Source organism: Zea mays, chromosome 8, assembly GCF_902167145.1.
Source record: "Zea mays cultivar B73 chromosome 8, Zm-B73-REFERENCE-NAM-5.0, whole genome shotgun sequence".
NCBI lineage: Eukaryota > Viridiplantae > Streptophyta > Magnoliopsida > Poales > Poaceae > Zea > Zea mays.
In genome coordinates, this window is record NC_050103.1 from 174,774,615 (window position 1) to 174,845,337 (window position 70,723).

At 46.4% G+C, this 70,723-nt stretch overlaps 4 protein-coding genes across 14 annotated transcripts; 2 read left to right on the forward strand and 2 right to left on the reverse strand.

The window, feature by feature from the left end:
- Window positions 1-29,272: 29,272 nt before the first annotated feature.
- On the forward strand, window positions 29,273-31,683 carry LOC100272628 (uncharacterized). The gene is made up of 5 exons (NM_001147091.1): window positions 29,273-29,560; window positions 30,330-30,502; window positions 30,584-30,682; window positions 30,772-30,923; window positions 31,007-31,683. The coding sequence occupies exons 2-5, from the start codon at window positions 30,332-30,334 to the stop codon at window positions 31,386-31,388; spliced, it is 804 nt and encodes a 267-aa protein (NP_001140563.1). The 5' UTR covers window positions 29,273-29,560; window positions 30,330-30,331; the 3' UTR covers window positions 31,389-31,683.
- Window positions 31,684-31,907: 224 nt separating this feature from the next.
- Window positions 31,908-34,545, reverse strand: LOC542686 (phytoene synthase 2). Its single transcript, NM_001114645.1, is given in 6 exon segments — window positions 31,908-32,076; window positions 32,208-32,400; window positions 32,718-32,953; window positions 33,100-33,272; window positions 33,373-33,423; window positions 34,140-34,545. Coding segments are annotated over 6 exon segments (1,209 nt in total). The 3' UTR covers window positions 31,908-31,926.
- A 1,459-nt stretch (window positions 34,546-36,004) lies between these two features.
- LOC100274471 (uncharacterized) lies at window positions 36,005-40,012 on the reverse strand. 4 transcript variants are annotated; one of them, XM_008656425.4, is made up of 5 exons: window positions 39,352-40,012; window positions 38,599-38,750; window positions 37,511-37,573; window positions 37,185-37,424; window positions 36,005-37,116 (listed from the first exon to the last, which is right to left on the reverse strand). In XM_008656425.4, the coding sequence occupies exons 2-5, from the start codon at window positions 38,707-38,709 to the stop codon at window positions 36,445-36,447; spliced, it is 1,086 nt and encodes a 361-aa protein (XP_008654647.1). In that variant the 5' UTR covers window positions 38,710-38,750; window positions 39,352-40,012; the 3' UTR covers window positions 36,005-36,444. The 4 variants fall into 4 exon arrangements, with proteins under 4 accessions (XP_008654647.1, XP_008654646.1, XP_008654645.1 ...); XM_008656424.4 differs by having other exon boundaries at window positions 38,599-38,747; window positions 39,372-39,918; XM_008656423.4 differs by having other exon boundaries at window positions 38,599-38,747; window positions 39,352-39,918.
- A 2,960-nt stretch (window positions 40,013-42,972) lies between these two features.
- Window positions 42,973-49,009, forward strand: LOC100275267 (uncharacterized). 8 transcript variants are annotated; one of them, XR_002748986.2, is made up of 8 exons: window positions 42,973-43,633; window positions 45,138-45,347; window positions 45,850-46,368; window positions 46,537-46,611; window positions 46,741-46,823; window positions 46,896-46,960; window positions 48,058-48,269; window positions 48,653-49,009. XR_002748986.2 is itself a non-coding variant. In XM_023300744.2 (8 exons), the coding sequence occupies exons 1-7, from the start codon at window positions 43,100-43,102 to the stop codon at window positions 48,229-48,231; spliced, it is 1,656 nt and encodes a 551-aa protein (XP_023156512.1). In that variant the 5' UTR covers window positions 42,973-43,099; the 3' UTR covers window positions 48,232-48,269; window positions 48,653-49,009. The 8 variants fall into 8 exon arrangements, 4 of the variants coding, with proteins under 4 accessions (XP_023156512.1, XP_023156513.1, XP_023156514.1 ...); XR_002748987.2 differs by having other exon boundaries at window positions 48,659-49,009; XR_004851767.1 differs by having other exon boundaries at window positions 45,853-46,368.
- The last annotated feature ends 21,714 nt before the right edge of the window (window positions 49,010-70,723 follow it).

Below are 70,723 nucleotides of genomic sequence, written 5' to 3' on the forward strand. Positions count from 1 at the left end.
GAGATTTTTGAGCTTCTAAAAATTTATCATGCTCTTCATACAATAAATCCTCTTGTTTCTCTAAGAGTTTATCCTTCTCATTCAATGCATCAATTAATTCATTAATTTTGCCAATTGTAGTTCTATCTAGACCTTTAAATACACTAGAATAGTCTATTTCATCATCGTCACTAGAATCATTATCACTAGAAGAAGCATAAGTAGAGTTTCGAGTACTTACCTTCTTCTCCTTAGCCATGAGACACGTGTGACGCTCGTTGGGGAAGAGGGCCGATTTGTTGAAGGCGGTGGCGGCGAGTCCCTCATTGTCGGAGTCGGAGGAGGAGCAATCCGAATCCCACTCCTTGCCAAGATGCGCCTCGCCCTTGGCTTTCTTGTAGTGCTTCTTCTTCTCCCTTTTGTTCCCCTTTTCCTGGTCACTTTCATTATCAGGACAGTTAGCAATAAAATGACCAAGCTTACCGCATTTGAAGCATGATCGCTTCCCCTTGGTCTTAGTCTTGCTCGGCTGTCCATTGCGACCCTTAAGCACCGTCTTGAATCTCTTGATGATGAGGGCCATTTCTTCATCATTAAGACCGGCTGCCTCAATTTGCGCCACCTTGCTGGGTAGTGCCTCCTTGCTCCTTGTGGCTTTGAGAGCAAGAGGTTGCGGCTCGTTGATCGGTCCATTCAAGGCGTCGTCCACATACCTTGCCTCCTTGATCATCATTCGCCCGCTGACGAATTTTCCTAGGACTTCTTCGGGCGACATTTTGGTGTACCTGGGATTCTCACGAATATTATTCACCAAATGAGGATCAAGAACGGTAAAGGACCTGAGCATTAGTCGGACGACGTCGTGGTCCGTCCATCGCGTGCTTCCGTAGCTCCTTATTTTGTTGATAAGGGTCTTGAGCCGGTTGTATGTCTGAGTTGGCTCCTCGCCCCTTATCATCGCGAATCGTCCAAGCTCGCCTTCCACCAACTCCATTTTGGTGAGCAAGGTAACGTCATTCCCCTCATGAGAAATCTTGAGGGTGTCCCAGATCTGCTTGGCGTTATCCAAGCCGCTCACTTTGTTATATTCATCCCTGCACAATGAAGCTAGAAGAACAGTGGTAGCTTGTGCATTCTTATGGATTTGCTCATTAATGAATGAAGGGCTATCCGAGCTATCAAATTTCATTCCACTTTCCACAATCTCTCAAATGCTTGGATGGAGAGAAAATAGGTGAGTACGCATTATGTGACTCCAAAATCCGTAGTCCTCTCCATCAAAGTGAGGAGGCTTGCCAAGTGGAATGGGGAGCAAATGAGTATTTGAGCTATATGGAATGCGCGAATAATCAAAAGAAAAGTTTGAGTTAACCGTCTTTTGTTTGTCGTGGTCGTCGTCCTTTTGGGAAGAAGAGGACTCATCGCTGTCGTAGTAGACGATCTCCTTGATGCGTCTTGTCTTCTTCTTCTTCCCATCTTTTCGCTTGTGGCCCGAGCCCGAGTCATTGGACTTGTCATCCCTTGGCTCGTTGACGAAGGACTCCTTCTCCTTGTCGTTGATCACAATTCCCTTCCCCTTAGGATCCATCTCCTCGGGCGGTTAGTCCCTTTCTTGAAGAGAACAGCTCCGATACCAATTGAGAGCACCTAGAGGGGGGGGGTGAATAGGTGATCCTGTAAAAACTTAAACTTATAGCCACAAAACTTGATTAGGCGTTAGCACAGTTTATGCCAAGTGGCTAGAGAGGAGTCAAAACACAATAACCACAAGAATCCAATCACAGAGATGACACAGTGGTTATCCCGTGGTTCGGCCAAGTACAAAACTTGCCTACTCCACGTTGTGGCGTCCCAACGGACGAGAGTTGCACTCAACTCCTCTCAAGTGATCCAATGATCAACTTGAATACCACGGTGTTCTTGCTTTTCTTTTCTCAATCCCGTTTGCGAGGAATCTCCACAACTTGGAGCCTCTCGCCCTTACAAAAGATGTTCACAGAGAATCACAGAGCAAGGGAGGGATTAGCAACTCACACACGACTCAAAGATCACAGCGAATACGCACACACAAGACCAATACTTGAGCTCAAAAGACTAGCACACTAGAACGGAGCTCAAATCACTAGAATGTCGAACAAGTGCGCGAGATTGATGTGTGAGTGATCAAGAGTGCTCAAGGAATGCTTGGTTTTCTCCTCCATGCGCCTAGGGGTCCCTTTTATAGCCCCAAGGCAGCTAGGAGCCGTTGAGAACAAATCCGGAAGGCCATCCTTGCCTTCTGTCGTCGGGGGCACCGGACAGTCCGGTGCACACCGGACACTGTCCGGTGCCCGATTTGTTTCCATAAACAGCTCATCCGACCGTTGCTTTCTGATGCAGATCTGCGCACAGTTGGCGCACCGGACATGTCCGGTGCACACCGGACAGTCCGGTGTACCTTTCTGACCGTTGGCTCGGCCACGTGTCGCGCGCCGATCGCGCGGCCGACGGTTGGCCCGGCCGACCGTTGGCTCACCGGACAGTCCGGTGCACACCGGACAGTTCGGTGAATTTTAGCCGAAGTCGCCGGAGAAAAACCCGAGAGCGGCCTCTTCGGCCGAGGCGGCCTGGCGCACCGGACACTGTCCGGTGCCCCAGACCGAAACAGCCCCTTGGCTGCACACAGCCAAGTCTTCTCTTCTCTTCTTCTTTCTGTTTCTAACACTTAGACAAATATATTAGTACACAAAACCAATGTACTAAGACTTAGAAACATACCTTTGCTCTAGATTTGCACTTTGTTCATCCATTGCATAAATTCACATTTAAGCACTTGAGTTGGCACTCAATCACCAAAATACTTAGAAATGGCCCAAGGGCACATTTCCCTTTCACACCCGCCACCGCTCGAACCGCCCTACCCCTTCACCGCAACACGCCAGCATGACCGCACACAGACACACATGGACGCACCCTAGCCCTCTCTAGTCGACTTTGTAACTTTGTAAGTTCTTCTATGTTCCTATTTTTTAGTAGTAAATTAGAACACTACATTTTTAAATGTTGTAATGTAAATTTGTAAGTGTGGATTGACATCGAAACAAGAGAATGAAGAGTACAAAAACATTGAGATCATTTTATTGTCTAGCAACTATACCTTTGATATGAACTAATTCTTCAACACCAAACCAACCTTCACTAGATGAACCAGTAATAGAACCAGAAACATTAGGTGTTGAGAAGGGACATGCACCATTAGAGATAGAAGGTAGAAATGCAAAAGAGTTGTATGGAAAAAATATCTCCAAAAAGTTCAAGTGGTATATTTTTGTGCTCAAATATATTTTTTTTGCATTCTTAGTTATATTGTCATATTGTATCTATCATTTTATGCAAATGTTTAACATGCAATGTGTAGGTTCAAATTCACGTGCTAATGTTGATTAAGTTATTAGAGGCGAGGAAGGACCAAATCGTCTTTAACTAGATACTTGTTTACCAAGTTTGTTGTATTTTAGATGTTGAATTGAGATAAATACTATTTTAGTTTATGTTTGTGGTATATTATGTTTTAGTGGTATATTTAGCCGCACAATATATTAGAGAGCTTTTAAAAGTGACCTTCAAGTTTTGTAGAGTGGCCTGGGACATGAATTTTATAGAGCTCTGCCACTGCTTGAACTAGCCGTTGAACTAGATCTGATTGGTTAGGTGCACATTGGACCGATCAGGCCTACCGCTGATCAAAATTCCAGTTTACATCCTCTCTGCGTAAGAGGTTTAGTGCGCCACTGGACCAGTCTGGAAAACTAGCTGTTATTTGAACAAGTTTTGCCTTCTCTGTGTAAGAGTTCCGGTGCGCTATCGAACCGGTCCAGTGCTTCTAGACTCATATCAAATTTGTCAAACTTGTCCAATTCTTCCCCAATTCAATTTGGCTGCACTTGAGGATGTTCTCATGACTTAGGCAAACATATCTAGAGACTATCCAACAAGTCTAAGTCATGAAACTTGGACATTTCAATTGTTACTAACTCATATTCCTGTTTTTGCTCAAACTAGCTCCAAAAGGGTAAATCATTGAATCTGAGCTATCCAACTACTTTAGATGTGTCAAAAAGATTCTTAGGGGTATTTAGAACTTATCCAAAGTATATAACTGCTGCTAGTTCATCTATTCCAAAATTTACCCCTTGTTGGTTGGATTTGAACTATTTCTAACTTAGAAACTATGAGATTGATCTTATGAATCTATGAATCAAAGACCTTGGAAACTAGTTAGGATGAGGGAGATCTACCGTAACCCGAACACGAAAATACCTGAAACCTGAATTTTGTTCGGGAATTTCGGGTGGCAACTTGTAAAACCCGAACTTATTTGTTTCGTGTATTGCAATCGGGTACCCGAAATGCTCGAAGTACCCGAACTTTCATGTGTCATGTATTTATGTCAATGTTAATTATCAATTTGTGCATCTATAATTATGTGTAAGTGTGTATGAACTTGTGAGCTTGTGAATACAAATTGCATGTGTTTTTTTACGTGCATGTATATGAACATTCAAACTACGTTTTTGTGCTAATTTGATAGGCTTACATGTGTTTTTAAACTATGTGCATGTATATGAACATTCAAACTATGTAGTTCGAGAATACCCGAACCCGAACCTGAAATTTCGGGTACCCGTATTTTAGGGTAATATAAAAATGCTCAAATTTCGAGTAACGATTCTTAGAATTTGAAATTTAAATTATCCAAATTACCAGAACCGAAATTTCCAGTAACCCAAACGCCCACCCTACAAACAAATATTGCGCTGTTGTTCCAGGATCGCAGCGTTAGCATGGACTATATACTAGTGTGTATATAAGTGCACCAAAAACTATGTATCTACATAATCCAAAATATCTTATAATTTAGGACGAGGGAGTAGTTTTTAAAAAAATGAGTTTTTACATTAGAAAATAACGTTAGTATATTTGTTTTGTTAGAATTATTTCTTTTTTTAATCTATGTGTTATAAATAATCTTTAACAAAAATAGCCAAAACAAAGTTGGAGCTCATGTAAACGTTGAAGGCATCCCTCGCTCGTTATGGTACCAGCATAAACTAGTTTGCGGTCCACCACTAATCATGGAGAGAACATTGTTTACCAACCAACATAAAATAAGGCAGCCTAACATGGGGGTAGCGGGGGCGATCAGCCTGCAAAAATCTGGCGCCTCAGCTCAGGTCGTCTTCTGTTGTCTTGTACCGTGGAATCCACGTTGCCTCGCGTGGGAGGGACTCGGAAGGAAGGACACAGGACCGAAGGATCAAAGCGCCGCCTGGCTGTGCGGGAAACCGGAAAAGGGTTCCTCGCGTACTCCCTGGGGACGACAAGTGGATTTGGGACCTTTTCACACTGCCCGACGCACTCACCCGTGACCTGCGCTGCGCTCTGATATTTTTATGCGAGGCCCATGGCCGGCCTATGACCAGTAGATTTGGCCTGGCTTAAGTGCGGCATGTACCGGCCTGACCCGACAGAAAGGCCATGTCTGAGCCGCTGTCTCGGTACTGCGGGCCAGCCCGGGACGACCGCAGCCCATACAGGCTGATTTTGTGGACAGAAATCACGAGAGGATCTATAACAAAAAATGACCTTAATATTTAATTTTAAATAGTAAGAGAATTCATCTCGTAATCTCTATTTACTAAATCAGTCCTATAGTCCTTTAAATATATGGTACTACCTTTCGCCTTCTAGTCAGATTTCGAGGTACCAAAATTTGATGCATATATAGGGTACCTTGTAGTCTAGTTAAAAAGGACAATACAGGGCGACAGAAATGCATCATTCCATACTGCTCGTCTCTGCTGTTGACGTGTCCTTCGTGCGTCGTCCTCATCTAAGATCTCCCTGTCATTTTGCTGTGTGTTCAGTGCGCCGAGCACGTGGTCAGTGGACGACACACGCAGCTGTACGTGGCGGGCAACCGTCCTTCTATAGGGAGCCTCCACGGTAGCAGGTAGATCTAAAGCAACAGATAGACACAGGCTTGTCCCCGGTTCTTGAGAGGAGAAACAAACAGGAGATATATGAGAGACCTTAGGTGTTCCACCCGGCGCGCAGGAAGCCAGGAATTGCCATATTACAAACAAACAAACAAGAATGGTGACGCGGAGCATGGTTCCATATTGGTTGCTCTCGCGCGTGCCGGTCGCTGACGTGTCATATGTCCCCACCCGATTCCCCTTCTCTTCTGTCGGTTCTTTTTTTATTTATCACGTTTTAGTTTAAAAATAAATTAGTCATTGTTCGTTTACACCAATCCAACTTTAGATTAATATAGACTGAAATTAAATCTATGTCGCAATCTATACCAAAAAATAATCAAAGCCTTTTTTAAAAAAAAATTATTCGGTTTAAACCCATCATGGATTATAATCTAAGGATCTGGGATTTTTTAACTATGAAAGACATGGATCTATCCATAACTCATTAGATATGTAACAAATCTATAAAGATATTGCACAAGTTTATATTAGAATTTATGCATAAAAAATACAACTAGCTTTGAGAGATACATATATTAAATGATGAATTTAATCCTACCATGGGACTAGGTATGAGGTACGGATTCACTCAATCCAGACCCGAATTAAATCCATGATAGATTTTCATCCCTTATACCAGGACAAAACCTTTGTGGACGACAAATATTCGAGAATGGAGGTAATATTTTTTTAGCTTTGACTAGGAAGCATGAGGCCATGAGCCACGCAGCACCCCCTCTGTCCATACGAAGGCAGGAAAGGAAATCCAAAGCTAGCTACAGACTCACTATCTGTTTAGTTTGACTAGTCAAATTAGCTAGCCAAATTCGGCTCGTGAGGGAGCCAATTTGAAAAATCGGATAGCTTATCGAGTCAAAGAGATAGTTTGTTGGAGAGTTGTTTTGTTGTTGGATAGCAAAAATTTGACTTGACAAGCCATTTAATTAGCCTTTTAGAGATGTTCTACCCCTAATACCTTTTTAAGGGTTGTTCGGTTTAATAAAAATACATATGGATTGCAGGGATTAGATGAGTTTTAATCCATATCAAATCAAAATCATTCATATTTTTTCTAATACTTTTCAATCTATAAGGTATAGAGATAATCGAAAAGGAAAAACAAGTTCAACAACTCCCTCGAACCTTCTCTAACTATTCGTAGACGCTAATCCAGAGCCCATCGTCCCATATATTTTCCTTTTGATTCGCCGCCTGCCCCAATCGGTCCCAGCATCCTTTCTCACGTGATGTTTCGGACATTCCCAACGAGAAATTTCATTCCCAAGGGTGCCACGTCATCTCATCTAAGAGAGTGTATAGTGCTAAGAGCAAGTTTAAGAGTTTATTGTTGGCTCTAACTCCTTACTACATCATCTAGAGCTGACAATAAACACACTCATATAATAAAGTTGGCTCTTAAATAAATTTCTTGTCTCTTTCTTTTCTATCATTTTGTTTTAAAGCCCGTATAGCACCCGTCTATTGCAGAAGAGCTTACTCCTACTTTTTTTTCTCTTCCTTCCATATAAGCAAAAATAACACGTAAAGAGACTAAGAGCTCATTATTGTACTCTAAATGAAACCAGGACTCACTACATAGTTTCGTTTTCATGGTCTCATAGAAAATAAGTACTCCCTCCGTTTCTTTTTATTTGTCGCTGGATAGTGCAATTTTACACTATCCAGCGACAAATAAAAAGAAACGGAGGGAGTACCATTTAATTATGAGATGGTATTACGATCTAGTGCTCTGCAAGACCGTGTGGCCACCTGCACTAAAAATATGAGATAGATGGATGATGTGCACAAGTATTATTCTCCCATTACAGGTGACATTTTTGCTGGCCCTGTTGTATGTGCACGAAACTATGCTTTCTTAAGAACCAACCAGCTGCTACTTATTTGTGCTTTTGAATAGGCTTTTATTTTTTTAAAAAAATCATTCACCAGACGCGTGAGATTCCTCGAGGGAGAAGTGGTTAGCGCGGCAGATGGATTCAGCGGGGAGAGAGGAGCTGAGCGCGCGGGAAAAAAAAATTGGTGCAGGTCTGCAAAGCAGAATGTTTGTAGGCCTCACAAAAAGTAAGATATACTAGTTAGATGTCCGTGCGTTGCAACAGCAATACAAAATATTTTTACACAATAATTACATAAAAATGAACACCACATATATAATCGAACCCAATATCTCAAAAAAATTTGGCAACAATCAATACAGAAATAAACCGATACAAATTAAATTATACAATACAAATATCACAAAACAAAGTTTTAGAAGCATGTTATTTAAGAATCTCACAAATTACATGTCTGCTGTCGTCTCGCCACCGAAGTGCAGCACAACTCAATGAGAACTTATTCTATAAGTGATAATCTAGTTAATTTAGCTAAGCTGGACATAATCGTTTAAGCCGTTACTCCCTCCCGACCGTGGCGGCCACTCGGTGCTCGTTGATAAGCCGCTCCGTCAACTCATTCTACGCCTTGAACAACCTCATTCTGCGTTCACTTGCTCTCAACGTCGGGTAGGATAGAAATGAAATCCAATAAGGGACTAAAATAAACAAACAAAACATGACACAATGTGCTCAGACGTATTCACAAAGTTCAAAATTAATTCAGTGATGAAACATATTTATCTAGCTAACCTGCAGTTTCTAGCATTGATCACAGAAGGACCAAAAATCTTTATTAGTGTGGTTTATTGGATCTTGATTCAGTACCTTCCTCTTCATCATATCAAGCATAGGGTGATAAGGTGTCTTAGGTTAGTGATCTTCTCTCTTTCTGGTTTGTTTGACTCAATGTCATTTAAATTCTCCTCGTCCAATTTAGCATGACCCTTGGAACACATCAACAGTGGTATTTTTGCAGGGCAAACCATTATGCCAGAAAAAGAAGTTGAGATGACACCACTAACCCTGTCTTCTTGGGTTCTCTAGCTTTCATTTTGTCCTAACAAATGCATGGTTCGGTTTTGACCATGGAAAGATAATTGTTTTGCAAGAGCTAACGATCTTTCTTCAGCACCGATACTTTCTTCTAATAAACATGTATCAACAATTAATACAAAGGGAAACCACATGTCTCAACAATAAAACATATAGCTGAGGCATCGAAGATTATGATGTACCAAATAAAAATAACAACTAAAGAAAAGCAAGGAGTTCAATATCTTTTAAATTGCACCTTGAGTAATCTTACTTTTGCTGATAACTTGTTCCATGGTACTGATGTGAGAGCCGAATCCAGTATAGGAGAACTGGAGAAGAGAAACAACTTTATCTGTTGCTTGAAGCTCTAACCGCCAAACCAATACCTCTAGTATATGCATCGATACTTCCTCCTATTTTGTTGAGAAACAAATGAAAAGGTGATCTCATCCTCGTTATCAATAAAAACCACAAGAGATTCTTTCTCTCTGCACCATTATGACATTTCATCTAACACTTTATCAGCGTGTAGAATTTCTCCACTAATAGCAGAGTTGTTTGCAGTATTAATGTTCTAGGATAATTTGTTCTGTCTAAATTATTGTCACTACAAAAATTTCAGACAACAGATATATAACTGAAACAGTATAGCGAAAACACCTGTTATTGAAAATGATGGAGTACTTGTTCGACCTTTTGTCAGCTAGGTGATTTGGTCCAGCCATATGCACGCCATGGTGTCCTGGCTAATAAGCATAGCAGCTACTATTAATAAATTGTCCTCATAACTAACAGATCAATCACAGATAAATTTATGGAGAGCTTCCTAGACGTTACTAATTAAATACCTAAATCACAGTGTCAAACTAAACATAGTCGATGAAACTTTATGCTATTCTATATTTGTGTCCTAATGATGTGGTAGTATTGATTCACAGGTATGTACACCAAACATGAAGTCGAATCTTCAGAAAATAGTTCTAATGATGTGAAGTGTACTCATGGTGCCGAACCTTCAGATTATCACCAATAACATGCAAACAAACCAATGCCTTTGTCTATGTCTACTTCTCAATGCTCGAGACACATGTAGAAAACTCGTTTTAATACAGCTATAATCCATCAACGCTGTTGAGTTTTAACATGGACTGCTATTTTAAAATTCAGACACTTCAACAACTCACATGTATCCCCAACTCGCCAGAAAACAATACAGATCACGCTTAATCTAAATGATTCTTTATTAAGTGAACAGGTAGCTAAACCAGATCTAATGACTTGACTGCTACAAAACTTGGATCCAATCAACAAACAAATAAGTGCCACAAGCTGGTCTTGAATAATCCTAGTGTGGCTAGAAGTAGTGTTTCTCATTTAAGTAGTACCTTATTTTGTTGTGCAGGTACAATGAAGCTGGAAAATAATGGTGCTGAAAAAATTGGTGGCCTTTCTAATTCTAGTAGTGGTTCTTCAATGGGCAACAGTGATCCTAAGAACAATATTTAGTTTAACATTTAAAGAAACTATATTTACGTAAGAACCAAAACAGTCACCGATCAACCAAAACAGTCACATGATAGGAATTGTTACCCTCTATGCTAGGCTGATGAAGTAAGATCATGGTACTCTGAAGCTATCTACGAACCAGAAAATGACCTTGTAACTATCACTGGCACATACTTGATTAACCAAAATAAAAACAGAATAGTTTGTTATCATCACTCATAATCCAATAACCACAAAAACAATACTATGTTAGATCAGTACCCCTGTTGAAGAACTTTATCCTACCACATGTTCAAGTTCAGTTTTCATAAAGAATATGAACCGAGTATATGTTTCAACACACTACTTCAAAGCATGAATTAACCAATACAGAACAAGTTTGGATTACAGAACAGTTTCTCCAACTCACCGTCGGCAAAGCGATTGAAGAGAACTTGATCGTCACAAGCAGCAAACACGACGCGAGGCGAGGAGGATGATGGTGGATGGGTTTTCGGCTTGGAGTGTAACTTTAATTTGAGCTGCTCTACTACATGAAAAAGAACAAGAACAATCGTGACTTTAAATAACAATGCATCATATGAAGCAACCACATTGTGACTGAACATAAAAGTTTTTGTTCATTTTCTGTATTCCAAATCAGAGTATACATTTTAAATCAGACTACCATATGTGATTCCAAATCAGACTACCATATGCCATTCCAAAAAAAAGCTGGAATGGCTTACTGTTGTGAGTTTTCTTTATTTTTACGTTGATTGGTAGCAAAGATATAAAATTATATGTGTTTATATAGACGGCTGGTCTTGAATAATCCTAGTGTGGCTCGAAGTAGTGTTTCTCAGTTAAGTAGTACCTTATTTTGTTGTGCAGGTATAATGAAGCTGTAAAATAATGGTGCTGAAAAAATTGGTGGCCTTTCTAATTCTAGTAGTGGTTCTTCAATGGGCAACAGTGATCCTGAGAACAATATTTAGTTTAACATTTAAAGAAACTATTTATGTAAGAACCAAAACAGTCACACAGGATGGGAATTGTTACCCTTATGCTAGGCTGATGAAGTAAGATCATGGTACTCTGAAGCTATCTACGAAGCAGAAAATGAACTTGTAACTATCACTGGCACAGATTTGATTAACCAAAATAAAAACAGAATAGTTTGTTATTATCACTCCTCATCCAATAACCACAAAAACAGCACTATGTTAGATCAGTACTGTGTTTAGAATAGTCTAAGTTGATTCTGGTTACTGTATGATTGACAGTCTTCATCTATTGTTCCAAAAAAAGCTGGTTTGGAATCGTCTAAGTTGATTCTGGTTACCCCCTATATGCAAACCAGCTTAGAAGGTTTGCTCCTAATTAATCCAGTTCTTCAGCCTACATCTACGCCACCTCCTAAGAGTGACCAATGCACTACCAAGTAATTTAGCCCATGTTATTTCTTCTATTGTTTCTCCTGGTGTATTAGGAGTTTCTGAGGTAGTCCTATAATTTGGATGAGGAGGTGGTTGATCATGAACTAATCCAGTTCAGCTTATTAAAGTTCAAATACACTTTATACTGACATAAAAATGACATAAAAACTGGATTACTGTCTGCGCATAGTGTAACTTTAATTTGAGACGTGGCATAAAAAATCTCAGAACTGGTTTACTGCCAGCATCATATGCAAAACTGGTTTACTGCCTGCGCAGAGTGTAGCGATGTGGCAGAGAATATTTTGTCAGGCTGAGAGGGCAATTTTCCTGCTAATTCGAGTTGTGAATTTACTTGTAGGAACCCAACACATGAATTTTGCTGATGAATATAGGTATGATTGACAGTCTGCATCTATTGTTCCAAAAAAAGCTGGGTTGGAATCGTCTAAGTTGATTCTGGTTACCCCCTATATGCAAACCAGCTTAGAAGGTTTGCTCCTAATTAATCCAGTTCTTCAGCCTGCATCTACGCCACCTCCTCCTAAGAGTGACCAATGCACTACGAAGTAATTTAGCCCATGTTATTTCTTCTATTGTTTCTCCTGATGTATTAGGAGTTTCTGAGGTGGTCCTATAATTTGGATGAGGAGATGGTTGATCATGAACTAATCCAGTTCAGCTTATTAAAGTTCAAATACACTTTATACTGACATAAAATGGCATAAAAAACTGGATTACTGCCTACGCACAGTGTAACTTTAATTTGAGATGTGGCATAAATAATCTCAGAACTGGTTTACTGCCTGCGCAGAGTATAGCGATCTGGCAGAGAATATTTTGTTAGGTTGAGAGGGCAATTTTCCTGCTAATTCGAGTTGTGAATTTACTTGTAGGAACCCAACACATGAATTTTGCTGATGAATATAGATTTTTTTGAAAATATGTGTGTGTTTATCATATATTTTTGTCCTTGCTTTATACACCTTGTATTTTAGTGGACACAGGAAAACATTAAGACCTACTGCATTTATATTCTATATGTTAAAAAATATGTATAAAAAGGAAAAACAGAAAAGGTAGTAAGAAACTAAGAAGAACGTGCATTTACCAAAAAAATTTTGTCTAGGAGTTGGATAACCAAGGAATTTAATTTTTAGAAATTCTTTTTCCCTAGCTTCCAGATTGGACATACATGTTTGGAAGCCATACTGTTCCTTGTTATTAGCCTTACATAGATCATGATCTCCTTGTAGTGAGATGTATTTAACTTTAAATTCATGGAGTAAAGTTCATACTACCATGTTTTAAAGAGATTTTTTATCTGTTTATTTCTAGAATATTGTATATAGCCTTCAAACTAAATTATACTTCCTCTGAAACAAAGTTAATTACCGATAGAAGGATAAACATGGAGTAAAGTTGGTAGTATACAATGCAGAATATCTTAAATTGTTTGTGCTGATTACAAACACTTCTACTTCATTTAGAATATCTCAAATTGTTTGTGCTGATTATAAACAGTTCTACCTTGTTTAGCTGAGTAACTACCACACCATGTTTGCCGAAACATATCATAGCAATGTCTGAATGTTGTGCATGAATTGTCTGCGTATATAAATCATTATTGACCATTTCCATCCCTGATTCATGTGCTCTATTTTAGCTAAAGAATATAAAAACCCTAAACCCCAAACTTCAACAGAGCATCTGCTTTATGAACATATGAACGAACACACTGCTTTTTAGAATGATCAATAATAGTTGTGCCAAATCAAGAGGGAGAAACACTGCAGCAGACGGGAGACCTGACGGAAACAGCCAATTGGTAGTACCTGAGAGGAACTGAGCTTTAGAGCCGGCGGGTGCTGCTGGTGGCTCCCTAGGCGCAGGCTTCCCGCGATCGCACGAACACACAGGCAAAATCAGCAGCCGAGACCGAGAGAGGAAACAGCAGGGGGTGGGAGTTAGCGGAGGGAGGCCATGGCTGAGGCTCACTTGGCGTGGGGACGGCGGAGACGAGCGGGGCGAGGAGGAGGAGGAGGCAGGAGGGCAGCACGAGGAGTGGCTTCTCCGCGTGGAAACCAGAGTCATGAAATCCTTGGAGCATTCGAAATCACCCCGCCTCACCTCCAAAATGGCATCAAATCGGCGTTATTGTCGGGCACGATCGTCAAGTACTCGACCTCCATCGTGGAGGGGATAGAGGTGCTCCAAGCGTACTCTTCGCCAAGATCTGGTCCGTTGCTGCGCCAGCCGAGGGGAGCGCCTTGGTGAGCTCTGCCCTTCCTTGGATTACGAGAGAGGGGTCGAGGATGGATAGAGAGGGAGAAGAAAGGGGCTGGGGCGGGTCTCACCGTGGGGGTGGGAAGAAGAATCGAAGCTGTGATCTGGAGGCCGTCGCGCGGAGGTGGAGGGAGGTCGCCGTGCGAAGGGCTCTACCCTTCCTTCGGGAGGGGCCGAGGATGGAGCGGCGCGGCGAGCAGAGGTTGGGGGCGGGCAACACGAGGGGAGCAACGGGACGGGGGCGTGGGCAACGCGAGGGGACCGTCAGGCGGGGCCAGTATGGCAGTGACAACTGAGAGGGGGAGGTGAGGCGAGGCGGGGGCATGGCCACGCCGAGCGCCCACACTGCGTTCTTAATTAGTAGTAGGGATTATATTCGCAGTAACAATAACATAATTAAAACATTATCTGATGGATCTGATGGAGTCTGTTCTCCTTTTTATGAGGGGCTACCAAATTTTTTTCCAGCGCGCGCGCACGGGATCAGAAAATTGCGCAGGAATGAAACGATTCGCGTCCCGATGTGAGTTTCATCTGGTTTCATCAGGCTTGGTATCCATGACAGACGAGTTTCAGTAGAATGAAACGTTGTTGCTCTCTCTCTCTTTATAAATAGATTGTCAAGTTATCACATTTATTAATGTGGCATAGTATTAAATGAGAATAAAAGTCTTTTGAACCACCTCGGTTGGGAATGGCCTTCTAGCCTGCGCTAGTTCCTAGGCACTTCGTCTTAGGCTATTCACAATGGGGATTTCATGTCACTGTTTCCAAAAATGCCACATCAGATTTATGGATGAATGAAATACCCTCTCTCAATAGAGAGTTTCACCTCACTATTTCATATGTCAACATACTTCTTAAATGCTGCATATAAATAACCAATAGGATTTACTCAATTATATGAAGATGAAACAAAACACTCTCAGTGGAGGTTTCACACAGTTTCCAAGATCTTGGAAACGAGTTAACATGGTTTCATCCCCATGAAACTCCATGAAACTCTTTCTTCTTAAATGATGTGACATGTCATCAAAATAGCTGATGTGGCAGGCTAATTAATACATGAAACACTCCATGAAACCTCCATTGTGAATAGCCTTAGTGGCAGCGGTGGCGGGGCAGATCATCTTGTTGCTGTTTGTTTCTAGTTAATGGTTGGTGTTTCCAGCCAGTTGGTTTAGCTTGCTGCCACCGGCATGTTAGGTTTTGTGAGTCTGTAAGACATATTGTGGCTGAGATTGAGTCCATTAAGCTCCTTGCATCGTCGGCCCAGATATTATCACTCACCATTTCTAGTCATCAACTTAGCTGTTCTTTCATTAACCATTTTCTGTATCAGTGCCTGCAGTACAGGTCATCTCTCCATCTTCAGGTCATCCAACTGCAGACGCAAATAGACCTAGATGAAAGTGTACAATTCACTTACATTATATTGAAAAAAATAAAAATCCTAAACCTAAAAGCTTAAACTGGTAGGAAGACATGAACAATTCACTTATATTATATTGAAAAATAAAAATTGTTGGGAAACTACCGAGATTCCTGGATGGTTTAGTCCAGGGGATTTTGTTCTATATTGAAAAACTTCTTGCTTCTTTAGGAGAGGAAGCGCTTTGAAAAAGATAAAATGTTTTACAAAATAGTCCTACATAAAAAATTGTTTTTTCTGCAAAAATATTCTGAGTTTCACATACTCCATGTATTATATATGATTTGCTTCACTAAGTATATTGAGCTGCTTCAGCCCCACTCTGATGATATGTCTCGTTTTATGGACCAACTCTTAAAGTTGATCGCCACCTTTATAGGCTTAGCTCGTTTAAGTAGATCTAGAACCATCTGATGTATAAATATGTTTACTAGCCTCCCGTGACTAGTAATTGTATCACAATTGAGTCTTAGAGGATTGAGACGCTTCACGCTCCCCCGCGAGGCCGCGACGACATCCTCTACATGCGCCCGGTCTACCACCTTGGTGCATGCAACTTGTAATATGTTGGTGCATGCAACTTAATATGATATCTTTTTGATTGAATTAGTTGGTGCATGCAACTTAATATGATATAAAATCCAGATATCACGAGTTTAAATAATACAAAATTGTATTCCACAAATATGTTTTCATGTTCTTCCTTTCCTAATTCAGATACAAAATATAATCCTTTTTTATTATCTAGGACCACTTGTAATATGGTATGAGAAACATGTTTTTTATCATCATTTGTAATAAAATATAATCTATGTGTTTCTTCTTCTTCTAGTTGATTAATATCATAATTAAATCGTCTTCGATTAGTCTATTTTCATCGGTATGCGTGTTTGAAAATGTTGTTTTCGATAGATTAAACATATTTATATGTGCTCTTTTTTTGAAAGTTCATATTCTAAATCTCCAAGTAACATGTCACCGAGTTTAGAATTAGTTATCGAATAATGAGTTAGGGTATGTCTATGTTGTAATTCATATGAATAATCATCGACCATGAGTTTCCAATTCTTTTCGAAAACAATCTCATTCGTTTTGTATACCACAAAACAATAGCATCGTGATAAATAGTTATTTTAATTGATACGATGATGCCCATCATGCAGCTTCGCTAAATGTTCAATAACATTCATTGTCGTAGATTTATATGTGCGGAACTTTGGACCTACTCACCAGCGAAAGGTGGGCCGGGCCAATGACGATCAGTGGACCCGAAGACTGACGAGGCATCGAAGAAGAAAGTCATGAAAATTTCTGGTTACAGTTTGACGAGTTCATGACAATTTTTCAAAATTCGTGGACGGGTATGCCAAGCCTTTTAGACAAAGCGAAGAATTTAACAGCAAAGTTCAAGTCCACCAGAAAGATTCTAAAAGAGTGGCAGCTGTCCCTGCCAAAAATCGACAAAACCGTGAGCCAAATTAAGTTGATTATTGAATTCATTGATCTTATCGAAGAGCATCGTGATCTTTTGATTGAAGAATGGAATTTCCGCGAGCTATTGCAACTCAAGGCTGCTGAGTTGCTTCGGCTTCAAAAAATTTATTGGAAGCAACGGGCCTCCATCAAATGGGTTACGGATGGAGATATCTGCTCCAGATTCTTTCATGCTCATGCAACAGTAAGGCATGGCCGCAATACAATTGCGTTGCTCGCCGATGACAGTGGTTCAGCCTTTACAGAGCATGACCTCAAAGCCAACCTGCTCTGGAATGCGTTCAAACGACGCCTGGGTTCCTCCGATTTCGTGGACAATGTCTTCGATCTTCCTAGTTTGATGCTCTGCAACAGTGGCTTGATGAGCCTTTTTCAAAGCAAGAAATTGATAGTATTGTGGCGGCCCTTCCTTCTGATAAATCCCCGGGACCTGATGGGTTTAATACTAACTTTATCAAAAAAATGCTGGCCGATTATTTCACAAGACTTCTATGACCTATGTGATCAATTCTACCACGGAGATGTTTGCCTTCGAAGCATTAATGGTTCTTATATTGTCCTGATTCCGAAGAAGGATAATGCCAGAGTAGTGGGAGATTTCAGACCAATCTCTCTTCTGAATAATAGCATGAAAATCATTACTAAGCTGCTGGCTAACCGGTTACAGACAGTGATGACTTCCCTTGTCCACAAAAATCAATATGGCTTCATGAAAGTCGCCTAGAGGGGGGGTGAATAGGGCGAAACTGAAATTTACAAAATTAATCACAACTACAAGCCGGGTTAGCGTTAGAGATATAATAGAGTCCGCGAGAGAGGGTGCAAAACAAATCGCAAGCGGATGAAGAGTGAGACACGTGGATTTGTTTTACCGAGGTTCGGTTTTCGCAAACCTACTCCCCGTTGAGGAGGCCACAAAGGCCGGGTCTCTTTCAACCCTTACCCTCTCTCAAACGGTCCCTCGGACTGAGTGAGCTTTCTCTTCTCAATCACTTGGAACACAAAGTTCCCACAAGGACCACCACAAGATTGGTGTCTCTTGCCTCAATTACAAGTGAGTTTGATTGCAAGAAAGATTGAAAGAAAGCACGATTGCAAAAGCCAAGCGACAAGAGCGACAAATAACACACGGATCACTTTCTCTCTCAAGTCACTAATCACTAAAGATCTCTTCTCTCAATTGTGAAACTTGGAGAGATGGAGGCTTTGAATGTGTCTTGGAATGGATTGCTAGCTCTTGTATTGAATGTTGAAGGTTGGAATGCTTGGGTGAAGTGAATGGAGGTGGTTGGGGTTGTATTTATAGCCACCAACCACTTCCTAGCCGTTACTCCATTCTGCTGAGCGCGGACGGTCCGCCCGCCAGGTCCGGACGGTCCGCCCCTGTAGATCAACGGCTGAAAATGCAACGGTCAGCAGTAACGGCTATATCAATGGCTATATTGCATTTAATGCGTCGTCAGATGTCAGACAGTCCCAGTCGCGGACGGTCCGGTCGTGCACCCCGGACGGTCCGCGAGGCCGCTATAATTCATTCTTCCGAACCCGTCACCTTCGGGTTTTTCGGATCCTTGCCTACCGGACGGTCCGCGCCTGAGGCCGGACGGTCCGAGCGAGGTCTCAGACGGTCCGCGCTTATCCTTCGGACGGTCCATAGTGCAGACTCGGATTTTTGCATTGGCTCTGTCCGAGGGTCATCCTTGTGTCGCGGACGGTCCGCCGCAAGGGCCCGGACGGTCCGCCGCAAGGGCCCGGACGGTCCGCGTTTGGCCTGTTTTTCCAAAAAGCTTCTCCTGTCCGGAATAATCTACGGTATTCCGGACAGTCGATTTAGTATAGTTGTAGATGAACCTTTGACACCTGTAGAACATTATAATCTAGAGCAAACTAGTTAGTCCAATTATTTGTGTTGGGCAATTCAACCACCAAAATCAATTAGGAAGTAGGTGTAAGCCTAATTCCCTTTCAATCTCCCCCTTTTTGGTGATTGATGCCAACACAAACCAAAACAAATATAAAAGTGCATAATCGAACTAGTTTGCATAATGTAAGTGCAAAGGTTGCTTGGAATTGAGCCAATAAGAATTCTTGCATGGATTGTTTCTTTATTTTTAACATTTTGGACCACGCTTGCACCACAAGTTTTGTTTTTGCAAATTCTTTTGTAAATTCTTTTCAAAGTCATTTTGCAAGATAGTCAAAGATAAATGAATAAGATTTTTGAAAAGCATTTTCAAGATTTGAAATTTTCTCCCTTTGTTTCAAATGCTTTTTCCTTTGAAAAACAAAACTCCCCCTCAAATAAATTCTCCTCTTAGTGTTCAAGAGGGTTTGAAGATATCAATTTTGAAAATACTACTTTCTCCCCCTTTAGAACACAAAGAGATACCAATTTGAAATTTACCAATTGAAAATCATTAATTTTAAAATTAGGGTGGTGGTGCGGTCCTTTTGCTTTGGGCCAATACTTTCTCCCCCTTTGGCATGAATCGCCAAAAACGGATACTTTGAAATGAAATATAGGCCCTTTCAAGCTACTTTCTCCCCTTTGGCAAGGAAAACATATAAGTGAAGATTATACCAAAGATGGAGAGTGATGCGGAGCGACGGCGAAGGGTGAGTAGTAGAGTGGAGTGGAAGCCTTTGTCTTCGCCGAAGACTCCAATTCCCTTTCAATATACCTATGACTTGGTTTGAAATATACTTGAAAACACATTAGTCATAGCATATAAAAGAGACATGATCAAAGGTATACTTATGAGCTATGTGTGCAAGTTTAGCAAAAGAAATTCCTAGAATCAAGAATATTAAGTTCATGCCTAAGTCTGGTAAAAGATTGTTCATCAAGTGGCTTGGTAAAGATATCGGCTAATTGATCTTTAGTGTTAATGTATGAAATCTCGATATCCCCCTTTTGTTGGTGATCCCTAAGAAAATGATACCGAATGGCTATGTGTTTAGTGCGGCTATGCTCAACGGGATTATCCGCCATGCGGATTGCACTCTCATTATCACATAGAAGAGGAACTTTGGTTAGTTTGTAACCGTAGTCCCGCAGGGTTTGCCTCATCCAAAGCAATTGCGCGCAACAATGGCCTGCGGCAATATACTCGGCTTCGGCGGTAGAAAGAGCGACCGAATTTTGCTTCTTTGAAGCCCATGACACCAAGGATCTTCCCAAGAACTGGCAAGTCCCCGATGTGCTCTTCCTATTAATCTTACACCCCGCCCAATCGGCATCGGAATAACCAAGTAAATCAAATGTGGATCCCCGAGGGTACCAAAGCCCAAACTTAGGAGTATAAGCCAAATATCTCAAGATTCGTTTTACGGCCGTAAGGTGGGATTCCTTAGGGTCGGATTGGAATCTTGCACACATGCATACGGAAAGCATAATGTCCGGTCGAGATGCACATAAATAAAGCAATGAACCAATCATCGACCGGTATACCTTTTGATCCACAGACTTACCTCCCGTGTCGAGGTCGAGATGTCCATTGGTTCCCATGGGTGTCTTGATGGGCTTGGCATCCTTCATTCCAAACTTGGTTAAAATGTCTTGTGTATACTTTGTTTGGCAAATAAAGGTGCCCTCTTGGAGTTGCTTGACTTGGAATCCTAGAAAATACTTCAACTCCCCCATCATAGACATCTCGAATTTTTGTGTCATGATCCTACTAAATTCTTCACATGTAGATTCGTTAGTAGACCCAAATATGATATCATCAACATAAATTTGGCATACAAACAAATCATTGTCAAGAGTTTTAGTGAATAAAGTAGGATCGGCCTTGCCGACTTTGAAGCCATTTGCAATAAGGAAATCTCTAAGGCATTCATACCATGCTCTTGGGGCTTGCTTGAGCCCATAAAGCGCCTTAGAGAGCCTATAGACATGATTAGGATACTCACTGTCTTCAAAGCCGGGAGGTTGCTCAACATAGACCTATTCCTTGATTGGTCCATTGAGGAAGGCACTCTTAACGTCCATTTGGTAAAGCTTGAAGCCATGGTAAGTAGCATAGGCTAATAATATGCGAATTGACTCAAGCCTAGCTACGGGTGCATAGGTTTCACCGAAATCCAAACCTTCGACTTGGGAGTATCCCTTGGCCACGAGTCGAGCTTTGTTCCTAGTCACCACACCATGCTCGTCTTGTTTGTTGCGGAAGACCCACTTGGTTCCTACAACATTTTGGTTAGGACGTGGAACTAAATGCCATACCTCGTTCCTCGTGAAGTTGTTGAGCTCTTCTTGCATCGCCATCACCCAATCCGAATCTTGAAGTGCTTCCTCTATCCTGTGTGGCTCAATAGAGGAAACAAAAGAGTAATGCTCACAGAAATGTGCAACCCGAGATCGAGTGGTTACCCCCTTATGAATGTCGCCGAGGATGGTGTCGACGGGGTGATCTCGTTGGATTGCTTGGTGGACTCTTGGGTGTGGCGGCCTTGGTTGTTCATCCTCCTTGTCTTGATCACTTGCATCTCCCCCTTGATCATTGCCATTATCTTGAGGTGGCTCATCTCTTTGATCTTCTCCTTCATCAACTTGAGCCTCGTCCTCATTTTGAGTTGGTGGAGATGCTTGCGTGGAGGAGGATGGTTGATCTTGTGTATTTGGAGGTTCTTCGAATTCCTTAGGGCACACATCCCCAATGGACATGTTCCTTAGCGCAATGCACGGAGCCTGTTCTTCACCTATCTCATCAAGATCAACTTGCTCTACTTGAGAGCCGTTAGTTTCATCAAACACAACGTCACAAGAAACTTCAACTAGTCCTGAGGACTTGTTAAAGACTCTATATGCCCTTGTGTTTGAATCATATCCTAGTAAAAAGCCTTCTACAGTTTTAGGAGCAAATTTAGATTTTCTACCTCTCTTAACAAGAATAAAGCATTTGCTACCAAAAACTCTAAAATATGAAATGTTGGGCTTTTTACCGGTTAGGAGTTCATAGGATGTCTTCTTGAGGATTCGGTGTAGATATAACCGGTTGATGGCGTAGCAAGCGGTGTTGACCGCCTCGGCCCAAAACCGATCCGGTGTCTTGTACTCATCAAGCATGGTTCTAGCCATGTCCAATAGAGTTCGATTCTTCCTCTCCACTACACCATTTTGTTGTGGTGTGTAGGGAGAAGAGAACTCATGCTTGATGCCCTCCTCCTCAAGGAAGCCTTCTACTTGAGAGTTCTTGAACTCCGTCCCGTTGTCGCTTCTAATTTTCTTGATCCTTAAGCCGAACTCATTTTGAGCTCGTTTCAAGAATCCTTTTAAAGTCTCTTGGGTATGGGATTTTTCCTGCAAAAAGAACACCCAAGTGAAGCGAGAATAATCATCCACTATTACAAGACAATACTTACTCCCGCCGATGCTTATGTAAGCAATCGGGCCGAATAGATCCATGTGAAGGAGCTCCAGTGGCCTGTCACTTGTCATAATGTTTTTGTGTGGATGATGGGTGCCAACTTGCTTCCCGGCTTGGCATGCGCTACAAATCCTGTCTTTCTCAAAATGAACATTGGTTAGTCCTAAAATATGTTCCCCTTTAGAAGCTTATGAAGATTCTTCATTCCAACATGGGCTAGTCGGCGGTGCCAGAGCCAACCCAAGTTAGTCTTAGCAACCAAGCAAGTGTCAAGTTCAGCTCTATCAAAATCTACCAAGTATAGTTGACCCTCTAACACTCCCTTAAATGCTATTGAATCATCACTTCTTCTAAAGACAGTGACACCTACATCAGTGAATAGACAGTTGTAGCCCATTTGACATAATTGAGAAACGGAAAGCAAATTGTAATCTAATGAATCAACAAGAAAAACATTGGAAATGGAATGGTCAGGTGAAATAGCAATTTTACCCAAACCTTTGACCAAACCTTGATTTCCATCCCCGAATGTGATCGCTCTTTGGGGATCTTGGTTTTTCTCATATGAGGAGAACATCTTCTTCTCCCCGGTCATGTGGTTTGTGCATCCGCTATCGATGATCCAACTTGTGCCCCCGGATGCGTAAACCTACAAAACAATTTTAGTTCTTGACTTTAGGTACCCAAACGGTTTTGGGTCCTTTGGCATTAGACACAAGAACTTTGGGTACCCAAACACAAGTCTTGGAGCCCTTGTGTTTGCCCCCAACAAATTTGGCAACTACCTTGCCGGATTTATTAGTCAAAACATAAGATGCATCAAAAGTTTTAAATGAAATGTCATGATCATTTGATGCATTAGGAGTCTTCTTCTTAGGCAACTTAGCACGGGTTGGTTGCCTAGAACTAGATGTCTCACCCTTATACATAAAAGCATGATTAGGGCCAGAGTGAGACTTCCTAGAGTGAATTCTCCTAATTTTGCTCTCGGGATAACCGGCAGGGTACAAAATGTAACCCTCGTTATCCTGAGGCATGGGAGCTTTGCCCTTAACAAAGTTAGACAAATTTTTAGGAGGGGCATTAAGTTTGACATTGTCTCCCCTTTGGTAGCCAATGCCATCCTTAATGCCAGGGTGTCTCCCATTATATAGCATACTTCTAGCAAATTTAAACTTTTCATTTTCTAAGTTATGCTCGGCAATTTTTGCATCTAATATTGCTATATGATCATTTTGTTGTTTAATCAAAGTCATGTGATCATGAATAGCATTAATATCAACATCTCTACATCTAGTACAAATGGAAACATGCTCAACACTAGATGTAGAGGGTTTGCATGAGTTAAGTTCAACGATCTTAGCACGCAAGATATCATTTTTATCTCTAAGATCGGAAATAGTGACATTTCAAACATCAAAGTTCTTAGCCTTAGCAATCAAATTTTCATTTTCTACTTTAAGGCTAGCAAGAGAAATGTTTAATTCTTCAATCCTGGCAAGCAAATCATCATTATTATCTCTAGGATTGGGAATTGAAACATCACAAACATGAGAATCAACCTTAGCATTTAATCTAGTATTTTCATTTCTAAGGTTGTCAATGGTCTCATGGCAAGTACTTAGCTCACTAGACAATTTTTCACATTTTTCTACCTCTAGAGCATAAGCATTTTTAACCTTAACATGCTTTTTGTTTTCCTTAATAAGGAAGTCTTCTTGTGAGTGCAAGAGATCATCCTTCTCATGGATGGCACTAATTAGCTCATTTAGTTTTTCTTTTTGTTCCATGTTAAGGTTGGCAAAAAGAACGCGCAAGTTATCCTCCTCATTGCTAGCATCATCCTCATCACTAGAGGTTTCATATTTAGTGGAGGATCTTGATTTTACCTTCTTCCTTTTGCCGTCCTTTGCCATGAGGCACTTGTGGCCGACGTTGGGGAAGAGAAGCCCCTTGGTGACGGCGATGTTGGCGGCGTCCTCGTCTGAGGAGGAGTCGGTGGAGCTCTCGTCGGAGTCCCACTCGCGGCATACGTGGGCATCGCCCCTCCTCTTGTGGTATCTCTTCTTTTCTTTCCTCTTTCCCTTCTTGTCGTTATCCCTGTCACTGTCACTTGATAATGGACATTTAGCGATAAAGTGACCGGGCTTACCACACTTGTAGCAAACCTTCTTGGAACGGGATTTGTAATCCTTCCCCTTCCGTTGCTTGAGGATTTGGCGAAAGCTTTTGATGATTAAAGCCATCTCCTCATTGTCGAGCTTGGAGGCGTCAATTGGTTGTCTACTCGGTGTAGACTCCTCCTTCTTCTCCTCCGTCGCCTTAAATGCCACCGGTTGTGCTTCGGACGTGGAGGGTTCATCAAGCTCGTTGATCTTCTTGGAGCCCTTGATCATACATTCAAAGCTCACAAAATTCCCGATAACTTCCTCGGGGGTCATTTGAGTATATCTAGGATTACCACGAATTAATTGAACTTGAGTGGGGTTAAGGAAAATAAGTGATCTCAAAATAACCTTAACCACCTCGTGGTCATCCCATTTCTTGCTCCCGAGGTTGCGCACTTGGTTCACCAAGGTTTTGAGCCGGTTGTACATATCTTGTGGCTCCTCCCCTTGGCGAAGACTGAAGCGACCGAGCTCCCCCTCAATCGTTTCCCGCTTGGTGATCTTGGTGAGTTCATCACCTTCGTGCGTGGTCTTGAGTAGGTCCCAAATCTCCTTTGCATTCTTCAACCCTTGCACCTTGTTGTACTCCTCCTTGCTTAGAGAGGCGAGGAGTATGGTTGTAGCTTGAGAGTTGAAGTGCTCGATTTGGGCCACCTCGTCCTCATCATAATCCTCATCCCCTACGGATGGTACCTGTGCTCCAAACTCAACAACATTCCATATACTTTTGTGGAGTGAGGTTAGATGAAATTTCATTAAATCACTCCACCTAGCATAATCTTCATCGTCAAAGGTTGGCGGTTTGCCTAATGGAACGGAAAGTAATGGAGTATGTCTAGATGTACGAGGATAGTGTAAGGGGATCTTACTAAACTTCTTACGCTCTTGGCGTTTAGAAGTTACGGAGGGCGCATCGGAGTCGGAGGTCGATGTTGATGAAGTGCCGGTCTCGTAGTAGACCACTTTCCTCATCCTCTTGTGCTTGTCGCCTTTCCGATGCGACTTGTGGGAAGAAGATTTTTCCTTCTTCTCTTTGTGATGTGAGGAAGAAAATCTTTTCTCCTTCCGTTTGGAGGAGTCCTTTTTCTTCTCCTTCCTCTTGGTGCGGGACTCTTCCGATGAAGTGCTTCCTTGGCTTGTAGTGGGCTTGTCGCCGGTCTCCATCTCTTTCTTGGCGTGATCTCCCGACATCACTTCGAGCGGTTAGGCTCTAATGAAGCACCGGGCTCCGATACCAATTGAAAGTCGCCTAGAGGGGGGTGAATAGGGCGAAACTGAAATTTACAAAATTAATCACAACTACAAGCCGGGTTAGCGTTAGAGATATAATAGAGTCCGCGAGAGAGGGTGCAAAACAAATCGCAAGCGGATGAAGAGTGAGACACGTGGATTTGTTTTACCGAGGTTCGGTTTTCGCAAACCTACTCCCCGTTGAGGAGGCCACAAAGGCCGGGTCTCTTTCAACCCTTACCCTCTCTCAAACGGTCCCTCGGACCGAGTGAGCTTTCTCTTCTCAATCACTTGGAACACAAAGTTCCCACAAGGACCACCACAAGATTGGTGTCTCTTGCCTCAATTACAAGTGAGTTTGATTGCAAGAAAGATTGAAAGAAAGCACGATTGCAAAAGCCAAGCGACAAGAGCGACAAATAACGCACGGATCACTTTCTCTCTCAAGTCACTAATCACTAAAGATCTCTTCTCTCAATTGTGAAACTTGGAGAGATGGAGGCTTTGAATGTGTCTTGGAATGGATTGCTAGCTCTTGTATTGAATGTTGAAGGTTGGAATGCTTGGGTGAAGTGAATGGAGGTGGTTGGGGTTGTATTTATAGCCACCAACCACTTCCTAGCCGTTACTCCATTCTGCTGAGCGCGGACGGTCCGCCCGCTAGGTCCGGACGGTCCGCCCCTGTAGATCAACGGCTGAAAATGCAACGGTCAACAGTAACGGCTATATCAATGGCTATATTGCATTTAATGCGTCGTCAGATGTCAGACAGACCCAGTCGCGGAAGGTCCGGTCGTGCACCCCGGACGGTCCGCGAGGCCGCTATAATTCATTCTTCCGAACCCGTCACCTTCGAGTTTTTCGGATCCTTGCCTACCGGACGGTCCGCGCCTGAGGCCGGACGGTTCGAGCGAGGTCTCAGACGGTCCGCGCTTATCCTTCGGACGGTCCATAGTGCAGACTCGGATTTTTGCATTGGCTCTGTCCGAGGGTCATCCTTGTGTCGCGGACGGTCCGCCGCAAGGGCCCGGACGGTCCGCGCTTGGCCTGTTTTTCCAAAAAGCTTCTCCTGTCCGGAATAATCTACGGTATTCCGGACAGTCGATTTAGTATAGTTGTAGATGAACCTTTGACACCTGTAGAACATTATAATCTAGAGCAAACTAGTTAGTCCAATTATTTGTGTTGGGCAATTCAACCACCAAAATCAATTAGGAAGTAGGTGTAAGCCTAATTCCCTTTCACTTCATCAAAGGAAGAACCATTCAAGACTGCCTGGCCTGGGCTTTCGAATATATTCATCTTTGCCATATTTCAAAAAAAGAGATTATTGTGCTCAAATTGGACTTTGAAAAGGCGTTTGATTCTCTAGAGCATGAGTTCATTCTTCAGGTATTGCTGCACAATGGCTTCGACCCCAGATGGATAAACTGGATTAGGGTCATCCTTCGGTCTGGCACGTCTTCAGTTCTTCTTAATGGTGTACCTGAGAAAACTTTCCACTGCAAGCGTGGGGTCAGGCAGGGTGATCCCCTCTCGCCTCTTCTTTTTGTTCTCGCGGCAGATCTGCTTCAAAGCATCATAAATAAAGCGCGGCGGCAAAACTTGCTCAAGTTACCATTGCCAGAGAATTGTGGTCAAGATTTTCCGATAGTCCAATACGCGGATGACACACTGCTGATTTTGGAAGCTTGCCCTAGATAGCTATTCTTTCTAAGAGCTGTCCTGAACTCTTTTGCTTTTTCAACGGGGTTGAAGGTGAACTACAACAAATCAAGTATGTACCCCATCAACGTCAGTCCTGCTAAAATGGCGATCCTTGCTGGAACTCTTAACTGTCAGATAGGTTCAATGCCCTTTACCTATCTGGGTGTCCCGCTGGGTCTTTCAAAACCTAAAATATGCCACTTTTTACCACTCATTCAGAGGATTCAAAAGCGACTTTCATGCACTTCTGCCCTCCTCTCCCAGGCTGGCAGGCTTGAGCTTGTTAACTCGGTTTTTTCAGCTCTTCCGACTTTTTTGATGTGTACGCTGAAAATCCCGGTGACCACGGTTAAGAAGATTGATTCCTATCGGAAACACTGTCTCTGGAGGGGGAACGACGTCAATTCAAAGAAACCTGCGCTAGCTGCCTGGTGTATGATTACCCAGACAAAAAAATGGGGGCCTGGGAGTGGTAAGACTAGAGACTCACAATAAAGCCTTGCTCCTGAAGTTTCTACACAAGTTCTTCAACAGTCACGATATTCCCTGGGTTAACTTGGTTTGGAGCAACTATTACAGGACAACCAGGATGCCTGGTTGCTCAAAAATTGGCTCCTTTTGGTGGAAAAGCTTACTTACGTTTGTACAAGATTACAAGGGTCTGGCTGCCCCAAAAATTGGAGATGGAAGAACCATTCTGTTCTGGGAAGATATGTGGAATTCGGGCATCCCGACTAATCAATTCCCTGAGTTATTTTCCTTCGCCCGCAATAGCAAACTGTCCATCAAAGAGGCTCTCCAAAAAGAGCAACTTATTGAAATTTTCCAGCTTCCTCTGTCGGTTCAAGCTCATGAACAATTTTTAGACTTAGACGCAACCTGGGGCCAAATCATGGTAAACAACACAAATGATACTTGGAAACTCATTTGGGGAGCAGACATTTTCTCTACAAAAAAAAACGTATAAGCATTTGATGGGTCAGACCCAGGTTCACCAGATCTTCAGATCGCTTTGGAAAAACAAGTGTCAACCAAAGCATAAGGTCTTTTTTTGGCTTTGGCTAAAAAACAGACTCAATACAAGAGATATGCTGAAAAGGAAGAATATGAACCTCGAGTCCTACACTTGTGAGAACTGCATCTGGCAAAAGGAAGAAACTCTTTACCATCTTTTCCTCAAGTGTAACTTTGCAAAGGCTTGCTGGACTTCTATTGGTTTGACGTCTCCCAGAATTGCTAATCCTGAGGCCGCTGCAGTAAACCTAATGCAACAACTCAATGTTCCATTCTCTATGGAAATTGTCATTCTCATGAACTGGAGCATTTGGAAAACCTGTAATGCATGGCTTTTTCAGAATAAAGCCCCGACTGTGCAACATTGCCAAAATGAGTTTGCAAGGGAACTTCATCTTGTTATGCTGAGGGCTAAAGGCCGTTTTGATTCGACAATTCCTGCATGGCTTCAGCTTTGGCAGTAGACCTCGTATCTTTTCCTTTTCCCTTTGTAGTTAGGTTGTTTTATCCTTTGTAATCTTCTTTTCTGTCTGCTTCTAACTCTGTTATTTTAAAGTTTTAATAAAATTTTCAGTAGGGGCTCGCCCCTCCTGTCTTATAAAAAAAGAAGAAAGTCATGACCGTTACACATCACGCATACCACCTCTCTCTCTCTCTCTCTCCCTCTCTCTCTCTCTCAGCTCGGCTCGGGTTCCTCGCGTTCCCACTTCCCTTCCCTTCCTTCCTCACCACTTCTTCCGACCCAAGCAAGAGAAAACTAAAAACAACCCGGACCCACCAATCACGTGGGCCCACCCACCGCCTCACCACCAGCGTCCAGGGAGGAGGAAAGGGAAGGAGGAACCGAGGAACCCGCCGCACCGCAGGCACAGGCAGGCAGGGCAGCAGATCGCGAGTTCCGACTTCCGACGCGTCTCCGACCAGGCCGCCGCCATTTCTCTGTCTCCACACAGCGGGATCCCTCCGCCGCTCGCCGCTTCTCCCTTGGTCCACCGTCCACCCAAGTAAGTCGTCGTCCTAACTGTCTCCCGTGGATCCCGGTTCCCGACCCAATTCCTCGCTGGCTCAATCGGACCCGAATCTCTCGCTCCACTTCTCTGGGTTCGTTCGTGGTGCCCGTGCCCTGCCAAGCCGCCCACAAATCCCGCGGTTGTTTTGTTTCGATCGGTTTAGGTTCTTTTTCTCGCTCTTCAGCGCCAGAGATCGGCCGGTCTCGGTTCACCCCAGGGGCTCCTGGAACATCAATCTATGGGAGGTGAAAACTGGCGGAGGTTTCCTGTTTCATTAACTGTAGAGGAGGGAGAACAGCACATTGTCATATCTATGTTCATGTAATTATGTGTCATATCTCTGTTTATGTACTCGCATGGGACTAAAAGGCTTCGATGATTGTCGTTGTATATGCCTGGGGATCAAGAAAAACCACGAATGAATTTTCTGCATCAAAACTATGAATTGGCGAAAGCATCTTAATTTGATCAAAACTATAGAGAGAATTATAAAGATTTATGACATCGAATAGTTATGCTATGAAAATGTAACTGATGAAGAAATCCAATGATACTTATTTGGTATGGTAAATTGTCATTGTTTTATTATATAAATTTTGGTCAAGAAGTTGGAACGACTTATAATTTTGAACGGACAGATGGAGCACTAATGTTGTGCTATCCTCATTTTTTCATGGTCCGCAAATATGTCAAGTCTCTGTTATGAATCGTCATAGTACCATTTTGGTCTAACTTCTTTTCTACCCCTGCTTCTCCACTGCAGCCATGTATAACAATTACCGGAATCCTCCGGGGACGCATATGCCCCCGCAGAATTCTCAACCTGTCCAGTTTGACAATCCATTGTACGGTGCAAGCTCGGGTCTAATCCGATCTGGGATAGGAGTGTATGGGGAGAAGTTCTTGGGCTCTAGTTCAGAGTTCATGCAAAGCAACGTATGGATCCTCCTCAAAAGACCTTGCACTTTATTTCTGATTTCTTGCGTTCTCTCTAAGCTTTTGGTTCAATTCTTGCAGATCAATAGATACTTCTCCAACCCACAGTATTACTTCCACGTGAACGATCAATATGTCCGGAACAAGTTGAAAGTCATATTGTTCCCGTTCTTTCACAGGGTAGTGTTCCCTTGTAACATCGTATACGGATCTGGTTCTTCAAATCTAGCTTGACGATATAAACCAGCATTTCCTCAACGTCTTCGCAGGGGCACTGGACTCGAATAAGCGAGCCGGTCGGTGGACGGTTGTCCTACAAGCCTCCAATATATGACATAAATGCGCCGGATCTGTACATCCCTTTCATGGCATTTGGAAGCTTCATCATTCTTTCAGGGTTTACATTGGGTTTCATGGGAAAGTGAGTTTTTCGACAGTTCGTTCTTCAATCCCCAAATGCTTACGTCTATTATTGGTTGTACATGAATCATGATACCTGTGCAGGTTTACTCCAGAAGCTATAAACCTGCAGTTTACAAGGGCGCTCATCGGATGGGGCTTCCAGCTCACGGTCCTGAAAGGCCTGCTCTACTCAATGGGTGGCGGCGAGGTGCCACTGCTCGACCTGGTAGCGTATGGTGGCTATTTATTCGCCGGGCTCTCGCTCGCCGTCGTCGCGAGGCTCATGTGGGCGTACTCGTATTACGTGATGATGCCGTGGATGAGCCTGTGCATGGGGGTGTTCCTGGTGAGGACGATGAAGAGGGTGCTCTTCACGGAGATGAGGAGCAGCGAGAGGCACTCGTCGCGGCAGCATTACTTCCTCCTCTTCATGGCGATAGTGCAGTTCCCCCTGTTCTTCTGGCTCGGCAGCATAGGCGTGTGATACACAGTTTTGTGCGTGTTATGATATTTAGATGTGTTGTAGAAAAAAAACAGTCGGAGGATGGTCTCACCAGCTTGTGCCCATCCATATTATGTGTTCTTGAGGAACCTTGGATGTGGTGCTGTATAGCTTGGGAGCTGTTGTTGTGAAGTTCTACATGTGATCCGTAATCATGTTAACTTAGTCCATGATGCTATTGTTATCATTTATTTACAGGGAGATGGGTGCTAGTTAGTATTGTGGACATGTTTTCTATTCATCAGTATTGAATAGTTGAGGTACCCAATTTTCCAATATTATTATGTTGCAGAGATAAGTTATCCTTGACAAAAATATATACGCTTCTCGAATTCTAATTCTCCATTCCTTGTAACAAGAGCTGATTGAGTATTTAGGGACATGGAATCACCCTGAACAGGCAAGGCTTATGCCATGCAGGCAGCTGAAGCTGATTATATACAAAAAAAAAAGGAAGGGTGGGGCAAAACAAGGTGGGTTTGGAAAAGAAAAGAAAAAAAAGATGTGATCTACGGATGGTTCATGGTGCAACCGCAGCCCTTGCATATGCAAGCGGTAACGACAGCAGCTTCTTGGCCTTGCCGACGTACGCACGCTTGGTGAAGTTGTTGTAGTCGTTTGCCTCAATGGCATCAAGGATCTGCCTGTACAGCCACAGAGACGCGAGCACCTGAAACCAAGGAATTGTCCAAACAAAGGGTACGTAAGCAATTCGGAACCTGTAATAAAATTTATTAAATTGCGTGTAGGCACAAAAACAAGAGGAGAAAAGTTGTATTTTGTAGCTAGGCTCTCACATACCGGCCATCTGCTAGCAGAGTCGAGATGGGTGACGCCCTTCTCCGCCTCATCAAAGAAGAGCCTGGCACGCTGGATCTGGCCCTTCATGAACCTCCTCCACTTGCCGGTCACTTTCCCTCTGAATATGTCCTCTTCCGTGAGACCTGCCTGCGCAAGCTCGTCCAACGGAAGGTATATTCTCCCCCTCCTCGCACTGAAATTCCGTCCGCGACAGCAAACAAAACTACATCACAGTCAAGAAACGGGCCGGGGAGGGAAAAGAAAAAAAAAATACTGAACAGCGACAGGCTTGCATTACATGTTCCTTGCTGACAGACAGTAGAATACAGTACACGCATACTACTAGCGCTTTTAAATACTAATAATCTCTGGACTTGATTGTATCGCGCAAGTGCTGGATATAAAACTTTAATGGGCGCCGTATCAAACAGATGTGGGCGTATCGATCAGATGATGTAAAAATAGAATTATATATATGCTTAGTTAGCTGTGAATAAAGCCAGCACTTACTCTTCGCCCACGTCTCTGAGAATATTCGTCAGCTGGTTAGCGATGCCGAGAGCCAGAGCAGCATTGTACACGCTCTCGGTCGAGGCCTTGGAGTCGGGAGCGATGCCCATGACAGGCACCGTCATGAGGCCGACGGTGCCGGCGACGTAGTAGCAGTAGAGGTAGAGCTCGTCGAAGGTCATGTACCTCGACTTCCACAGGTCCAGCCTCATTCCTTGGACCATGTCTTTGAACGGCTGGGGAAAAAAAGGGAGAGAAAACGTTGTTAGCAGATGCAGATCTCCAGACGTCTTTGTGGCCGGTGATTTCCAGACGTCTTGTGGTAAATTTGTTCCTGCTGCTGGATGGATGGATAGATGGATGGACGGACGGACGGGTTTACCTGGATATCGACGGGGAACTTGGACACAGTGTCCGAGAGCGCGGCGTCGTACATGTCGTACGGGCGGCCCTCAAAGAGATCCTCCAGCCGCTTCTCCCAGCGGTCGAGAGCGGTCGGCGTGATGTAGGACGCGTTGGGACCGTCCACTAGCTCGTCAGTTCTTCTGCACCACACTGCGCGCAAGGGAAAGAGAACGTATGTTGCTTCAGAATCAACACGAGCTAGGGATGGGGCAAGTAAACAGCGCAGGGTTTATATGGATCGAGATCATACCGTAGATCGCCCAGACGGCTTTGCGCCGCTCAGGAGTCATGAGCTGCGTGCCTGAAACGTAAAACATGAGCCGGGATGAGGTACGTACGTGATATCGTCTCAGAAAGGAGAAAGAGATGCCGATGACAAGATATCAGTGTTATCAATCATGAATCTGCTGCCTGCTGGCTGCTGCTACCCGCAGGCGCCCATATGGTCAAAGACAATAAAAAAAAAACATTCAGTTATAAAGGTCAGAGAGATCTAGAGCGCGCGCTTAAAAGAAGCAGGAAAACAAAATTGATTATTTGTCCAGCCATAACCTGATAACCTTATTCAAGAAACCTATCAGTTGCCAGTAGAAGAGGCAGACAGCCGTTAATAAGATTGATTATTTGTCCCCTTGGGACATTAGGAGATATGATGGCACCCAGCGCCCACGTGCAATATATATCCTCTCGTTACCTACCGAGGTCGTCGCGATCTTGCGTATCGGCTGTAGACATGTGCAGTTGTCGATAGTCGAGAGAGAACCTGATCTTGTGTATCATGTGGGTTGCAGCACCACCGATGGCACACACTCTCTTTAAAACTAGGCCAAAATCGCAGCAGCTCGCTAGGTATAGAATGGCTCCACTTGTCTTCCATCTGGTCTGTTAATTAAATTCCACTGCTATTGTTCTAGTAGGCCCTAGCACTATACTCCTATGCAATATTGAATTGTTGGTAGCAGCACTAGCACTGATCCTGAAGATGGCATAGGCAGTGGCACTGGCACTGGCACTCACCGAGGTAAAAGGTCTTGGCGTACTCGGCGCAGACCTCGCCGCAGCGGTCGTAGGCGTCGCCGAGGAGGCCCCAGCCGAGGACCCTCTCCTCCTCCTCTTCCTCCGCCCACCTCGGCTGCCGCGTCCGGCGCCTCTGTGGCGTCGCGGCCTCCACGAGTGCCGCCTGCCGCAGCACCACCTCGTACACGGCCTCCTCCGAAGCCGTCCTCACCGCCACCGCAGGCGCGGCGGCGGCGAGGCTGGCGCGCGGCGGGGAGGCGCCGCTCCGTCTCGCGGGGAGCGCGGGCGGCGTCTGGAGGGCGCGGCGCGGGCGGCAGTGGGAGTGGGACGGCGACAGGTGGTGGAACTTGCCGCCGCTGCAGGCGGGGTGTTGCGCGGCCCACACCGCGGACGAGCCCGCAGCCATTCCGGCGTGCGGTCGGGGCGGGGGACGGGGACGAGGGGTCGCGTGCGGCGGCGGTGCCGGTGGGCGCTGGGAGTGGGAGAGACTGGGGCGGACCGGCGGAGGTGTTGGGAGATGGGATGGGTTTGTGGGTGTCGTCGAGGAGGGGACGGGAGGCCTCGGGGAGTCGGGGGTGCTGGTGCTACGCTCTGCTCTGGTTTAAATGGGTGGCTGGGGAGTGGGCGCCTCTGTGCCGTTTGGGCCGTTGATTTGAGGGAAGTGCACGTGGGCCCATCACCACCCTTTCAATGTGTGTCTGTCAGACGTGGCACTACGTTACTGTAAAGTCCACGCGGTCTTTTGTTTCACAAGTGGCGGCTGTGGTGGCTCGCTCTCGTGTCTCTTCGTTCAGCCACTGCTACGAAAAGGGTAAAAAGAAAAAGAGAGATGGGCACACGTGGCACGCTGACGTCCATGCATGGGTGGACGATGGGTTTGAGCTGCCTGCTACAAAATGCTGTGGTGCCTCTTCTTGTTGCTGCTGCTGCTGCTGCAGTTGTTGATGTTTTATTACTGGTGTATGTACATCCTCGTTTAATTTGTCTTCTGAAATGGCGTGCGGCCGGCGGCGCCAGCAGTTAAAATTTAGCTTTAGCTACAATGCTAGTACATGATGTAGTGTCCGCCCCGGTAAAAGCTAAATACACCACACTGCTCACGTACGTAGTCTGTCATTTCCAGGAATAACTCGCGCGCTAGCTGTGTTGTGCTAGCTGTGAATAATGACGGAATGTGAGGCTAAATTAATGGTTTGTTAGCTAGCTAGAGTGACATGACTGATGTATGGCCAGACCTCAGCATTGGAGAACTAGTCAGTAAGTACTAAGTAGTGCGGACGTGCTTATATCACATCTCTGATTACTTGCCACTTGCTCCGATCCATTCCGGCCGGATGCTCGCATCGCATGGATGAGGCCAAAAGGAACGCGAGACGGGATCGACCGGACAGAGGCTTTGGGATCGTACGGACGGTGGTCTCGAGGATCTAATAATCGCCATGGCCCGCCACATTCACGTCAGCGATGAGGAGGAAGCCTCGACTGGATCGTCATCGTACATAGATGCCGACTCTGATTCTGCCAGATCAAGCCCTCAGCTAGCCTCCAAAGCCGCGAGTGCCTCCTTGTCATGAGAAGCGAGTGCGTGCCTGATCGACTTGTACTTATTATCTTATTAGGTTTATTAGATCTGTGATATTGTAAATCTATCTCTATCTACTCCTTGTCATCACCATTTAAAAAAAAAACTTAGAAATCAAACCCGCAGTACGTACACCGGTACCCCGCCATTGTAACTATTAGACGACGTTTTTATCACTGTAACTGAACATGATCGACGCATATCTTCATTCTCTGTTCAACAGCAGCAGCAACAGCGTCAGTCAGAATTATTGACTCGTAATGCCAGACAGACTGTATTAGAATGATTTTAAAGACACCGACAATATATTCATTGGTACAAGATTAAATACGTGAACATAGTAAGTTACATCACACGTGGGCAGCGTGTACATTTCTCCGGGAGAGCATTTAGCACACAAACATTACTGCTGAAAGTTACATTGGACAACATTTAAAAATAAACTTATTCTTGCTACTATGGTATTGAACTTCTGCAGATCAAGGGTCCAAAACCTCTCAGTATTATATGACAACCACTTTGTGAAATATGATTGACACTACAAGTACAAAACTTTTCAACAAAGAACAAGGATACATTGTCAACAGTTTAGCAAGCGAACATGTCTGAAGCTGTTTGAATTAGGCCAAAGATACCAATAGATATCACTTATAAAAAGGGGATCTGCAATCCTCACTTACTCGAAGAACTTAAGAATGTACTGTAGTTAAAACTGGAGAACTCTTACATGACGATCTCAGGCTTCAGAATGCTTGACTTGATCTCTTTGTGTGGGAGAACAACACCGCCATTACTGTATACCTCGTCACACACATGAACATCCTCGCCCAGGATGGTCATATTCTCTATCCGTGCCCATTGTCCAACAGTTGAGTGCCACCCGATAATGCTGTTCGAGATGCAGGCATGCTTCTTGATACGCACACCACGCATGACAGTGCAGCGGGAAAGCCTCACGCCATCCTCCACGACACATCCAGGTCCAATTGCGACATCAGGACCGATCAGGCAACCTTCTCCGATCTTGGCGCTCTCATGCACCAGCACGTTGCCAACAACATGCGCTCCAGCAGCTAGCCTGGCAGCCGATTTCTTCCTAAGCGAGTCTAGATAAAGACGCAATCCAGTAATGTAGTCCCTTGGCTGACCAACATCCATCCAAAAACCAGGAAGGACCATTGCATAGAGCTGTTGATCAGCTGCAATTTGAGGGAAGACCTCTTTCTCAATTGATGTTGGCCTCAGTTCAATGCGGTCAAGGACAGATGGGTTCAGCAAGTAAATCCCAGCATTGATCTTGTTGCCCACAAATATTTTTGGCTTCTCAACAAACCTTTCCACCCTGCCAGTTGCCTCCTCCATAACCACAACACCATATTTAGATGGTTCATCCACCTGTATGAAAATAAAGTCAGTTCACATATACAGTCCGATTCCACAAGGAAATGTCCAAAAGGATCTACCTTAGTGACCATAATTGTTGCCTCACCACCATGAGACTTGTGAAATTTGATGAGTTCAGCAAATGGGTATTCGCTTATGACATCGCTGTTGAGGACAAAGAATGGCTCGCCAGATCCATCCGCAAGCTTGTCCCTTGCTAGAGCAAGAGGGCCAGCAGTTCCTAAGGGCTCAGTCTCTTGGGAGCATGTAATTGTGATGCCAAGTTTATCCTCAAAGTCCTTCAAGAAATTAATCATTACCTGGAAGATACATAACACACCAGTTAGATCATAGAGGCCAGACACAAGTGCGACAATAGAAAGGATGAGTGGTCTGTTATTTCTACCTCTGGGCGGTAGTTGATGGCCAAAACCACCTCTGTGACCCCAACTTCTTTCAAAGCTTCGATCTGCACAGAACGAATAAGTTTTAATTCTTCCAGACAATCACACACATAAAAAATAACACTTGGTTGATGTTTAAATATGTACTTGGGCACAAAACAGAAGTCCTATACAGTATAGGTTTCACATTTTAAGGGAAAATGAAGAGATGAAACTATATGATAATTCATAATGGCTTTCGCAAGTTGATAAATCTTATAAATAAAGAAAAAGATGTGACTACTAAGGAAAGAAACGACGAAAGGCGGCATTTCTACGGTTCCACGGAAGAAACGACGACAGGCGGCGTCTGAATCTGAATCATTTGGAGATCTAAAGGCGATACTCATCTGGTAGTTGAAAGTGAAAGAAACCTTGCCAATTAATCCCCCTCCCCGACACACGGGCTGATATTTTAAGCCCGACACTGAACAGTGGGTGGCTGTTACAGGTGCACAAGGTTCTCTTGTTCCATTCCTCTCACACACATCGCACCACAGCTCGTTCCTAGCCTGCAAAGTTTCCTAGCTGAAACATAAGCGCCGCAGCTCCTGCTGTACTGAATTCTACTACTGCAAATCTGCAATCTGTGATGTAGGCACTCAGAGATCAACCAGCTCCAGACATGCAGCTCGCTGTCCAAATCTGATAGGAAAATCTGCCAGAACATGGAATCATGCAGCTCGCTGTTCGGCTCCGAAATGGACCGGAACCAACCTGCTGCCCCGGTATCATATCATCATGCCTACAATAGCAGTCACATCCTACAATAGCAGTCACATCGAATATGGCTAAATTGTTTCTAAGCTAACTTCTGCTACAGCAACAATCAAAAGCTGCTGGCGAGGGATGCTGACACGATGTGGGCAGTGGGCTTAGGTTAAAAGGAAACCAAAGCAACTATAAATATGTAACCATATCTACACATATTGAGCCCAGTATCACTTTCGAGGCCACTGACAACATACATAAAAGAAAATCGGTGCTCACTCAAAAAACATATACTACTAGAGTGATCATGCTGTGTCAGCTTAATAACGAGTATTTTTACCTGATGCAGAATCATGGGCTTGTTTGCAAAATCCACAAGGGGCTTCGGGAAGCTAAGAGTCAAAGGCCGAAGGCGGGTTCCGAAACCCCCGACAAGAATGAGCGCCTTCATATTGAAGCACCTCCTTTCCTTCCTTCCTCTCTCAATCCCTGCTGCCACACAGGGCAAGCCAGATATAAGAAAGGTAACATCAGAGCTGTGAAGTCCGCATCAGAACAAGACCAAAGAATCGGAAAATGGGAACAATCGATCTGCAAGGGGCTTAGAAACATCTCCAACAACTCCCAAAAATATTTCTTCCAATGCATAGGAAACTCCCTAAAATTTTAAATCCTAAATAAAATGCTACTACTCCAATAACTTGCAATATTTTCCCAAAAAAATGTTCAGCTGGCCGGACAGAACACGTCGCCTGCAGCCTGCTTGATAGCTCTAGAATCTAGGTAGATAAGACACCACACACACACGTCTAAAACACTAGGCTACGCATGTCGAAGGAACACAGATGTTAAGCAAAGCATCATCAGAATTCACAGTTGCATGGGGTCTCAATTGCACCTTGCACGGAGGCATCAGCTGTGTGAATCAGGTAACTACTACACTGCGAGCTTGCTCCAAAAGCAGTGCAGCCTTCAAATTAATTTGGTAAATAAAGGTCCCCCTCCCCGGTCCCTATGGCGCCAATCTAGGAAGGCTAGACAAAATCGGGACCAACTGAAACGGAGGAGAGGATCCAGGGCTACAGGTGCTTACGAACAGAAGAAGAGTAGTACCAAAAGCGGGGCGGGCGGGCGGCGGAAGTGAGATCTGGGGACGGCGGCCTCGCCCGCCCTCAGCGTCCTCCGGCTTCCCCCTCGCCTTCCGGCCACCGGCGAAGAGGGCACCCACCAGAACCAGACCGGTGCGCGAGGCAAGGCTTGCCGCTTCTGGCGATTGGCTTCTCCTCAACGGTTGGCCTCGGAGGCCCAGCTCCAGCGAGAGGGGCCGGCATATAGGGCCCAACCCAACCTCACTCTCGGGGGCCGGGCGGCCACGTCAGCGCGGTGTAGCGCTGGCATTACCCGCTCCGCTCGTGGCACGTCGGATCGATGCCACCGCCGCCTGCAGCGCTGTCACTTTTTTTTTCTTGTCTCTCCCCGTCTCCCGTCGCTCACACCCATGCTGCTGCTGGCCTTCCGTGGCTATCATTCGCAGCTGACCTGGGCCGTCGAGGCGACATCGCCGGCTTTGCGCCGAAGCAAAGGGAGCACATTTCTTCGTCGACGGAAAAGCAGGCGCTTGCTTCTTCTTCTATTCTTCTTCAGGCCTGTCTGTCATCTGTCTGTACTGTACATGTGCAAGCTAGCCAGAGTGAAAGCCGAGCTGAAGTGCTGAACGAACAAGCGCGGCCCTTTTCCGGTTTTTCTTCTTCTGGTGAGTGGTGACAACGAAGTACTACGAGTCCACCAAATGGTTTCGGCATATTCTGACAGCTGATTCCTCGACGACGCCACGGACATGGACCACCCGTTTGGGGCTGTGATTATCTTATCGTACCGTACGTATCCCACGCAGGCTGCGGGCTGCGGCTCGCAGTAGCGCCATGCACATGCACGCACCACCTCACCTGATGCGTCGCGAAACGCGGCAGATCTCGGGGCTACTTTGGAGGTCAAACTCAAACATGCTGCGGTGTCGGTGACGGTGAATCCAAGGAAACGCCCGGGGGGGGGGGGGGGGGGGGGGGGGTTGCTTGCAGAGATCTGCGACCGACTGATTCCCTGCCGGTGTTTCTGCTGAATTCTGAGCAAGTGGAATGAAGGGTATTGATAGGACTATAATACCTTGCTATCTAAAATTGAATAGTGGAGGATTATATGCCCTCCAATACACTCCATTACCTTTACTCCCAAACAAGCCCTAAAGTACTTGCGTTGCGCCATAGCCATAGCCATAGCCCGAGCACTGAACTCTGACCTGCTTAGCTGACTCCCGTGATTCCAGCGTTCCTTCCTTCTCTTGCCGGGACAACATGCATGCAGAAATATGGCATGTAAATGGAAGACCCGGCTGTTGCAGAGTTGCGGGTCCAATCTAATTTGTTGCTTTGCTGCTGTACGAAATTAGGCAGTTATTAATACTGGAGTCATGTAAAAATATCAAAGTCAGTAGTAGTTATATATATAATATGCAAGAAAGATTTAGCGACATTGGGCGTCCTTTTTCTCTCTCGCTGTGTCATCATGGACTCGGAAACAGCTCCGTTCGATCTCTGATGGACTCATGGCCCATTGGGCTTAACTTTGTCAGGCGTTAGGACTCGGACACATGTTTTCAATTGGGCCAGCAAATATGCGTCGTGACTCGTAGGACAGAAAGATGATACAATCACGGGGACCGGGCACTAGCCCGGGTGGTTAGCGTAGCCGATGTGCTCGCAGCCGGTCTGGGTTCGTTCTCAGATTTTAGGATGCACATGTCTACTGGATCAGCGATATTACGTGTTCCCACGTATTAGAGATCTAGGTCTCTCAATTTATTTCTGTGTGTATTATAGACGCGCACGCGTGTGCGTGCGTGTGGTGTGCGTTCGTGGCGTCTTGGTACCCCGATAAAAAAAGGAAAGTTGATATAATCACATAATTTTCACCCAAAAAGAGGACGGCATAAATAGCACACTGCATAGTAGAAACCGACATTGCGTGACGACATAATAGGCATGTGCATACAATCTATGCTCCCGAGCATTTCTGGGAATCCCTCTAGTCAACCTTAGCTAGTAGGTCTGCTATGTCCTCAACATTGGGTGCTCGGATGTATATTTGTGGGTTCATGGACATTGACTACAGTACGAGTGAACTCACTCAATGTCTCTAGTATTGTGCTCTCGCCCATATGGAACTACTCGTCCAACCTATCGACAGCTCCACCGTATGCTAGCATGCAGAGTGCAACTGTTACCTTTTGGACAATGTTGAATCCCGACACGTCAGCTGCATTGTCCTCCGCATAAAGTACATGTTGTTGGACACAACCTCGTGGCATATGTCAATGAACATTGCCTTGCACATGCAAAACCTGTTACAGAGAAATGAAACTTAAAGTGAGGAACCCTAAAAACATATGACAGAAGCAACAATATAATTCATAAACTCTAAACCCTAAACTCAAGAGAATTTGTACCTTCTCTGAAACATTGGCTCATTATACACTGGTCGTTCGACAAAATAGTCTTACATCAAACGATGAAAACCTTGAACTCTTATCGACGTATTGTTTGTCTACCCACGACGGAGCCACGATGTTGAGAGGACCCAACATCTTCTTGGTTCTCACGTAACGAGCCGAGCTCGGCTCGACTCGCCCATCTGGCAAGCTCGGAAAACGGCTCGTCGAGCCAACGAGCCTAGCCATAAATGTAAATCTGCTCTCTAAATTATAATATAAAATCTTAAAAATATTTTAAATAACATGATTTTATGTAACAAAATGTTGTTGGGTCGAGCCATGAGCCAGCTCGCGAGCTGCACCGAGCCGAGCTGGCTCACTCTTTTCACGAGCCACAAAAACAGGCTCGGTTCGGGCTCGTTCTGAGCGTCGAGCCGGTCCAAGCCGAGCCGAGCTGCTGCGAGCCCGAGCCAGCTCGAGCTTTTTTTCCAGCCCTACATGGAGGCACTAAGGAATTGTTGGTTGAAGTAATGGCGACGTCTGGTCCTAGTGCACATTGTGTTCTCCTCGATGAACTCGTTCATGTATGTTGCATAGGGTGGCAAAACAAAACTGAGATTGGAAACTGATGCAAGGAGATGGTATGAATAACAACAATGAAGTGAGACATGTGATGAATAAAGTCGTCTCCTAGCAGCTAGATCCATGGATTGGTAGCAGTGGGGAAGTGGAATGCGACACCCGAAGCCACTGCGTTGGGCAAGAACGAAGCTTCATACCTTCCGTCTCGCCGCCCGCCGCTGGTTCATACGATGGAGAAGAAGGAAGCTGCTGCCGTCGCCGATGGGGAAGAAGGAAGATGATGCTGGTTCATAGGCTGCAGCGGGAGACCGCCTGCGCGTATGGAAAGGGAGGTTGGGGACGGTGCGCTGCAGGAACTGCAGTGCGAGGCTGGGCGCGCTAGGGGAGGGAGAAGGGCACCAAAGGTTTCGTCGCTGCGGGAAATAAAGAAACAACGATTAGGGTCTAAGTAGCTCCGCAGATTTGCTCTTGTTTCAGGAGCACTTAAAAATTAAGAGCACATATCTGTTGGATATGTTTATTCGTGATATTATACCAGAAAAAGTTTTAGGAACACTAAATAGGAGATGTTGGAGATGCTTTTAAATAAGATCCTCATTGGTTACCTGCACCTGTAAATGATCCCATGGGGCCCTCCCCTCTGACCCATCAACTGCGAAAAGACTACTCACACACGTCAAACTGTCCCCCCCGACGCACCGCCCCCCGACGCAACCGCGTCCGCGTCGGACCACTGCCGCCGAAACCCTACACGCCCCCGCCACGCCGCGGCATGGCGGATCCGCCGCCCGTGGCCGCCTCCGCCTCGCCGGCGCAGCCCGACCAGCTCGCCGCCGCGGCCTCCGTGTCCACCCCGCAGAACCCCAACCCCCTCCTCTCCCCTCAAATTCCCCCGTCCCCGACCGTCTCCGACCTCTCCGCGCACATCTCGTCCCCGCAGCAGCTCGACCAGGCGGCTGCGGCAGCTGACGCTTCGGGCGGCGGAGGATCCATGGATTACCTCCCGCGCCCGCCGCAGCTGCAGGCGCCTTCGCCCACGCAGGCAGGGGTCGGCGCCGCGGGGTTTGCCCAGATCCCCCGCTCGGGGTCGACCTCACGCCTCTCCACGGCCACCCAGCTCCAGCAGTACGCGGCTAGGATGTACGGCGGGCAGATGAGCTTCTCGGGTGGCGGAGGGCTCGTGGGCCAGCAGCAGCTGGCGGGGCGCGCCCCCATGCTTGGGCAGGGCCAGCTGGGGATGCTGCAAGGCCAGGGTAACGCGGCATCTGCGGCACATTTTGGGCTTCAGTCGCAGATGTTGGCGCAGGTGAATTACTCAATTTGCAGGCTCGGGACCTCTCCAATTAAACATATTTTTATCTCCTCGTACATAGTGTTCACCATTACCGCCAAGGATAAAACGTCAGGGGTTTTAGGCTTCTGCTTTAGGTTTCTCATGCTATCGAAGCAATCTCAGGGTATGTTTGGTTCAGCTTGATGAAGAAAGTCAAATTCACTGTAAAAAATCTAGAATCCCTACCAAGAGGTATAGAAGATGAATAGATTCTGAAAAATCTATAGATTTATCTAGTTCAATCCAGAATCTCCTTCTACCTAGATTTTTTAGATTCATGTCATCCAATTTTTCAAAAATATTACCTAATTGTCCCTATTTATAGGACCAAATTATTATATTTTCTATTCAAAGGCCCCTGACGGCCTCACCTCACCTGACGACCGACAACATATAGAGTTGCCACCGCCTCCCTGCGCCTGACTCCAGAGGTCGGCGATGTGGCTTAGCCATCCCTAAACCACCGAACCTCTTTCTTGTCGACCCTTCAATGTTGCTCATCACCTAACGTCCATGCCGTCCGCTCCCTTTTCGATGTTCAGTGACTGTGAGGCTCCGTCCCCATGAAAGAAGATGACATAACACTTATCACTTTAGTTGTTATCATCTTCATACACGCTACTCGTGTAGGACACCATGTATGTGTTGGACTGGGGATGACTACAGTCGTGACGCTTGGACCTAGCACTACGGGCGTAGAGCTTCGTGGCATGGCACACCACTCCCTTGCCGGCAATAGCATGCTGTCGAATTGGCTCGTTCGAGAGGGTAGGAATTTACAGTTGAACCAAACACACCCTCAATAACTTCAGATATTAATTTGGTGGCTAGAGATTCCTTACCTTTTACTCTCTCCATTCAGGCTGGTTTTGATGGGTACAATCAGCTTTGTATTTTTATTGCTAGACACCGAGCCAAATGCTTGGACAGATGGAACCATGAAAGAATATACCATTTGTAGTAAAAGCTTATTAAGCAAAGTTGAATAGAGTTCCTTTACCCATCTGTGGTCAGTTAAAAGGAAATGAGTAGCGAATCCACATGATATCTAATTCTTTTTTTAGGGTATACTATCTAATTCTTTGAATGTTAGTTATTTATTCTTTGAGATCATGCCATTGACAAAGAAAAATACCGCCGATTCTTACTATTGAATGTGAAGGTGGACTGTGAAAGAATGTAAATTATATAAACTTGGTTATGATATCACTCTTAGCAATAATGTTCATTAGTAGACAGTTCTACTTGTGGTAGTAAATACTTATTTTACTGATAAAACTGGCACAATGAATGGATAGCCTGTCAAAAGGAATGATAATGTACCAAGTTTACCTTTGCAAATTTTGTTGTGGGAGGAAAGTTTTTCATTTCAAGGTAGCTACATCCAGCAGATCTTAAATTAATATATGTTGAGTATTTTGTTTCTTTATTTCCTAGAGACTACTAGTAGAGTAATTGACCTTTCCCGTTACTGCAGGCTAGGCAAAAGGTCATGGCACAAAACACCCAATTGAATAATGCTAATACAGCTCAAGTGCTGCAAGGGATGCAGCCCATGGGTGTCATGGGTGCTATGGGGATGAACCAGACGAGACCGAATGTAACTATTCCCTATGGTGCTCAACAAAGGTTTGCCCAGGCACAAATGAGGCCACAAGCATCTCAACAACCTGCACTGTCTCCACAGGTACTCTGACATCCTACACCTATCTACAAGAAATAAGGTTCCACAAATTTGTATGCACAGCCTTCACCGCTCTAGTATTAAGGAATGCTGCAGTGTGTTAAGATTCTAGTTGTAAGCAACATTTATTTATGTCCCAATTCTGAAAGAAGTAGTAAACAGTTTGTTGGCAACATGTCTTGTCTTCCTTTAATCCACTGTTTTACTAAAACTGTTTTGAGTTTTGTGATCAGTGTGCCTTAATTCGAATTTCCCATTTATCTTTTAGCAAACTTGAGTTGCACATAGTACATGCTGAAGTTGCTATATGTATCTTGTTGTTTATTTTTTTTATTTACCACATATCTTGTTTATGTAGTATTTGCTACTCCGGGGATATTCCATGCTGAAGTTGCTATATGTATCTTGTTGTTTATTTGTTTCCATTTACCACATATCTTCTTTATGTAGTATTTGCTATTCTCTGGTGGAATACTTTAACTTTTTACATATGATTGGTTTACAGAAGGTACCTGGTCAAGGTTTGTCGAGGACAGCATCAATTACCGCATTAAATTCACAACTGTCTGGATCATCACAAAATGGACAGATGGTGGCAATGTCTATGCCTCAGCAACAGCAACAGCAGCAGCAATGGTTGAAGCAAATGCAACCATCCATGGGCTCACCACTTTCCCCACAGCAACAATATCAGAACCAGCAGAGGCTCCTGTTGATGCAGCATCTTCAGCAGAAGACAGGATTGAACCAACAACAACTTCTCCAAATCCAACAACAGCATCCACATCTCAATGTCCAACAGCTGATTAAGCAGCAACAATTTCTGAAGCAGTTTCAGCAGCAGCAACCGCTACAATCTCCTCGTGTTTTAGCATCTGGTTCACAGAAATCTGCGAATCTTACAGGCTCGCAGCCGGGTACACCATTGTCAGGTGGAACTATGACTGGTGGAAGTGGAAGTCAGGGAGCTGAAGGAACTAGCCAACTTCTTGGGAAAAGGAAAATACAAGATCTGGTTGCACAGGTGATGACCTGGCTCTTTTTCTTTTCTGTGCTCCTCAACTTCACTGTCACTGATGTAATTCATGTTACTGGTCATAATCAGCTCTCCATTTTGATTGGAAACAGGTTTCTTATTTTTATAGTTGAATATAGTACTTTGAACTGTTCTTAAACAATAGTTTTATTACAGGTAGATCCCTTAGGCAAGGTTGACCCAGAAGTGGAGGATTTACTTCTAGAAATCGCTGATGACTTCATTGGCTCGGTAATGTTGTTGCTTTGCTACTTGTTCATAGAGTATAATTTCTTATCCAATTCAGAATTTGAGCATCTTCCTCTTCTAATTTATCTGTGGAGATATCTTGTGATTCAGCTGACATGGGTTTGTGGTTAGGTGACTGCATTTGCGTGTACCTTGGCAAAGCACAGGAAATCATCAGTTGTCGAAGCCAAGGATGTGTTGCTGCACTTAGGTCAGTAGGTTCACCACACTCTCATGCACGCATGTGCCTCATTTTACTCATTAATTTTCAATTTGATATCTTGCAGAAAAAAATTGGAATTTATCTATTCCTGGTTTCTCACGGGGGGATAAGAATCCTCAAAGAAATTCTGTAAGTTCACATCACTTTGCAATTACTATTATTCTTCATTAACCTATCTTGCACAGAGGCATACTTTTCTCTTTAGCTCCTTTGTCTCTGCATTTGTGCTATACAAGTGTACAATATAGGTGTGTTTCGTTCAGCTTTTTAAACCTGCTTCGGCTTTGAAAGGCAGAGGCTGAACCAGAGGTGTTTGGCTTTGCTAGAACTACTTTTTAAAAACAGCTTTTTATACAAATTTGAAAGCAGCTTGGAGAGCCCTGCCTTTGCTGCTTATCCAAGTTCGATATATTAATAAAGAGACACGTCAAATAGAAATTAAAATAGGATTAAAAATTATTAAGTGTTACTCCCTCCGTCCCGGTTTTTAATTCATTTGACTTCTTCAATCCTAACGTTGAGCACTCGTTTTATTCAAAACATTTGTAAAAAACAAAAAATCACTGTGGTTTTGTTTATTTCAAATGTACTATTTTTGAATAAGACGACTGGTCAAAGTCGAGGTTGAAAAAGTCAAACTAATTATAATTTGAAGCGGAGGGAGTATAATAAATGGAATGAAATATATTTTTAATAAAACAATATTAAAAGTGGAATTGAAAATTGATTCATTAATTCAATATATTAATGAAGATATACGGAAAATAGAAAATAAAATGGGACTAAAAACAATTAAGTGTTATAATAAATGAAATAAAAAAATTATATAGCAAGTAGAGTCTAGTTTTATTTGTAAAAATATTAAGAACACAAATGTGAAATCAGTTTTTTATTAGATACATTGATTAAGAGATAATTTAATAAAGTGCATATAAGCATTATACAGTTTATAAACAATATATAGTTTGTTCACAGTTGACAATTCATATCAATTTGAACCAAATAACTTTCAACTTTTTTACAGCAGACAACTCAACAGTTTTTTAACAGCTTGCGGCTAAACTAAACGCACCCTAAGCCCCACTGGACTCAACTTGCATCAGTGTCCTCACTATGTTGTGGATTTTGCTTGAGTTTTTTTTGTAGGCTTTACAAGTTACTTTGTAAGATTCTAGTCTATCATGAATGCTCAGACAAAATGTTGATTGAATTGTAATCTGCAACAGGCAAAGCAACTGGTAGATCCCCAACATTCAGAAAGTGATGTTACTGGTATCAGAGGCACAAGCAATAAACTTGGTGCTAATAACTCGGTTGGAAATCATCAAATACGACCTCCGATGGCAGAACCTTCAGCAATGCCAACAATGGGCCCTCTATCAAAAGCCCCTCGCTTCTAGTGGTTATGCTTCTCTTCCCTATCGAAGGAAAAATTCCTGTAAGTTCACGGAGTGACTAATGTGGTGCTTCCTAGTTTTTAATGCCAATATTTAACAGCCCAAGGTTATTAGTTTTATGCCCTTGTTTGCTAGTACCGTTATCTCAGTATCTGCTTCCATTTTAGACTTTCAAGTTTCTGTATTATATTAATGTACATGGTACTCCAAGATTGATTAAGAGTGTAGCAAAAAAATTCAAAAGATGTCCCGTTCTTGTTTGAGAGTGACGCAACTTGTGCATGCAACCTACCCAGTGTATGATGTGCTCTAACAATCCCAGGATTGGACTAGAATAGCCAAAATCATCGACTTTGTATGCTAAATATTGTGGAGTGTCAGGATACTGAATGTTCTGATTGTTCTCACAATTAGCCTTCTGAAGTTTCAGGACAATCTACCTGGAAAACAACCCGTAGGCTCTAACTCAAGGATTGCTAGCAAGTGGAAGCACAATAAATCCACGAGCATCTGTGGCAAACTGCAGATGCTTGTCTTACAGTTACAGGAAAGCAGTTGCTGACTTACCAATCCTCTACATGGGGTCATATGTAACTTTATTTTATTTTATTTTATTTTTGTGCCCGTAAATGCCCCCATCCGTTGTATATAAATGTTTTTTTTTTTGGCAATGGGGCATTATCGTCACCAGTTTTGATGTTGCTAGGTAGGTGAACAAATACTAAAGTGGATGCAACTTATATAATTTAATGAAATGTAAGATTGATGTCATTTTTCGTTACTGAGCAGCTGTGCCTTATCTAAGGCTGGTTTTGGGACTTTCAGCCTTTAATGACCATCATATCAGCTATCCATCATATTATTGACCATCATCACTCTTTATTATATCAGCTACCCATCGTATTATTGGCCATCATCAGTTTTTATCTATCATAGTGCTCTAGTTCTATACCTTTATCGGCAATCTATAGCCACATTAATTTTTTACATTATTTTTATGGATTTTTATTTAAAACAAAATATATTTTTTATTTACATAAATATTATAAAGGACATAATTAAGCAATTAAAAATAGCATAATTTATAAAAAATAAAAATGTCATTAATTAAAAATATACAATTTATAAAAATGTTTAAAATTACATTATTTGAAACAATAAAATTACATAATTTATAAAATAAATCTAACTTTTATGGTGTAGATATATAGATATGCTTTATTAAATTATTTTAGAGTTGATGGTACACTGGAGTAACATAAATTGTAGCCTCACGTTAAAGCATAACTGTAAAATTCATTCGTGCTTCTACGGTGATGGTTGGTGCTGCAATGGAGGACTCTATTATCTCATAGTCGACCATATCATATAATCCTCTACGAACGATCATGTTATGTGGAATGATACATGTATATATGATCACACTGAATATTTGGTGGAAAAAATGACCTGGCGTAGCAAGAATATGGAAGTGAGCCTTAAGAACCCTAAATTCTCTCTTTATGTCTTTCCATGCACCCTCTTACCATCACTAAACACATGTTGCATTGAAGTCCGTGGAAGGAGGATGATCTATGTAATACTGAATTTCGAAGGTACATGCCATCAATGAAGTAGTACCCTTGGTTATACTCATTTTTATTTAATGTGAAGTTCATATTTTGTCCTCCCTTGAGCACGTAAGTGAACAACAGCGATTGGTTGAGCACAACAGCGATTGGTTGAGCACGCTGATGTCGTTGTTTGACCCAGCTACTCAAAAAGTTATACCAATTTCGCAAGTCACATGAGGCAACTGCTTCGAGCATGATGGTTAGGGATTCAATGTCCCACCCTGTATATTGTCCTCTCCATTCAATGGGATCTAATGTCCCACCTTGTAAATTGTCCTCTCCATTCAATGGGACAGTTAATCCACTTTTAGTGCATGCAATCTATACTTCCTGCCATACCGGGAAATCTCCTCGTTATCTAAAAGCCATGTAAGATCATCAATAGTAGGACGACGAATATACTCCTCCCTAAAATATAAAAGAACACACCTCTAGAAACTTTCGAGACACTCTAAGGCTGAGTTTTCCCATTTTGATATATTCATCAATAGAATCGTCAACGCAGGGAGAAACTGTTACGATTGAGTGTATTGATTCTAAAAGTTAAATAGGGAAAATGCTCACCCAATATGCAAAATTTGAAGAAAGACGTCCCTCCGCATACGATACCATACACGAAAGTAGAACGGATGATAGACACACATCGTTGAAATAGTCTTGCATCTAGTGATCGTGGATGGTTTCACGATTTTGGACGATGTAGCTTCAATGTTGCGTCCTTAGCCCCTCGTTAAAGATATAGATGCAAGTTTTATTGTTGTGTCCATCATAGTTTGATGCAGCATGTCGAGTACCTTATTTTTTGTCATCTCAACATCCAAGCTCGAGGAAGACATGACAGGAATGGTGTAGCGAAGTGAACTAATATTTTTTTTAATAAAAAAATCAAAATAGCATGAACCAATTAAAAACTGTCACGTAGCAGTAAGTGATTTGTACCGAGCAATCAAGATCATTGCTGATCATATCTCTAGCACACAAGTCGATATCAACCAGTCTAGTTCCAACACGATTTATACTGACCAACCAACCATTCGATTATAGATGTTAGGTTGGACGAGTCGGTACCGATCGCCATATAGGGACGTGTCGCTACCGACTTGGGTTCAACTAGCCTAACACGCTAGCCGCCGTTTAGAAGCTTTAGCATTTGAAGCTGCTGGTCGTTAGGCCTCCCACCACTTTCAATGTTAAGATAACCAAAATGCATTTGAAGCTGGTTGTCAGGACCCCAACATGTATTCAAGGCTTAGGCATCGAAAATACCTAATGAGGTGTTTGGTTTGAGGAATAAGTGAATCCATTATCTTCTCACTTCTCACTTTTTATGTTTAGTTTGTGAAATGGAATAAGTTGATCTAACATCAACTTATTTCTCACAGTTAGTACTAACATGATGAATAAAATCATCCACTAAATTTAAGAAATGAACTTATGATACACCAACTCATTTCAGATGATGTGATTTCTCAAACCAAACATTCTCTAAGACTTTTGTTTGAGGCTGCTCCAAAAACGAAGCAGAGACGTTTTAGTGATTTCAGCTTCTATCCCTGAGACAACTTTGGTTTCAGCATTTTTTATTTGGGTCATTTTTTTGTAGAACTTAACGAAGGAGCCTAGACCGGAACAACTTTTGAAGACAAAATCCTATCAAAAACGGTGAATTCGAAATTGTTTTGGAGTTAAACAGGCTGAAGCCACTAAAACATGACTTTCCTGAATTCTCCGTTTCTTAGAAGCCTAAGCCTGACTTTCTTTGTTTTTAGAAGCCTAAGCCGAGGCTCTCTGTTCTTTTTCGTGCTTGTTTCGTAGGACTTTTAATTCGTAAATACACCAAAGAAACCCTAAGGCCTCGTTTGGGAGAGACGGTGCAGGACGCCCCGTGAAGCCATGACCGGCGGGGCAGTCCCTGCCATGCTCCTGCCCCAGGTGTTTGCTACCCCGCGGGGTGGGTAGCTCCGGCTGTTGTTTGGCTGCACCAGTGTTCACTGTCCCACGTGTCCACACTACACTACCGTTCAAGGAGCACCTGTCATTTGACTTATTTTTTTTATTTTTACAGCCCACACTTTGCTTTCATGGAAACAAAAAAATATATAAAAATCAATAAATTTTAAGGGGAAATGGCCTGAATGAAAAAGAAAAACCTAAAACCTCCAGAAAAATCAATAAATTTTAAGGGGAAATGGCCTGAATGTTAACAAAGTTGCAATCACAAATCATCACATACACTTGTATGTTCCAACATTCCAACAGTGATTCACAAAAACTAGCTGGACACTTGTCTTCCACGAAAGCATCACAAGATCAAGTTTTTAATTGGATGAAACCAGATATTCATAAAAATTAGTGAAATTTGGAAGTTCTAGCTAGCAAATCATCAGCCACATGTTAAAGCGATTCAACTAGCATATCATCAGCCACTATCTCAATGGTTGGAGAAGCATCACAAGATCATCCACATGTTCATCAGAAGATCCACATCTTTGGGCTCGATGTTGTGCTGCAATAACAAGTGAATTATTTCAATTAGTCAGTCAAAGCCTACATGTAATTGTAAGTGCAATCAACCCTAATTGAGGGTTTTGGTGATTAAATGACAAAACAAACAGAGATTCTAACAAGTTTGCTCCTAGCATGTATACAGTAATTCTACAGACAGGAGAAGCACAGATCTTACGTGCATAAAAATAGAAAGCACAACAGATTTAAAATTCCACATCAAATAGCGTGCTCCAAGTGCTTTAAAACAATGGCAGTACTCATTTTATAATTCTTGAGTTATAGGAATCGTCGTACAATTAAGAGGGATCCGCAATGGTTAAGTAAGTTATGCAATGAGCTAAGTTCAAAACCTTTTGAAAACATCTTTGAGAACATTTTTCCAGATCATGAATGCCCTTGAGAAAGACCAATTTTACTTCCCACAAAAACACAACTTTTGTCCTCCTCAAAACACTCAAAATTTGGTTTCAGCCCTGAAAACCGGTTCAACCGGTCCTGAAACCGGTTCAACCGGTTTTGGGACTGTTCCTCTGCCACCCCTGCTCTGACCTGTCTGACAGTCCGAGCTGTCAGAAAAAGTCGTTGCAGATCTTTTGGGAAAACCGGTTCAACCGGATTTTTCCCTTACTCAACCGGTTTTGAAACCGGTCGAGTCTTCGGCTGAGTAGGTTAGTGAACCGGGATCCCCCTGGTAGAAACCGGTTCAACCGGTCTGAAAACCGGTTCAACCGGTTTTTACTCTTTTTCTCCCAACGGCTGCCAGCTTTTGGGGGATCCTTTATATACCCCCTCACTCTCTCTCTCTCATTTACTTCTGCTCCTCCCACGAAATCTTGGCTGACCAAACTCTCAACAAGTGCATTCATTTCACCTTTCACACCCGCAATCACATCTCCTTCAATCGCTTGAAGGATCCTTGGTGTGAGGTGAACTCGATCTAACACGCTGTCATTTTCATCTCGATTCTCCTATTCTCTTTGTTCTTGAGCTCGTTGCAAACTTAACCTTGTGCGGATTTGTTACTCTTGGAACCTTGCGTTCCTTGACGGTTAGAGGTTGCTTGGGAGTCTCCAAATTTGTGGACGACCCCAAGAAGTTTGTATCACCCGCTCTTTGAGCATATTTGAGAAGAGATTGCCTTGACCTTTGTGGTCGGTTTGTGGAGGATTAGGGTTGGAAAAGACCCGGCCCTTTGTGGGCTCCTCAACGAGGAGTAGGACACCTTTGTGGTGGTTGCCGAACCTCGGGTTATATCGCGTGTTCTTGTGTGTTCTTGTTAAGCACTTTAAATTTGTTGGTTGGTTCATATTATCTATTCGAGTAGATCTTGCGTAGGGCAAGTCATTAGCAAAATCTTTCACTACTTCGTAATATTTGTTTATCTAAGTTGAGCAGGTTCAAACTTGTTCAGTTGTGAACAAAATCAACTGAAGCGGATTGCACCAGTGCAACTTTAATTTAACCTTTCTCGAAGTTTTTAGTGAAAAAATTCAGGTGTAGCCTATTCACCCCCCTCTAGGCTACTTTCAATTGGTATCAGAGCTACGTACCTCGTTTTACGCTTAACCGCGTGAGGAAACGATCATGTCTACTCAACGGGACCATGTGGATCCTATCCTCGAGGATATTCCCGTCACATCCTCCGGTGAGGAAGTGGACCCCAAGGTCCTCGACCTCGCCATGAAGATTGCCGAGAGGATGTTCCTCAAGATGAAAGAGGAAGATGCTAAGAAAAAGGCCGAAGAAGAAGAATCAAGAAGAAAGGCCGAAGAAGACAAATGTAAAGGAAAATTTGATTACAATGACGACCTAGTGGATCTTTTGGTGTCGAAGGTGTTGAGCAAGGTAAGTCTCAACACCGAAGGATCATCTACCAAAAGCAAAGGTAACGAGTTTAGTAAAGTTCAATTCGATTACTCTAGAAATTTTGTTCCCAACTTCTCTTCCGCCCCACTTGGAAAGTTACCAACTCTTAGTGAGTTGAACTATGATGAGTGGGCCGATAAGATGAAGTCGCATTTAATCAGTGTACATCCTAGTCTTTGGGAGATTGTTAATGTAGGTATGTATAAGCCCGCCCAAGGAGAAGAGTCCAGAAATGATGCAAGAGGTTCATCGCAATGCTCAAGCAGTGAGCATAATTAAAGGAAGTCTTTGTTCGGAAGAATACCGGAAAGTTCAAGGAAGAGAAGATGCCCGTGACATTTGGAACATTCTTAAAATGTCACATGAAGGAGATCCCAAAGCTAAGAGACATAGAGTTGAAGCTTTTGAGAGTGAGCTTGCTAGATATGATTGGATCAAGGGTGAGTCGCTTCAATCACTCTTTGATCGATTGATGGTGTTAGTAAACAAGATAAGAGTACTTGGAAGTGAAGATTGGAGTGACTCCAAGGTCACAAGACTATTCATGAGAGCATACAAAGAAAAGGATAAGAGTCTAGCAAGGATGATAAGGGATCGTGATGACTATGAGGATATGACGCCTCATCAATTATTTGCAAAGATTCAACAACACGAGTCCGAAGAAGCCCCCATCAAGACAAGAGACTCTCATGCCTTGATCACAAATGAACAAGACACCCCCAAGAAGAACAAAGACCACAAGGCAAAGAAAGTGGTCGAGACGTCAAGTGATGAAGATAGCTCAAGTGATGAAGACACAACTATGTTCATCAAAACATTCAAGAAATTTGTAAGGAAAAATGACAAGTTTCAAAGGAAAGGAAAGAAGAGGGCATGCTATGAATGTGGCCAAACCGGTCATTTCATAGCGGATTGTCCTAACAAAAAGGAACAAGAAGCCAAGAAGGAATACAAGAAGGACAAGTTCAAAAAGGGAGGCAAGACCAAGGGACATTTCAAGAAGAAGAAATATGGTCAAGCCCAAATTGGTGAAGAATGGAACTCCGATGAAGAGAGTTCTAGCTCCGAAGAAGAGGAAGTGGTGGCAAACGTTGCCATCCAATCTACTTCAAGCTCGCAACTCTTCACCAACCTACAAGACGACTACTACACTCCAACTTGCCTCATGGCAAAAGGAGATAAGGTACCTTTATTTAGTAATGATTTTCAAAATGATGATGATGATGAACAAATTTCTATGAAAAATAAAATGATTAAGGAATTTGGCTTGAATGGATATAATGTTATCATCAAATTAATGGAGAAGCTAGATAAAAGAAATGTAACTCTTGATGCTCAAGAAGACTTGCTTATCCTTGAAAAGAGCTTCAAGGATTGTTACTCAATAAAGATGAAATGCTAGATGCCTTGACTAAGGAAGTATCTTTAGTCAATATAACTATAGAGGATAAAGAAAAAGAAGTAATCAATATGAAAACCTCTATAGCTAATCTTGCAAATGAAAAGGATGCACTTGAATCAAGCATATTAAGCTTGAATGTCCAAAATCAAGAGCTTCAATTGCAACTTGAAAATTGCAAGAACATCAATGCTTCATCTTTATTGATTGAATCTAAGTCTAGCTCCTCAAATAATACCTTTTGCAAACATTGTGCCAAATGTCATGCTTCTTGTTGTCTAACTAACCATGCAAGGAAGAAGAGCCCACAGGTGAAAGTCAAAGAAATATTGAAAAGATGCTCTAGCAATGATGGGTTAAAGAAAATTGAACCCAAGTACAAGTCCCTAAAGCCCAACAATGGAAGAAGGGGGCTTGGGTTCAACTCATCCAAGGAAAACCCTAGCACAGTGCATAAGGGGTGGAGATCCCCCAAGTTCATAGAGGGAACCACCCTATATGATGCCTTGGGGAGGATTCACTCCTCAAATGACAAGTCAACTCAAGTAAAGGTAAACCTGAGTTCCACAAAGAGTAAGATGAAGGAAGCGACATCAACAAGTGGAGAAAAAATTAATGCTCCCATTTCTCACTCTTATCTTTGTGATTACATGTTGACTTGAGATTTAGGGAAATTGGTTGTTAAATATGTGGGTGCCTACACTAAAAGAAAAGTCATGAAAAGAAGTGTGCGGGTACCCAAGGCTATAACTAACACTGCAGGACCCAATTCAATTTGGGTACCTAAAAGCATAGCCTAAATTTGTTTTGCAGGTCTACTCCTCTGGTGGGTCAAGTTGGGTGCTTGACAGTGGATGCACAAATCACATGACCGGGGAGGAAGACATGTTCCATTCCTTGCAACTAACTCAAGAAGCACAAGAAATTGTGTTTGGAGATAGTGGCAAGAGTAAGGTGATTGGTATTGGTAAAATTCCTATCTCTGACCAACAATCACTTTCAAATGTTTTATTGGTAGATTATTTAAGCTACAATTTTGATGTCCGTTTCACAACTTTGTGGAATGGGTTATAATTGCTTATTTTCTGATGTGGATGTGAAGATCCTTAGAAGGGAGGATTCCTCTGTTGCCTTTACAGGTCGCTTGAAGGGCAAACTCTATCTTGTTGATTTCACAACAAGTAGAGTGACGCCTGAGACTTGTTTAGTGGCAAAATCTGACAGGGGTTGGCTTTGGCGTCGCCGGCTAGCTCATGTTGGCATGAGGAACTTGGCCAAACTTCAAAAGGATGGTCACATTATTGGACTAACAAATGTTGTGTTTGAGAAAGATAGGGTTTGTGGCGCATGCCAAGTAGGGAAGCAACATGGAGTCCCACATCAATCAAAGAATGTGGTTACAACAAAAAAGCCATTGGAGCTTCTTCACATGGACCTCTTCGGACCTATGGCTTACATCAGCATTGGTGGTAGTAAGTATGGTTTAGTCATTGTTGATGATTTTTCTCGTTTCACCTGGGTTTTCTTTTTAAGTGATAAAGGTGAAACTCAAGAAACATTGAAGAAATTCATGAGAAGAGCTCAAAATGAGTTTGAGGTCAAAATCAAGAAAGTGAGGAGTGATAATGGGACGGAATTCAAGAACACAGGTGTTGAAGAATTCTTAGGTGAAGAAGGAATCAAACATGAGTTCTCGGTTCCTTACACTCTACAACAAAATGGTGTCGTGGAAAGAAAGAACCGAACTCTAATTGAAGCAGCTAGAACTATGTTAGATGAGTACAAGACACCTGACAACTTTTGGGCAGAGGCGGTCAACACCACCTGTCATGCAATCAACCGTCTCTATCTTCATAAGATCTACAAGAAGACTGCTTATGAACTTCTCACTGGTAACAAACCTAAAATTGATTATTTTAGAGTATTTGATTGTAAGTGTTTTATTCTTAACAAGAAAGTCAAGAGCTCAAAGTTTGCTCCTAGAGTGGACGAGGGTTTCTTGCTTGGTTATGCATCAAATGCGCATGAATATCGTGTTTTCAACAATACCACCGGTCTTGTTGAAATAGCGATAGACGTGACATTTGATGAGTCTAATGGCTCGCAAGGGCACGTTTCTAATGGCACTGCAGGAAATGAAGAACCACCTTGTGAGGCCATAAAGAGACTTGCAATAGGTGAGGTGAGACCTCAAGAGAAGGATGATGATGAAGGAACTTTATGGATGACCAATGAGGTTTTTGATGTGGGTGCAAAGGTGGTGGGTGACAAATCCTCCACCCAAGCAAACCCATCAACCTCAAGTCATCCAAATCTTGAAGAAAATCATCAACCCCAAAGGATGCCAACGGTGGTAGAAGATGAACATGAAAGTATTGATGGTGTAGTGGCTCTTGATCAAGTAGATGATGAGGAGGAACAAATTCAAAGACAACCATCAGTGCCTCATCCTCGAGTTCATCACACTATTCAAAGAGATCATCCGGTGGACAACATCCTGGGTAGCATCAGGAGAGGGGTAACAACTCGATCTCGTTTAGCAAATTTTTGTGAATTTTACTCGTTTGTTTCCTCTCTTGAGCCACTTAAGGTTGAAGAAGCGCTGGGTGATCCGGATTGGATAATTGCCATGCAAGAGGAATTGAACAACTTCACTCGGAATGAAGTCTGGTCCTTGGTTCCAAGACCCAAGCAAAATGTGATTGGGACAAAATGGGTCTTTTGGAACAAACAAGATGAGCATGGCGTGGTTACAAGAAATAAAGCACGGTTGGTTGCCCAAGGCTACGCTCAAGTGGAAGGACTTGATTTTGGTGAAACATATGCACCGGTAGCAAGGTTAGAGTCAATTAGAATATTAATTGCCTATGCTACTAACCATGATTTCAAGTTATATCAAATGGACGTCAAGAGTGCGTTTCTAAATGGTCCACTACAAGAGAGGGTCTATGTGGAGCAACCACCGGGCTTTGAAGACCCAAGGAAGCCAAATCATGTCTATCTACTTCACAAGGCACTCTACGGGCTTAAACAAGCCCCTAGAGCTTGGTATGATTGCCTTAAAGATTTTTTAATTAAGAATGGGTTTACAATAGTGTCGGGGACCATAATTAGGGGTACCCTCAAGACTCCTAATCTCAGCTGGTAACCCCCATCAGCACAAAGCTGCAAAGGCCTCATGGGTGCAATTAAGTCACGGATCGGTCCACTCAAGGGACACGATCTCGCCTCGCCCGAGCCCAGCCTCGGGCAAGGACAGCCGACCCCGGAGGATTTACGTCTCGCCCGAGGACCCCCTCCAGCAACGGACACACCTTCGGCTCGCCCGAGGCCTAGACTTCACCAGGAAGCAACCTTGGCCAAGCCGCCACGCCGACCAACCGTATCGCAGGAGCATTTAATGCAAAGGTGGCCTGACACCTTATCCTGATGCGCGCCCTTCAGTCGACAGAGCCGAAGTGACCGCAGTCACTTCGTCGCTCCACTGACCGGCCTGACAAGAGGACAGCGCCGCCTGCGCCGCTCCGACTGCTGTGCCACTCGGCAGAGTAAGGCTGACAGCAGCCAAGTCCGGCCTCAAGCGCCATAGGAAACTCCGCTTCGCCCGACCCTAGGGCTCGGACTCGGGCTCAGCCCCGGAAGACGACGAACTCCGCTTCGCCCGACCCCAGGGCTCGGACTCGGGTTCAGCCCCAGAAGACGACGAACTCCGCTTCGCCCGACCCCAGGGCTCGGACTCGAGCTCAGCTCCGGAAGACGACGAACTCCGCTTCGCCCGACCCCAGGGCTCGGACTCGGGCTCAGCCCCGGAAGACGACGAACTCCGCATCGCCCGACCCCAGGGCTCGGACTCGGGCTTAGCCCCAGAAGACGACGAACTCTGCCTCATCCGACCCCAGGGCTCGGGCTCAGCCCTGGCCTCAGTCGACGGTCTCCGCCTCGCCCGACCCAGGGGCTCGGACTCGACCTCGGCCTCAGAAGACAGACTCGACCTCGACCTCGGAGGAGCCTCCGCCTCGCCCAACCCAGGGCTCGGACCGACCACGTCACAGGAGGCGCCATCATTACCCTACCCCATGCTAACTCAGGCTACGGGGAACAAGACCAGCGTCCCATCTGGCTCGCCCCGATAAACAAGCAATGATGGCGCCCCGCATGCTCCATGACGACGATGGCTCTCAGCCCCCTTACAGAAGCAAGGAGACGTCAGCAAGGACTCGACAGCCCCAACAGCTGTCCTTCCACCAGGCTCCAGCGCTCCTCCGACGGCCACGACACCACACGAACCGGGTGCCAAAACCTCTCCGGCTGCCACGACGGCATGTACTTAGGGCGCTAGCTCTTCTCCGCTTGACACGTTAGCACACTGCTACACCCCCCATTGTACACCTGGATCCTCTCCTTACGCCTATAAAAGGAAGGTCCAGGGCCCTCTTACAGAGGGTTGGCCGCGCGGGGGAGGACGGGACGGCGCTCGCGTAAGCCTCTCGCTCCCTCCCGCGTGGACGCTTGTAACCCCCTACTGCAAGCGCACCCGACCTGGGCGCGGGACAAACACGAAGGCCGCGAGTTTCCCCTTTTACGCCTGTCTCCCTCCGGCTTCTTCCCCCCTTCGCGCTCCGTCTCGCGCCGACCCATCTGGGCTGGGGCACGCGGCGACAATTTACTCGTCGGTCCAGGGACCCCCCGGGGTTGAAACACCGACAGTTGGCGCGCCAGGTAGGGGCCTGTTGCGTGTTGACGAACAGCTTACCGTCAAGCTCCAGATGGGTAGTCTCCAGCAACCTTTCTAGCCCGGGACGGTGCTCCGTTTCGGGAGTCTTGAGTTCATGTCCCTCGACGGCAGCTACGACATGATATTCCTTCCCCCGCCGCGCGACAGCGACAATGGCGGCCGACAATCCGCCCGCCGGCGGCGGAATCAACGACGTCTTCCCCACGTGGCGGAAGAACGACATTCGAGCTTGTCCCGTCCCCTCCCCCGCCGACGGAGGAGGAGGCGGGGCAACCAAGGCCAAGCAGGAGGCGGCATCTCGTCGGCTGTCGAGCGAGTCGACGGTGCCGGCGCCCCAGCGGGGGGCACGTCGGGCATCGACCTCGCGTCTGAGACGAAGACGAGCGCCGTCTCCCCGCAACGCGCCACCTCCAAGCGTACGGACGATGCCAGCACGCTCGCAAAGGACTTGTTGGGCGTCACCCTCGTACCTAAGACGACGGTGCAGTCTGCCCCTGACGCGACTTCGTCACCGCCCGTCGACCAAGAGGTACCGACCGACTCCCATCTCGTGCCTTTTGGATTCAGCCTCGACCCACCAAGCGACTTCGCTTCGGTGGACGCTCTCATAGAGGTGAGTCCAAACCCTCTGGGGTATTGTATGCGGTCACCCTGGGACCGGCTGACGGCCGTCTCGACCTACGGGCCCTCGGGTTCCGAGGAAAATGACGAGCCCGACTTTTGTTGGGATTTCTCCAGACTTAGTAACCCCAGTGCCATGCGGGACTTCATGACCGCATGCGATTACTGCCTTTCCGATTGTTCCGACGGTAGCCGCAGCCTCGGCGATGAGGACTGCGGCCCAAGTCGTGAATGTTTCCACGTTGATCTAGGGGGTCCCGGCGAAGGCAACCATCTTGGTACGCCGGAAAACGGTGATCCCCCTGGGCCTGCGCCTCGCGTTGACATCCTTCGGGAGCTAGCTGTGGTCCCCGTCCCGGCGGGGGGTCATGACCCACAGCTCGAGCAAATCCGCGAGATGCAGGCCAGGCTCGACGAGGGAGCAGGAACACTTGAGCCGTTCCGCCGGGACATCGGGCAGGAATGGGCAGGCCAACCTCCAGCCGGAGAAGCGCGTCATCCACCCCAGGGCATCTAGCACCGCATCGCCGACGATGTCAGGGCAAGGCCGCCACCGGCTTCCAGTGGGGTCGGCCAGAACCTGGCTGCAGCGGCAATACTTCTCCGCGCGATGCCGGAGCCATCTACCACCGAGGGGCGGTGTATCCAGGTAGAGCTCAAGAATCTCCTGGAGGATGTCGCGGTCCGACGGGCCAAAAGCTCCGCCTCCCGAAGGCAGGGGTACCCCTCGGAACATCACGCCGCGACTTCCCGATTCATGCGGGAAGCCTCGGTCCACACCGGGCGCACGCGCAACACAGCGCCTGCGGCCCCGGATAGCCTCGGCAACAGACACCCTCACCGCAACCGTCGAACCCACCTCGACGAGAGGGTGCGCCGAGGCTACCACCCCAGGCGTGGGGGACGCTACGACAGCGGGGAGGATCGGAGTCCCTCGCCCGAACCACCCGGTCCGCAGGCTTTCAGCCGAGCCATACGACGGGCGCCGTTCCCGACCCGGTTCCGAACCCCGACTACTATCACAAAGTACTCGGGGGAGACGAGACCGGAACTGTGGCTCGCGGACTATCGGCTGGCCTGCCAACTGGGTGGAACGGACGATGACATCCTCGTCATCCGTAACCTCCCCCTGTTCCTCTCCGACTCCGCTTGGGCTTGGCTAGAGCATCTGCCTCTGGGGCAGATCTCCAATTGGGACGACCTGGTCCAAGCCTTCGCCGGCAACTTCTAGGGCACGTACGTGCGCCCTAGGAACTCCTGGGATCTCCGAAGCTGCCGCCAGCAGCCGGGGGAGTCCCTCCGGGACTACATCCGGCGATTCTCGAAGCAGCGCACCGAGTTGCCCAACGTCACCGACTCGGATGTCATCGGCGCGTTCCTCGCCGGCACCACCTGCCGCGACCTGGTGAGCAAGCTGGGTCGCAAGACCCCCACCAGGGCGAGCGAGCTGATGGACATCACCACCAAGTTCGCCTCTGGCCAGGAGGCGGTTGAGGCCATCTTCTGGAAGGATAAACAGCCCCAGGGCCGCCCACCGGAAGATGTCCCCAAGGCGTCAACTCAGCGCGGCACCAAGAAGAAAGGCGGGAAGAAGTCGCAAGCGAAACGCGACGCCGCCGACGCGGACCTTGTCGCCGATGCCGAGTACAAGAACCCTCGGAAACCTCCTGGAGGTGCCAATCTCTTCGACAAGATGCTCAAGGAGCCGTGCCCCTATCATCAGGGGCCCGTCAAGCACACCCTTGAGGAGTGCGCCATGCTTCGGCGTCACTTTCACAAGGCCGGGCCACCTGCGGAAGGTGGCAGGGCCCGCGACGATGATAAGAAGGAGGATCACAAGGCAGGAGAGTTCCTCGAGGTCCGCGACTGCTTCATGATCTACGGTGGGCTAGTGGCGAATGCCTCGGCTCGGCACCGCAAGCAAGAGCGTCGGGAGGTCTGCTCAGTAAAGGTGGCGGCGCCGGTCTACCTAGAATGGTCCGACAAGCCCATCACCTTCGACCAGGGCGATCACCCCGACTGCGTGCCGAGCCCGGGGAAATACCCGCTCGTTGTCGACCCCGTCATCAGCAACGTCAGGCTCACCAAGGTCCTCATGGACGGAGGCAGTAGCCTCAACATCATCTACGCCGAGACCCTCGGGCTCTTGCGGATCGACCTGTCCTCGGTCCGGGCAGGCGCTGCGCCTTTTCACGGGATCATCCCCGGGAAACGCGTCCAGCCCCTCGGACAACTCGATCTACCCGTCTGCTTTGGGACACCCTTCAACTTCCGAAGGGAGACCCTCACGTTCGAGGTGGTCGGGTTTCGAGGAACCTACCACGCAGTGATGGGGAGGCCATGCTACGCCAAGTTCATGGCCGTCCCCAACTACACCTACCTCAAGCTTAAAATGCCGGGCCCCAACGGGGTCATCACCGTCGGCCCCACGTATCGACACGTGTACGAATGCGACGTGGAGTGCGTGGAGTACGCCGAGGCCCTCGCCGAATCCGAGGCCCTCATCGCCGACCTGGAGAGCCTCTCTAAGGAGGCGCCAGACGTGAAGCGCCATGCCGGCAACTTCGAGCCGGCGGAGACGGTTAAGTCCGTCCCTCTCGACCCCAGCAACGACGCCTCCAAGCGGATCCGGATCGGCTCCGAGCTCGACCCCAAATAGGAAGCAGTGCTCGTCGACTTTCTCCACGCAAACGCCGACGTTTTCGCGTGGAGTCCCTCAGACATGCCCGGCATACCGAGGGATGTCGCCGAGCACTCGCTGGATATCCGAGCTGGAGCCCGACCCGTGAAGCAGCCTCTGCGCCGATTCGATGAAGAAAAGCGCAGAGCCATAGGCGAGGAGATCCACAAGCTAATGGCAGTAGGGTTCATCAAAGAGGTATTCCATCCCGAATGGCTTGCCAACCCTATGCTTGTGAGAAAGAAAGGAGGGAAATGGCGGATGTGTGTAGACTACACTGGTCTAAACAAAGCATGTCCGAAAGTTCCCTACCCTCTGCCTCGCATCGATCAAATCATGGATTCCACTGCTGGGTGCGAAACCCTGTCTTTCCTCAATGCCTACTCAGGGTATCACCAAATCAGGATGAAAGAATCCGACCAGCTCGCGACTTCTTTCATCACACCCTTCGGCATGTACTGCTATGTTACCATGCCGTTCGGTTTGAGGAATGCGGGTGCGATATACCAAAGGTGCATGAACCACGTGTTCGGCGAACACATTGGTCGAACGGTCGAGGCCTACGTCGATGACATCGTAGTCAATACGAGAAAAGCCTCCGACCTCCTTTCCGACCTTGAAGTGACATTCCGATGTCTCAAGGCGAAAGGCGTAAAGCTCAATCCCGAGAAGTGCGTTTTCGGGGTCCCCCGAGGCATGCTCTTGGGGTTCATCGTCTCCGAGCGGGGCATCGAGGCCAACCCGGAAAAAATCACGGCCATCACCAACATGGGGCCCATCAAGGACTTGAAAGGCGTACAGAGGGTCACGGGATGTCTTGCGGCTCTGAGCCGTTTCATCTCACGCCTCGGCGAAAGAGGCCTGCCTCTGTACCGCCTCTTAAGGAAGGTCGAGTGCTTCACTTGGACCCCTGAGGCCGAGGAAGCCCTCGGGAACCTGAAGGCGCTCCTCACGAACACGCCCATCTTGGTGCCTCCCGCCGCCGGAGAAGACCTTTTGATCTACGTCACCGCTACCACTCAGGTGGTCAGCGCCGCGATCGTGGTTGAGAGACAAGAAGAAGGGCTTGCATTGCCCGTCTAGAGGCCAGTCTACTTCTTCAGTGAGGTACTGTCCGAGACCAAGATCCGCTACCCACAAATTCAGAAGCTGTTGTACGCAGTAATCCTGACGCGGCGGAAGTTGCGACACTACTTTGAGTCTCATCCAGTGACTGTGGTGTCATCCTTCCCCCTGGGGGAGATCATCCAGTGCCGAGAGGCCTCGGGTAGAACTGCAAAGTGGGTGGTGGAAATCATGGGTGACACGATCTCGTTCGCCCCTCGAAAAGCCATCAAGTCCCAGGTCTTGGCGGACTTTGTGGCTGAATGGGTTGACACCCAGCTCCCGACAGTTCCGATCCAACCGGAACTCTGGACCATGTTTTTCGACGGGTCGCTGATGAAGACAGGGGCAGGCGCGGGCCTGCTCTTCATCTCGCCCCTCAGAAAGCACCTACGCTACGTGCTACGCCTCCACTTCCCAGCGTCCAACAATGTGGCCGAGTACGAGGCTCTGGTCAACGGGTTGCGCATCGCCATCGAGCTAGGGGTCCGACACCTCGACGCTCGCGGTGACTCGCAGCTCGTCATCGACCAAGTCATGAAGAACTCCCACTACCGCGACCCGAATATGGAAGCCTATTGCGATGAGGTTCGGCGCCTGGAAGACAAGTTCTATGGGCTCGAGCTCAACCACATCGCCCGATGCTACAACGAGACTGCTGACAAGCTGGCTAAGATAGCCTCGGAGCGAACAACGGTTCCCCCGGACGTCTTCTCCCGAGACCTGCACCAACCCTCCGTCAAGACCGACGACACGCCCGAGCCCGAGAAGGCCTCGGCCCAGCCCGAGGCATCCTCTGCTCGGCCCGAGGCACCCTCGGCTCTGCCCGAGACATCCTCGGCTCAGCCCGAGGCAACCTCGGCCCCCGAAGTTGAGGCACTGCGCGTCGAGGAAGAGCGAAGCGGGGTCACGCCTAATCGAAACTGGCAGACCCCGTACCTGCAATATCTCCACCGAGGAGAGCTACCCCTCGACCGAGCCGAAGCTCGACGGTTGGCGTGGCGCGCCAAGTTGTTGGTCTTGCTGGGGGATGGGAAGGAGCTCTACCACCGTAGCCCCTCAGGCATCCTCCAGCGATGCATATCCATCGCCGAAGGCCAGGAGCTCTTACAAGAAATACACTCGGGGGCTTGCGGTCATCACGCAGCACCTCGAGCCCTTGTTGGAAACGCCTTCCGACAAGGCTTCTACTGGCCAACCGCGGTGGCCGACGCCACTAGATTTGTGCGCACCTGCAAAGGGTGTCAATTCTACGCAAGGCAGACCCACCTGCCCGCTCAGGCTCTACAGACCATACCCATCACCTGGCCGTTTGCTGTGTGGGGTCTGGACCTCGTCGGCCCCTTGCAGAAGGCACCCGGGGGCTACACGCACCTGCTGGTCGCCATCGACAAATTCTCCAAGTGGATCGAGGTCTGGCCCCTAAACAGCATCAGGTCCGAACAGGCGGTGGCGTTCTTCACCAACATCATCCATCGCTTTGGGGTCCCGAACTCCATCATCACCGACAACGGCACCCAGTTCACCGGCAGAAAGTTCCTGGACTTCTGCGAGGATCACCACATCCAGGTGGACTGGGCCGCCGTGGCTCACCCCATGACGAATGGGCAAGTAGAGCGTGCCAATGGCATGATCCTGCAAGGACTCAAGCCACGGATCTACAACGACCTCAACAAGTTCGGCAAGCGATGGATGAAGGAGCTCCCCTCAGTGGTCTGGAGTCTGAGGACGACGCCGAGCCGAGCCACGGGCTTCACACCGTTCTTTGTAGTCTATGGGGCCGAGGCCATCTTGCCCATAGACTTAGAATACGGTTCCCCGAGGGCGAGGGCCTACGACGATCAAAGCAACCGAGCTAACCGAGAAGACTCACTGGACCAGCTGGAGGAGGCTCGGGACATGGCCTTGCTACACTCGGCGCGGTATCAGCAGTCCCTGCGACGCTACCACGCCCGAGGGGTTCAGTCCCGAGACCTCCAGGTGGGCGACCTGGTGCTTCGGCTGCGACAAGACGCCCGAGGGCGGCACAAGCTCACGCCTCCCTGGGAAGGGCCGTTCGTCATGTCCAAAGTTCTGAAGCCCGGGACGTACAAGCTGGCCAACAGTCAAGGCGAGGTCTACAGCAACGCTTGGAACATCCGACAGCTACGTCGCTTCTACTCTTAAGATGCTTTCAAGTCGTTCATACACCTCGTTCACACACAAAGTCTAACCATCAAGGAAGGGTCGGCCTTGCCTCAGCAAAAAGCCCGACCCTCCCTCGGGGGCTAGAAGGGGGGAACCCCTCTGCGTCAAATTTTTTCCTCGGAAAAAGATCTTTTCTGCCAGAATATCTCTCGTGCTTTTTGACTACTTCAAAAGTGGATCCTGAAAACGACGGAGTACACGTAAGCAGCCAAGGCTGACCGAGCCGAGGGACTCCTACGCCTCCGGGATACGGATACCTCACTCATCACCTTCTGCGATAAGTAACTCACGCTCAGATAAGCGATTCCGCCGATCGAACAAGTCCCAACGCTCGAAGACCCTTCTGCCGAAACGATTTTTCGGGCCTTCTCGACTACATCGATAGCAGAATCCGGCGGACGAGTAAGAGTACACATAAGCGGCAAGGCCGACCGAGCCGAGGGATTCCTACGCCTCTGGGATACGGATACCTCACTCATCACCTTCCGTAAGTAACTCTCGCTTGGACAAACAACTCTATTACCGACAAATAAGTCCAGATACTCGAAGCAAGGGGAAAAGACCCGCAGCTTTACAACACGACGACAGTATGTTTGGGCCTCGGCGGCCACAGAAAACATACGCACACTACAAGATAACCCGATCCTGCAGGCTCGGACCTTGACGGTTGAAAAGGGAGCAGCAGCACCCTCGGCGTCAACTACACCTTCGGCGAGATCCGACCTAGCCTCGGACGGCGACGCGGTCGGAGGATCTCCACTTCAAAGGACGACATCAGCACCACGCCCGGGCCATCGCCGCCAGGGTCTCTTCCAGGAGTCCGGCTCGAGCAGACGGCTCGGCCGGTTGCCCCGAAGCCTCAGCCGGCTGTCCCTCGAGGACATCAGCCCGGCCCATGGCCTCGGCAACTCGACTCTGGCGCCGGTCCCGCCAGCGAACGACCTGATCAGGCTCCGGTCGACGAAGTCTTCTTTTCGAGTCAACTCCGCCTCTGTCTGTGCTGACACCGCTACCTCCGGCTCCGGCTCCGGCTCATCGAAGAGCGGCCGAGGGTTCCTTTAACTAAGCAAGAGAAACCTCGGACAGCAAGGCCGACAGAGCCGAGGGACTCCTACGCCTCCGGGATATGGATACCTAACTCGTCACCTTCACACGAGGCAACTCACGCTTGGTGAAGTGGTTCAGATAGCCGACAGGCGAGTCTTAGTGCTCGAAATGAAGAAAAAACACGGCTTTGTGCCGAAAATACATACATGTTCAGGCCCCGACAGCCACAATGAACAGACCCCAACACTCAAGATGCCATTATAAACGGAACTCCGGTTCCACCTCCGCGGGTACGAACAACCCCCCACATTGGAGGGCCCGCGGGGCGATAAGGCTCCAGGTCGCCCACCGCCGCCCGCTCCAGCAGCAGCGACAACGACCTTCGCTCCGGGTGGCCGAACTGCAGCAGCGATGGCCTCAGGGCGGACGCCGCTGCAGCGATGCCCTCGCCCACATCTACGCTCGAGGGGCGAGGACAAGTACAAAGAGCCGGAGGTCCGGGGCGCGGATGGTGGCGCTGATCCCGTCGGCGACGGGGACTTCTTCAGCCGCCGCCACCTCAGCACCGACGACGGGAGCCGTCTGCCCACCGGCAGATCCCCACACGGATCCTCCCGGACGAGCAGGGCACCGACCTCCGCGCAAAGGCACCGTACCGGGGCAAAGGCAGGACAGCCCCAGAACACGAACGCCGCCCTAGCAGCGCGCGATGTCTTGGGCGGTCCTCCGGTGCACGCGGCGCGACAACCGCTCTTGCGGCGGGAGGGGGAACCGGAAGCCGAGCCAGAGCCAGCTCAGCCAGCGAGCCCAACGTGCTGAAGCTGACGACGCTCGCCGCCGACCAGCCCCGCGTTGTCGAAGTCCGTCCCTCCCGCTAGGCTGGTGAGCGCCCTCTCCCTTGAATGCTGAGGGAGAAGGTGACCCACGAACCCGCGCGGGAGGTAGAGCTCCGGCTTAGCCCGGCCTCTGCCCCAGCAAGGATGATGAAGATCCTTGAAGCTGAGGGCGGAACCAAGATCGCAGCCCGGCTCGCTTCTCCCCACCATCGAACTGGTGGTCACCGTCTTGGGTGACCACCGACGAGGGGATGCGGCCGGGCTACCTGATGAAAATCCTTGAAGCCGAACGATGGCTGAAAGGTACCAACTTCCGCGAAGTTGCGTTCCTCCGACGACAAGGCGGAAAGACTGCGAGTGTCCTCCATCCGGGGGCTCGGAAGGTGGAAAGACGCGATGCATAAGGGAACGCGAAGACATGGTTGCCTTTCAAGGGGTCACCCCCCTTTTTAAAGGCAACTCTCCCCACTTGCGTCCTCAGCCATCGCAGGCTAAGTCTTCTCCAACACGCTCCAAGGTCCTCCCCCTACAACACGGGGGCTGGGTCCCATGCGTCATGCAAGCTGGCCCAGGGCAGAAGAAGCCAAACCACCGCGCGCGGCGCGCGCAACTGCCCAGCGGTTACAAGCATTCCCCCACTTTCACCCAGACCAGCGGGTGAAAGGGCGGACCGCCATGCAGGCGGCATGCAACCGCGCCGAAGGGGCGCACCTTTTCGACTTCGACGCGTCCAGCATGGAGGCCCAGGCCCACGCGTCATGCAACCGGCGCGCCGGTCGCTACGTGCAAGAAACCGCACCGCCACTCGCGTCACTACTGCGGCTCCTCGACTGCGGAACCAGTACCGCGACTCGAGGCAACCCTGCGCATGACCCAACAGTGCCAACCAGGCACATCGGTCACGGGCCAGTCAGCGGTAGGAGAAGGCGCGACGGTCGATGCGGCCAGAAATGGGCCAGCAGTAATGGCGGTGACAGGCGAGCGAAAGCAGCGGTCAAGTCGTCAGCCAAGCTCACGTCCCCTCCTGGGACAGCGGGAGAGCCCTCTCCCACGGCGTGAAGACGGCGCGCCCGTGTCCCGTTCCTCGAACGGCTCGCGCACGCGCAACGGCTGCCCCGCGAACCACTCGTCCTGCCGCATTAACTCCGCCGCGGGACAGGCGGCACCTTTGGCATGAGAAGCGGGCGACGCTTCGCCTTCACCATAATGACCGCGTTCAAAAAGGTACGCCACGTCATTCGATTTCGTATCCTTTTCCTGTTCCTCTTTCTCTCTCTTACAACAGGGACCGGGAAAGGGGACACCCCGAAAGGGATCCTTCCCCGCGAAGGAAACGGGCCCCGAGCCCCCTACTGATCAGAGGTTCGAAGGCTGGCCCCTTAGAGGGGTTCAACAGCCGCCTCAGAGCGCTCGGGCTCCGCGCCCACTACTGGTCAGAGGTTCAAAGGCCGGCCCCTCGGAAGGGTTCAACGACCGCCTCAGGCCACTCGGGCTCCGCGCCCACTACTGATCAGGGGTTCGTAGGCTGGCCCTCGAAGGGTTCACAGCCGCCTCAGACGCAGAGCGAGGGATGACCCTGGGTACGTTCGATACATAACCAAGGCTCAGGCTACACTCCCGAGGTACCCTAGTGAAAGTCTCCTAGAGGGGGGGTGAATAGGACGAATCTGAAATTTAACAACTTAAACACAACTACAAGCGGGGTTAGCGTTAGAAATAATAACGAGTCCGAGAGAGGGCGCAAAACAAATCGCAAGCGAATGAAGAGTGTGACACGCGGATTTGTTTTACCGAGGTTCGGTTCTCGCAAACCTACTCCCCGTTGAGGAGGCCACAAAGGCCGAGTCTCTTTCAACCCTTACCCTCTCTCAAACGGTCCCTCGGACCGAGTGAGCTTCT

What these genes read in the sequence shown, in the direction of transcription:
- LOC100272628 (NM_001147091.1), top strand. Translation starts at nt 30,332, where the DNA reads ATGTATAACAATTACCGGAATCCTCCGGGGACGCATATGCCCCCGCAG. An exon ending in TGTTCCCGTTCTTTCACAGG is followed by an intron (nt 30,683 to 30,771) that starts GTAGTGTTCCCT and finishes ACGTCTTCGCAG; the next exon opens with GGGCACTGGACTCGAATAAG. An exon ending in ACATTGGGTTTCATGGGAAA is followed by an intron (nt 30,924 to 31,006) that starts GTGAGTTTTTCG and finishes ATACCTGTGCAG; the next exon opens with GTTTACTCCAGAAGCTATAA.
- LOC100274471 (XM_008656425.4), bottom strand. Translation starts at nt 38,709, where the DNA reads ATGAAGGCGCTCATTCTTGTCGGGGGTTTCGGAACCCGCCTTCGGCCT. An exon ending in AGCCCATGATTCTGCATCAG is followed by an intron (nt 37,574 to 38,598) that starts GTAAAAATACTC and finishes CGTTCTGTGCAG; the next exon opens with ATCGAAGCTTTGAAAGAAGT. An exon ending in CAACAATTATGGTCACTAAG is followed by an intron (nt 37,117 to 37,184) that starts GTAGATCCTTTT and finishes ATTTTCATACAG; the next exon opens with GTGGATGAACCATCTAAATA.
- LOC100275267 (XM_023300744.2), top strand. Translation starts at nt 43,100, where the DNA reads ATGGCGGATCCGCCGCCCGTGGCCGCCTCCGCCTCGCCGGCGCAGCCC. An exon ending in AGTCGCAGATGTTGGCGCAG is followed by an intron (nt 43,634 to 45,137) that starts GTGAATTACTCA and finishes CCGTTACTGCAG; the next exon opens with GCTAGGCAAAAGGTCATGGC. An exon ending in AACCTGCACTGTCTCCACAG is followed by an intron (nt 45,348 to 45,849) that starts GTACTCTGACAT and finishes ATTGGTTTACAG; the next exon opens with AAGGTACCTGGTCAAGGTTT.